Below are 72,089 nucleotides of genomic sequence, written 5' to 3'. Positions count from 1 at the left end.
CATATATACCATCAGAACAGTGTACATCACTGTCACAACAGTGTTTATTTTCATTCAAAGGCTTTATGATTTTTCCTATAATGGTGGGCCGGTCTCTAGTCAAAATGTCCGGGCCAATTTTCTGTCCCAGTCCAGTCCTGTATGCAGCTCATCTGCAGTCTGGTGTTACCTACATCTTCCTATTCAGAAGGCAGAATTTCCGAGTTCTGAGTACAATCGAAAGCACCACGACTGCAGTTTTTGTGTTGGATGTAAAAGGTGCACATGACTCTGTGACGTAGGCTAGAATCATGGCAGCAGTCAATGACGGTCCAGGCGTGGGATTTCTCTCGTGGAAATGTGCACATTATCTTTTCCTTTCTATTGGTCGGTGGCACAGTGCACTGTGGCAAGTAAGCAAGCTAGAAGACTGGCAAAGTTATGGAAGCAACACATTAACAAGAGAATTCTGAGTAAAACCAAAGTTACTTTCCCTAGTAACTAGTTACTTTGAAAGTAATGAGTAACTTGAAGTAACTGAGTTACTTTTGAGAGAAGTAACTAGTAATGTAACTAAGTTACTATTTTAAAGTAACTTACCCAACACTGCTGGTAGGGAAGCGGAGGAAGCAAAAGAATGAGCTGAGGAAAGTTTGACTTATCTGACTGTTTGGTTTCACTTAATGTGCCTTACAATGCGGTGTGCCTTAGGGTCCGAAAAATACGGTAACTTCTACCTTCCTGTAGCATGTCCAGAAGTCCAACTTGTTGTGCGATGGTTAGCATCTTCCTCTGCCTTTGGGTGCCACTGCAGGAGCCTCTCACGGTGCAAAACGTTTCATTGTTGTGTTTGTTGGAGAGAAAACTGCTAGAGATCGAAGATTTATGTAAATTTGACAAGCTGAACACATTCTGTACTGGACAGGAGACACGAGATTGATTGACAATGGTCCACAGCCAATCAGGACGCAAAACACAATGCACTGTAAAAAAACACAAAACAGTGAGACTGTGAAAAGTGAACCGCGTAACAGTGAGGGACAACTGTATATAAATAAAAATGATTTGAAGGTTTCTGTCATCAGAGAAGATGATGACATTCCTCCACCTTACAACATATTGCATGTCTCCTTACACCACCTCTCTCTCACCATCTCAGATTCTTGTCTTGCTCTGTATGCTGTTGTCAGTCTGTCACCTCCTGTGGAGGCGTTCCCACATGAAAGTATCCTTTCACGGTCCATTCTGGGACAGTCAGCGGACTTAAGATAACTGGGTGTCTCTGGAGATTCCCCTGATTCCCCTGAAGCCCACAGTGACTGTTTAACAGGAAAAGAGTATAAATAAAAGAGAAGGACAGGCTGGTAGCCTGAAGCAGAGAAAGGTCAGTGAAATGAGGAGCAGTAAGTGATGACATGCATATCAATGTTACTCCTGCAAGGTAAACAGTGACTCACAATTACTCGGCCAACTTTTAATTAAGATTATAATTGAGTGACTGTTGCCCCTGACAGGGATGATTGAGGCAGGGAGTCTATGTTCTGATTAGGGTGCTTCCTGTCCTGTGTCAGTAATAATGACATGACACACAGGGAGAGGCTGCAGTTGCTTTTTTATTTAATTTTATTTTTAAGCTTTGTTGATTGCACTTTGGAAAACACACACACACACACACACATACACACACACACACACACACACACACACACACACACACACATACACACACACACACACACACACACACACACACATACACACACACACACACACACATACACATACACACACACACACACACACACACATACACACACATACACACACACACACACACACACACACACACACACACACACACACATACACACACACACACACACACACACACACACACACACACACACACACACACATACACACACACACACACACACACACATACACACACACACACACACACACACACACACACACACACATACACACACACACACACACACATACACATACACACACACACACACACACACACACACACACACACACACTACTGAAGTTGAAGGTTCAGCAAATGTTGGAATGAGTCTTCGAAAAATTGATATTAAATTAAAATGATAAATAAAGGTCACTTATGTTTTTACCATTTGTTCACTGCGGGCTACAAATGACCCAAAATGACCAAAATAAGCTGCAATACATTTTAAGGAATACGTTTCAAAAATATGCTTGATATATGATATAAAAGAAAATATATAAATTATTATTATTAAATTTTTTAGGTTTAATAAACACTCCATTCAAACATATTTAAATCAGTATGATATGAAGCCCTGCGTAAAAATAGATGATTTGTGTAATTTTTGGTTCAACACAGTTGCAATGAAGCATGATTTTAGACAGCAAACCTTTGCTTTATAGCCACCTTCATTTTTTATGTTCCAAGGTTAAACTTCTTTGCTAGTTTCTTTTAATTTTCAGTTTTATTTTTCATTTTATTTAACTTTTATGTTTTTGCTTTATTTTATTGATAAAGCAATAACATTTTTAAATTTGCGCCATTATTAAATGTATTAAATGCTTTTTCCCTGTCTGTCTGTGAAGGTTCTCAGTCATCCAGGTCATCGTAGTCAAAGGAGCTTGCAAAGAAAAGCGTCTGGACTTCTTTAAGTTGCTTGAAGACGTTTCACCTCTCATCCGAGAAGCTTCTTCAGTTCTAAGGTCAAATGGTGGAGAGTCCCAGATATAAACCTAGTGGGAGTTTCCCCCCACAGAGGGACAAAAGAACCCCTGATGATCCTCTAATCGCCTGAGCCAAGGTGGGAAACTGGGTGTGGGTCCCAATCAGCCAGAGTTGCGTGTGTGTTCATTGTGAAACCTGGCCCCACCTTACCATGCGAATTCCTGAGGTCAGATGGCCCAGGATGTGAGTGGGCGTTAAGGCGTCTGGGAAGGGATCTCAAAACTGGATTATAGATGGCAGAGAGTTGGTGTCGTAAACCCCCGCCTCTGTTCAAAGATGGTCGCTTACAGTGGACATAGATGGCTTCTTTCACTCCTCTTTCAAACCATCTGTCCTCTCTGTCCAAAATGTGAACATTGGCGCCTAAATGGGCGTTCTTAAAGTCAGCAAAGAGGCACAGAAAAGAAGACCAGACACCAGCGAGGGAGGATAAGAAGGACGGACGCAACAACATTGTCATCCCCTATGTAGCCGGTGTATCAGAGAAACTCAGGAGAGTTTTCTCCAAGCATGACATCCCGGTGCATTTCAGACCCAGCAACACGCTCAGACAAAAACTGGTTCACCCGAAAGACAAAATGCCAAAACACAAACTTAACAATGTGGTGTTTGCTGTACAGTGCAGCGAGGAATGCTCAGACCTCTACATTGGAGAGACCAAACAGCCACTTCACAAGCGCATGGCACAACACAGAAGAGCCACCTCCACAGGACAAGACTCAGCAGTCCATCTGCATCTAAAGGTCAAAGGTCACTCTTTCGAGGATGCCAATGTTCACATTTTGGGCAGAGAGTACAGATGGTTTGAAAGAGGAGTGAAAGAAGCATCTATGTCCACTGTGAGCGACCATCTTTGAACAGAGGCGGGGCTTACGACACCAACTCTCTGCCATCTATAATCCAGTTTTGAGTTCCTCCCCAGACGCCTTAACGCCCACTCACATCCTGGGCCATCTGACCTCAGGAAATCACATGATAAGGTGGGGCCAGGTTTCACAATGAACTCACCCGAAACTCTGGCTGATTGGGACCCACACCCAGTTTCACACCTTGGATTAGGTAGATGATCATCAGGGGGTCCTTTTGTCCCTCTGTGGGGGGAAACTCCCACTAGGTTTATATCTGGGACTCTCCACCATTTGACCTTAGAACTGAAGAAGCTTCTCGGATGAGAGGTGAAACGTCTTCAAGCAACTTTTTCCCTGTCCATGCCTGTACAGATTTTTCCCAACTTTCAGTTGCCTCTAACTGCATGTGGAGTGACTTCCAGTTGTAGTTTCTGCTTTGTTGCTCATTTCCCGACTGCTTTACTTCAGTTCATTTCTTCTTCACCCACCAACAGTGAGCAACATCGACCAGTTAGTTGATAAATGGAGTCCATATTTTGTTAGAGATCCAAGTTCAGCCAGTTCGCTGCTATGTTGGGTATTAATTTGTTCCACCCATCACAACCAGCATAGCTTTTCTTCCCCTTACATAGCGTATCCCACATTAGTACTAAATCTTGGTCCTGTGGATAAAAAATGGTGCTGACTTGTGCCACATTATGCAGCTGAAAAAAGGTCCACAGTTTTCCTCTGAGAGCACAGGAGAAGAAGGGCATCACTGAGGCCTGTCAGGCCCCTTTAAAACAAATGTATTTAATTCAGTCATACATTGGTTTTAATGTTGAGACTGATTAATATGATTAACAGCAGGCCTGTACAATATTGAATGAAAATACAAACAGCTATAGATGGACGAAGGTGCTCACTGAAGCACAGGACAGGGATCAGAAGGACTCATAATTTCAGGCTGGGGAGAGTCAGGGAGAGAGGGTTATGCTTATTAACCTTTCTGAAATAGCTCATGCACTGAGTCTTTATTGATGACCCAGTTATAAAGTCAGTGATTTCTTTAGCAAGCTGAAATAAAAGGTTAAGCTTTTCAGTTTAATTGCTCTACAAGGTCATTTATTGACACCCTTAAGCTTTAACCACTATGGTGAAAAAAAGGAATGATGAAGAAGAGGAGAGGAGGAAGGTAGCCTCCTGATGTTGCTCTTTTTTTACAGCCCCCAACTTTCTAAAGGGCTTATGCATAACTCACAGGGTCAGTGCTGACAGAGCTTACACAATTAGATTTCTCATTAATAAAATCAAAGGATATTTGGGATTATTGAACAGTTTGAGGACGATGAATTTAACATGAATCATACTACTATATATTTTACTATGGCCAGTCACCAGATCTAAACCAAGTAGCACACATGGATTGTTTGAACAGACATAAAAATGTTTTTAGACAGATTCAGAATAGTGCAGCAAGGGTACAAGATGCTTAAAGGATAAATAATATGCAGTGGTAGGACCGAGCATCTGTGACCTGCACTCCCAGGAACTCCTGACCATCTCCACTGCCGTGTTATTGAGGAGGAGTGGGGTGTAACTGGTACTGTGTAACTTCTCTACCTGAGCACTCAGAGCACTTTACACAACTTGCCTCATTCACCCTTTCACACCTATTCATGAAAGCACTTTTTCTATGCTCAAGTGCTCTCTATCTAACGTTCACACACATTCATACTACAGTGGATGCATTGGAGTGCCACTTGTGGTTAGCATTTTGCTCATGGATATCGGGCATGCAGACTGGATATTTGAAATGCAGCTGTCGCCTTAAGTCAACGATGAGCTCTTTGGTTTTTCAGCATTCAGTTGTTATCTATGCACCAGTCCAGCTGGTTCACCTCTTCTCTTTAGGCCCACTCATTGTCGTCTTGGATGAAGCCCACGACTGTTGTGTCAAAATTATGATTAGTAGTAAACTTGGAACAGCAGACACGGGTCTTTAGAGTGTTCAGGGAGATGATGTGGGAGAGACTTTTTACCCACCAAAACAAACTGGGGTCTGTCAGTGAGGAAATCTAGCAGCCAGTAACACACAGGGGTCCCAATGCCCAGGGAAACCAGTTTGCTTACCAAATTCTGTGGTACAATGGTTCTTAAGGAACTGAAATCCACAAACACCATCCGTACGTGTGTTTCCTTCTCCTTCAGATGTGCCATGATGTAGTACAGAGGTGAGGCGTCTTTTGTTTGGCCTGCATGCAAACTGTAGTAGGTGAAATGCAGGAGGGAGGAAAGAATGTCATCCTTTACCAGTCTCTCAAAACACTTCATCCTAATAGAAGTTAGTGCTACGGTGTGGTCATTGAGATCAATAACTGTGGGTTCCACACAGCATGTGTTTCAGCATTGAGTGTCTGCTCATCAAGATGTGGTTCCTTGCAGGTGTTTGATTGGAAGCTTCAAGCCTTCCAAAGTGTGTGCTGAGCTTATTCAGAAAGTTTGTGTTGTTCTCACAGGTGAGGGGGAGGAAGGAGTTTTGTAGTCTGTCATGGCTTGAATATCTGACCCCATTCATCTGGTGTCTGTGGGGTTTGTGGAAAACGTTTTGTATTCTCTCACCGTGGTCTCTTATAGAAGAAGACCAACATTTATAACTGTATGGGACAATGTGGCATTTCATCACTCCCGTGCAGTCACCGAGTGGTTTGCAGCCCATCCCAGAATGGAGTCTCTTTTCCTCCCACCTTACTCTCCATTCCTCAACCCCATAGAGGAATTCTTTTCCTCATGGCGGTGGAAGGTTTACGAGCATCATCCACATGATCAAATGTCCCTCCTGGATGCAACGAATGCTGGATGCCTGGAGATATCAGCAGAAGATTGCCAGGGATGGATCAGGCATGCCAGGAGATTCTTTCCTAGGTGTGTTGCCCTAGATGACATAAGATGTGATGTGGATGAGAACCTGTGGCCAAATGGAGGAGACCGAGTAGATTAGCATTACTATTGTATGTGTATCAGTGGATGGTGTGTATACAAATTCTTGTATTTTGGGATTTCTTAGTGCAAAAAAATAAAAATACAGAAACAAATATTAACGAATTCTGCATGATGTCTGATTCATTCCAGTAACATATATTGAAATTATAAACAGAGATGTGTCCTTGTTTTACACAAGAAAACACTGTGTAACATGTTGTTAGTGTTTTTTAGGTCATTGTTTTGTGGGTGACAAAGTGTGTTTGTCGGCTGTCAACCTTTGCTAGTGTTCTGGAAGAATGAGTTTATTTGAGACCTGAATGAAGTGTTTTGGTAGTTGTAGTGCATTTTGAATGTGAAATGAACTGCTTTGCCAAGCTGACGGTCAGTTAGGAGGATTGTGTGAAGAGTTTTGCAAAAGTGACCTAAGTATTGAGACATGTGTCCTAGCGTCTGTAAAAAACTGTAATAGAACTACGTTTTACTAGCGGACCGAAAGTGTTACTGACGGGAATCTACGGCGTCTTGAGCTGAATTAAGACTTCAGAAGTCATTCGTCATGTCGAATGACCAGCGGATGAACTCTCAGGTTGGTAATAAATGTACTACATGTATAAGAACAAGCGTCATGTTAACAAATGATAGCCGTACAGTAACTTTTATGCTTATTGTAGCTGTTAGCTAAAAACGCAAATTTAGCGCAGTTTGCCCTGAATTCAGCTTTGATCAAATATCATCGACTGTTTCTAGTAGAATTCCAAAGTTGTCATCTTGGACCCTCTCAGAGTACCCCCTCTGTATGCTTGCAGAGACCCCTACAGTAGGGAAACATGCAAAACGGTGCCCAAACCTTTGTATTTTAGCTTTATTTAAAAGCGAAAATCGATAACATCCACCAGCAACTCAGATCGAATGTTGTGTCTACGCCCTCTCCAGAACCTTTTCTCCTTTTTGAGCCGTTTTCCACTTTTCATCTTCCTGATTTATCTGATATTTCCGAGTTAATATGTAAATCAAAGCCTGCCACATGTCATCTTGACCCCATGCCCACGGGGCTTGTGAAATCCTGCCTCTCTTCTTTACTCCCACTCATCTGTGCTATCATTCACTCTTCTCTCACCACCGGTATCGTTCCCTCCTTATTGAAGACTGCTCTAGTCACTCCTATACTGAAAAAACCTTCTTTAGATCCTAACAACTTTAACAACCTCCGTCCGATTTCCAATCTACCCTTCATTTCTAAGATACTCGAAAAAGTGGTTGCAGCTCAACTTCATGTACACCTGGTTAATAATAACATCTATGAGAGATTTCAATCTGGTTTTCGCTCATGTCACAGTACCGAAACTGCTCTACTTAAAGTCACTAACGATCTCTTAATCGGAGCTGACTCTGGTCTTCTCACCATTCTCGTCCTTTTAGATCTGAGCTCAGCCTTTGACACCATTTCTCACTCTGTCCTTCTAAGCAGACTTTCCTCTCTCGGCGTCTCTGACACACCCCTCGCCTGGTTTCAATCATATCTCCTCGACCGCTCCCAGTTTATTCAACTAAGATCATCCCGCTCTCGTCTATTCCCCGTCACCTCTGGTGTACCCCAAGGCTCAGTTTTAGGCCCTCTTCTCTTTATAATATACATCCTCCCTCTAGGTACCATCTTCCGCAAATTTGATCTTCAGTTTCACTGTTTTGCTGATGACACCCAGTTATATCTCTCTTGCAAACCTGATTCCTCCCTCCCACCTTCTTCCCTTACAGAATGTCTATCCGAGTTAAAATCCTGGTTTACCTCTAATTTTCTAAAGCTCAATGAGGATAAAACTGAGATCCTCCTTATTGGCACCAAATCCAACCTTTTGAAGGCAAACCATTTCTCACTCACCATCGATAACTCCACAGTTTTCCCTTCTCCTCAGGTTAAGAGCCTTGGTGTCATCCTAGACAGTACACTTTCTTATAAATCACACATCAATAACCTCACCCGTTCTGCCTACTTCCATCTACGTAACATTAACAGATTGCTTCCTTCTCTTTCCACCCAGTCTACGTCCATTCTCGTACATAGTCTTGTTACCTCCCGTATTGACTACTGCAATTCTCTTCTGCATGGTCTCCCCCAAAAATCCCTCCATAAGCTTCAACTGGTTCAGAACTCTGCTGCTCGCATTATCACCAGAACCCCCTCCTACCAGCACATCACCTGTTCTTCAGGAACTTCACTGGCTCCCTGTGAAATTCCGGATAATTTTCAAACTTCTTCTGCTCACCTTCAAGGCCATTCATAACCTCGCTCCTTCTTACCTTTCTGACCTGTTAATCACCACCTGTTCTGCCCGCTCACTTCGTTCTTCTTCTTCTGTCCAGCTTACTGTACCTTCCTTCCGCCTCACCACCATGGGAAGCAGAGCTTTCAGCTGCTCTGCTCCCAGGCTGTGGAACTCTCTGCCCCCTGAAATAAGAAATATTGGTTCTCTCCCCCAGTTTAAATCCCAACTCAAAACTCATCTGTTCAAATCTGCATATTCACTGTGAATCCACTGTTTGTTCATTTTATCTTGTGCTTTATTTTATTGTTCTTATTCTGCCATTGTTTTACTAAGTGTTTTATCCTATTGTAAAGTGTCCTTGGGTGACTTGAAAGGCGCTCATAAATAAAATGTATTATTATTATTATTATTATTATTATTATTTATGTCTTACACAGCATCCCAACTCTTTAGCTAACTTAATAACTTTAGCTAAAGTGAATAGTTAGTCTAATTCATTAGTGCAGCATTACTGGATCACCTCTGTTTGAAGGGTTTGATTCATTAAATAAGACAGCAACCCCTCCTCCTCTCCTGCTCACCCTGGCCTCACTGATAAAACTGTAGTTAGGAGGGGTCGTCTCGATGAGAACAGCTCCACTGTTACTTTGGTCCAACCAAGTTTCAGTTAAAAACATAAAATCAAGGCTGTGCTCAGTGATTAAATCATTAATTAAAAATGTTTTCCCAGCTAAAGATCTAACGTTTAATAAAGCCAACTTAAGTGTTTTAGAGGTATTACTTGTCCCCTCGTGTTTGGGAGCAGTCTGTGGCACACGAGGTATGTTTACTATATTTAAAGATCTTTTAGAGTGCAGCTCTCTGTGTTTTGACCAGGCCACATGTCTCCTGTCACCTAAAAGTACAGAAATTTTAAAACCTTCTAGTAAACAGGGTCCCAGCTTCTCCTGGGAAAAGTCACCACTGCCATAATCCTCACAGCCCGGACCCTCCACACATCACACATCAGACTGTGGAGACAGGGCATGAAGGTGGTAAGGAGGAACTAAGGGGGGCGGGGCTGGGCAATGTAATTTACTAGTTATGCTGAGTTTACTGTCTGTGCTTATTGAGAAATAATAATGAGCAGCTGAAAAACGAATGAAAGTTGCACATGGAAGAATAAAACAGGGCTTAAATTGTTCCATTTTTATGCCACCATAAAACACAGTGTGAACTTTGTTGTTTTAAAAAGAGATGTATGAATAATTTGGCAGTGGTCACACAATGAAATGGCACTCACCAAATTTCTGCACTTGTTCCTATTAATCCAGAGCACTGACCTGCTTTTCTAACCACTTTGTTTGAACCACAGCTCAGGAGGCTAAGGAGATGGGGGTGGATGGATCTGTCTTTGGATATATCTTCGTAAACCCCCATCAACCACATTTCTGGTCCAGCGCCTGACAGAAACACTAAATCAGCAATACTTTATGCTGCTTAGCTGTGAGCGAGATCGAGACTGCATCACCAGCTCAGCTGACACCTCCTTTTAGGAGCTTTTCACTTCTTAAGCCAGAGAGGGAGCAAACCTCAGATAATCTAGTCATTAAACTATGTGGAGACTTTTGCCTCAAGAGGTTTCTCACATTTAACTTTGGGCTGTGAATATCGAATTTTCTCAAGATCTCTGACAGATGTGTCACCTGCCAAAACATTATATGTTTGTTTTTTTTTTACATAGTATGGGATAGGTGGATAGAAATACTATGCTTCAGGCGCCACATACAAAACGTCAAGAACATAAGAATATGCAGCAAATAACGGCAAGAGTTTCTCTTGCCATAGAGGTTAAGTTAAACTTCAGTTGGAAATGATAAATTATCATATCTCTAAAGTCACAGGAGCACATTTTGGTGAGAGTTTGGATTCTAAATCAACTCAGAGCCACATAAACAGGAAAGAAACCAAATAAAAAATACCACTATTGCTGACATTACTGCTCACTTTTTAAGCACACAGTCTCGTTGTCAGGGGTTGCTGTGCGGATGTGAAGGAGAGGGGACCCAAACGCAGAAAGCACAGCAACGACAACATTACATCAACAATGACACGACCCTGAACAGAGAGAAACTGAGGGTTTAAGTACACTGGCTAATGATGATGATTAGGGACCGGTGAGAACACAGCTGAACATAATGAAACAGGAAGTAGAACTAATGTCACAGACACAGAGGGCTGGCACGGTGAAGCGGGAAACATGAATGTGAACATAAACTGAACATGAACTGAAAACACCGGGTGAACCACCCAGGAACCCTGACACTGGTTTGCAATGTAATGTGTGACAGGCTCTTGCTACAAATACTGAGTTGGACTCATAAACACAAATGTGTGAGTAAACCCATTTCTAAAATTATAGCATTTGCTCTCAGGAGAGGATCGATGATGGAGGATGACAGCAGGTGTTGTGTATTTACCAAGGAATTAAGCTGTAATGTCAGAGGATGCTTAGTGGACTAATGCTTTCTTTTATTGATGTGGAAACAGATAGTGTGATTTAGGGCTGTGTGATATGACCAAAACCTCATACCCCGATATAAGACATCTATCGTCCGATAACGATATAAATCACAAAAATGTAACATTTTCTGTAAACTCTGTGAATCTCGGGCAGCTCGACTTGCGTTAAGTGTTTCCAGCTGTGCGTCGTGTAGCTGGAGTCGAGTTTTAACCGATGCATGAAACGATACATTTTTAGACATAAGTTGTAACGGCGCCGTTTTCTTTGTGAGTATTTATTACACGGCTGCGGGGGAAAGCCTGTTCTAACGTTTGAGTCTAAGCTTTATTTTTTAGCACCTGGCGGCTCTTTTTTACTTCTCATCCGTAAATAATCTGCTCTTTCACGTGATTCAGTTTATTTTGAAAAGTCTCAACAGGATCTTGAGCTTTATTGTGAAAGGTTTATGTGGAACATAAACAAGCGGACACGCGATGGTGTTACCGTCGTTGTTGCTAACGACAACGCATAAAAACAGGCGCTTGTCCGTCTGTAGTGTGGTTATATTAAATATAAGAGAAAGAGAGAACTTTAAGAAATTAATAATAACCACAGTGACATCAGAACCATGAACAAATATTGCCGTAAACAGTTTATTTTGCGACACCACGAAACAAACAATAGCGTAAAATGAAACGATAGATGTTTTTATATCGTCATCCGACATACATCGTTATATCGAACAGCCCTACTGTGATTACAGATTAACAAACAATTTGGTTGTCAGAACATGAAGAAGAGGGTTTTTATTTCCCTGTGTAAAGTGGAAACCAAATAAAATCCAGATTCCTGTCCCTCCTGCACTTTCCTGCTCATTGTGTCAGATGTTTAGTTACTCCTCGGCCTCCTTTAGCAGTAATGACGCTTGTAATAAATGTAGCCTGTTTGCAGCTCTGGAGGCCAGGATTACTGAATTGAAGACTCGGCTTCGCACCCTTGAAAAACCCATAAGAAGCCCTGCCTGGGACATGGCAACTAGAACAACTAAGGCAGAACTTGACTGATGAACTGAAGCGGATTAACAACACTGCACTCCCAGGGAAACTGAAGCTCTGGTGCTTCCAGTTTGGGTTGTTACCCAGACTACTGTGGCCACTGACAATGTACGAAGTCTCACTCAATCATGCCAATTGACTAGAGAGGCTAGTGAGCTCCTACGTTAAGAAGTGGCTTGAGATGTCACTCACGGACTCCCGGGACCCCGTAGTGAGAGGCGCTGCTCACACCCTAGCAACGGGGAGGAAGTGGACCCCAGCTACATCTGTGCTACAGGCCAAATCTGCTCTTCAGCATCGTGATGTGGTAGGTCACGTCCAACAGGGCAGAGGAGGATTTGGTCTAGGAGCAGTAACACCTCGGTGGCAACAGGCATCTGTAACCGAACGTCGAGAAATGGTAGTGGAGGAGGTGCAGCGACAGGAGGAAACAGCCAGACATGCCACAGCCATAGCTGCCCATATGGAAAAGATATATATAAATCTTATAAAGTTTGTATCTGTCTTGTGTGAAACTTGTATGAAAAGCATGCAAGAGTGAAAACAGATATAAGATCCTTAGAAAAATTATATAAATGAAACTTGTATGTTTTGGATACTTCCTAGAACAATATATGAAAGTGGCCACTTTCATGAGTAAACCATATCAGCCTTATATGATTCACTACGTGAAGTAGGCCACATCTGTTTTTTTCTATTTCTTTCCATATGGGTGGCCAAGCAGGGTTGCTGGATGAATTGGGAGAGTGTGGAAAAGAGGAAACGCTCATGGAGTGAAATCTGGGGAATGGAGTCTAATAGACTAAGTTTCATCATCCGAGCGACATACGATGTGCTGCCTTCCCCAATAAATCTGCAGCTGTGGTTTGGAAAGGACCCATCCTGCCCCCTGTGTACAGTCCCAGCCACACTCAAGCACATCTTGGTTGGTTGTAGGACTAGCCTTACTCAGGGCAGGTACACATGGAGACACAACCAGGTCCTCAGGTGTCTAGCCGAGTAAGTTGAGCGCAAAAGGAAATCCATCAACGCTCAACCTTTCACGACCCATCAATATTTGTCCAGGAGGGAGACAAGCCGAGGACAAGACGCTCAACCCCGGAGCTGGTCACGCTGAAGGTTGCCAGGGATTGGCGGATGCAAGTGGACTTGGACCAGAGCCTAATTTTTCCCACAGAGATCGTAACAAGTACTCTGCGAACAGACCTCGTCCTTTGGTCTAACTCCCAAAAACTTGCGTGTGTCATTGAGCTGACGGTACCATGGGAGGAAGCAATTGAGGAGGCATTTGAGCGTAAGAAGCTGCGGTATGCCAACTCGGCAGCTGAGGCAGAGGACAGAGGCTGGAAGATCAAGCTGCGCCCGGTGGAAGTTGGGTGCAGAAGCTTTGTTGCCAATACAACAGCAAAACTACTCAGGGAGTTTGGGATCAGAGGACAGGCACAACATTAGGCTATAAGAGAGCTAGCTAACACTGCTGAGAGGACCAGTCACTGGCTATGGCTAAAAACTGCTGACATCACTTGGGCAGCTAAGGCAGTCAGCTAACCGCGAGACACACGCCCAGGATTGATCGACCCGTGGTGGGCCTGTCTCAGCAGGGGGTGTCAAAAGGGTAAAACATAACTTTAGAAGTTTTGCTGGTTGACTGATACAGCTGTCTCAGGGCCTCCTGGGGGCTGTGCAGTTAGCCTCATGTTAGCGAAACCAAAAGGAGGAATGAAAGAAAAGAAAAATGTTCCGCTCTTCTCCGCTCTGCTCTCTCCTATCTTGTCCTTTTTGTCTTACTTCTCTCTATCACCTTTCTATCCCTTTGAAGAAGTCAGGCTCCATAAATGCTAAAGAGGTAAGTGTTACTTCTCAGTTGCAGTGAATAGAAGAAAATAAACTGTAGAAAACTAAACACTGTTCACTTATAGTCTCATACATACTAACATATACATATAAACACATAACGATTCAAAAATGTGGCATATATAGTTACAGAGATTCAAACAAGATCGGGTCTCCTTAACCGGATGTAGTGTTTCCATTTACCCCAAATTTCACTAAATATATCAAACTGGAGTCTTTTAATGAAGGTAATTCTTTCCATTTTAAACATCCCATGTACAGTCTCATGCCAATCACCCAGTGATGGAATTTTCGCACTAAGCCATTTCTTGGTAATAATTTTACGGGCAGCCAAACTCAGAATACCATACAACTGCTTAGACATTTTATCTACATTTACTGAGTATAAATATCCAAACAAAAGTTCGTCCCAATTAAAGGGAAGCTGCATACCAAAAATAATCTGCAACTCAGAGTGGATCAATACCCAAAAAATGTTGATCCTTGGGCAAGACCAGAACAGATGGAAATGTTTTACTCCTTGGGCCCCACAATTTCTCCAGCAATTAGAGTGATTAAAGTAATGTTTACTTTGTGCAGGGGTAATAAAAAACCTACAGATACTCTTCCAACCATAACATCTCCATATATTAGAACTAGAAATTCTCCACTGAAAAGCGCACTGCTCATACCAAATGTTGTCTGATATTGCTATATTTGTTTCATTTTCCCATTTTTTTTTGATGTAGGTAGTATTCCACTTCTTAACCTCTTGTATACCCTTGTACAATCTTGAAATCACCTTAAGGCCTGTGTCAGCCTGATAAGCCTTGACAAATATACTCAGAACAGGTAAAGAAAAAAGATCTGTTCTCTTAGGTATAAAATTATATAGATGATGCCTAATTTGTAAGAACCTAAAAAAGTCCGTTTTACTTAACTGGTATTGATCTTTTATTGATTGGAAGTCCCTAAGAATTCCCTTATCGTAAAACATACAATATGCCGTTAAACCTTGTCCAGACCATTTTTTATATCTTACGTCTAATTCATTAGGTAAAAAATCACTGTCAAAAGCGCACCATCTTAAAATCCTAACCTCTTCAATCCAATCATTCTTATTAAGAAATTGTAACCAGAGTTTTAAAGGTAGGTTAATCCATTGGTTTCCTTGATGAATTTGTTTTTTAATAAGTCTCACATCCCCTAGAATTGCCTGAATTGGAGAATCTTTTAAGGTCACTGTTTCTAGTTCTAGTTCTTTCCATCTCGCTTGATAATCTACATTACACCAACACACTAATGTCCTCAATAATAATAGTCTTTCAAACATGGGAACCCCAACCCTCCTTTGTCTTTAGCCATCTGAATATTTTGGTACTTAATCCGTGGTTTTTTCCCCTGCCATATAAACCTAGAGATTATTTTGTCCCATTCCCGAAATTGTTTGTCAGTTATTTCTACAGGGAGTGTTTGGAACAGGTAGAGCATCCTAGGCAAGATATTCATTTTAACTGTATCTATACGTGATTCAAAATTTAAAAATGGTAATAAATTCCATCTTTTAATATCCTCATTTATTTTATAACTTAAAGGATTAAAGTTTTCATTGTATATCTTAGATAAATCTTTAGTAATATTTACTCCAAGATACTTCATCTGCTCTGTCTCCCATTTCAAATTGGCTTTAGCCTTAATTTCATAATTGGGCTCATAGTTAAAAGTTAATATCTGAGTCTTCGATATATTTAGTTTATAACCCGATATTGAACTAAAGATCTCCAGAAGTGACAATAGCTTGGAGAAAGTAGTGTTTGGATTTGTCAAATAAATCAAAATATCGTCAGCAAACAAGGAAATCTTATGCTCTCGACCCATGATCTTGACTCCAGTAATAGTATTGCTTTGTATTACACTTTGACTCAGGGCCTCTATAAAGAGAGCAAAGAGTGAGGGGCTTAGAGGACAACCCTGACGTGTCCCTCTCTGTAGGTTAAAAACATTCGAAAGCGCCCCATTAACTTTGATTCTTGCCCTTGGTGATTTATATAGTGCTTGTATAATCCTGATAAACGATGGAATCCGAATTTATCCATGACTTTGTATAAAAATTCCCAATTAACCCGATCGAAGGCCTTTTCTGCATCTAAGCTCATAAGGACCATCTGAATTTTATTTTTCCTAACATAATCAATAACATGTAGTGTTCGGCGAACATTATCTTGCGTTTGTCTCTGCTTAATAAAACCAGTCTGATCCAAACTAATTATCTGAACAAGAATATTTTCAATTCTTTTGGCAAGAATGTATGTAAATATCTTAAAGTCCTGGTTAAGAACACTAATGGGGCGGTAATTTCCACAGTCAAGCCTGTCCTTTCCTTCTTTAGCTATTATAGAAATAGAAGCCTCATTCCAAGATGGGGGAATTACTCCCGTCTTTAAAATATAGTTGAATGATGTTCTCATCAAAGGAATCAGTACCTCTTTCATTTCTTTATACCAGTCTGATGGGAATCCATCTGGGCCTGGGAATTTATTCGGTTTCAATTTTGTAATAGCTTTTTTAATTTCAAATTCAGATATGTCCTCAATTAGGGTTATATTCTGTTTTTCATTCAACTTTGGTAAGTCGAATGAATCTAAAAAAGATATCATACCTTTAGTGTCCACTCTAGGTTGTGTGTATAGTTCTTTGTAGAATTTTAGGAAGGTTGACTGAATATCTTCAAGTTTATACACAATGTTATTTGTTTGAGGGTCCTTTATTTTATATATTGTATTTTCTAATTGTTGTTTTTTTAATTTATAGGCCAGTTGGGCAGCTTAGATAATGTCACTTCAGAAAAGAATATGGCCCATATGGTTTTCACTGCCCTATGCATAGCCAAGAAAACTGTCCTCATGAACTGGAAAAATAAAAATAATCTTAATTCTAACCAATATAGAAATTATCTATTAGATTACATTAGTCTTGATACAGCCTCTGCCACCACATCAGATCAATTGCTCTGGGCTCCTTTGATCAGCTCCATCACCTAGTGGGGGTGGGGGGTCATAGTTTGGTCCCGCCTTCACTGTTGTGATTGGTGTGGGGGTAGGGACAGGCTTAGGGCGTCGGGGGGTTCCCCGGAGGCATCTTCCTTGGGGGGCTCAACCCGGGGTAGCGGTCATGTCCGGTTAGGGGCTCTGTTGGCTCTCCGGTGACTGTTTCCTCGCGGCTGCGTGCAGCGGGGCTAGGGGAGGGTCTGTGCTGACGGACGTGGGTTACTGACCTGGTAGCCTGGCTGCCCCTGGGTGGGTCCGGGATGGGCGTGAGGTTCTGGGGGCGCTCCGTCTCTGGGCTGGGACCCGGACCGGGCCTCGGGGGCTTGGGTCCTGGTTGGTGTGTTGCCGGGGTTGTGGGAGGGTGGGTGCATGGGGGCCCGGCCCTGGAGCAGGGTGCCGCCGGTGCGTCGAGCCACCTGGGGGGCTCTTCAACTGGTGGGGGAGATTGTCACATCTTGCAGGAGCTTTCCTCTCCTCAGGAGCTCCCTCTGCAGGAGGGGGAGATACAGGAGAGGTGGAGGAAGATCTCAGCCTGGGTGTTTATTGTCTTATGTAGTCTGGAAGATGAGTGGATGGTGGGGTGGGTGCAGTTTTCTCTGTGGTGGGGTTGGGTGGACTGTCCCGGGCTCTGTGGGGCCGGGCGGCGCTGCTGCACTGGGCCCGGTCTGGATGGGCCTGGGCCCCCTTTCCCTGGCGGGTCGCGGAGTATGGGGGTGCCTACTGGGGTCAGCGGGGGAGCTGGCCCCAGGGAGGGGTCACTTGCCCCTCCCTTCCTTCCCTCCCCATCTCCAGCTGCCTCCCTCTTCCCGCTCCACCACAACCACCCACACATGCAGGGCCTTGGAGTAGGGGTATGTCACCAGGGTGCAGAGGAGGCTACCCCCCCCTCTGTCCCCTTCTGGCTGCCTCTGCCTCAATTTTATCCCACAACTTAGACATTCACATTACTCACACTCTCATTACACATACATATAGGATCTTGGGGGTGGGCACGATACACGGAGTCCAAAGTACCATCAGGGTGTACACCCCACCCCTGGCATCGTTGCCCACCTCTCAATTTTAAATACACGTAGACATTGAGGGCTAGCAGGAGGGACCATGCGCTTACCTGCTGCTCTCTGGCAGGTAGCTCCAAGCCCTCCTGGGTTTTAAATGCACCTTAGAACACACATGCATCAACATTACAATGAGCGGGTGGAGGGAGGTTCGGAGTCTTCTCTCACCCCCATTCTCTGCGGCCTGCTGGAGCAGGGGGGCTAGGACTAGGAGGAGGAGTTGGCCGTCCGACTGCGGTCTGGAGTGTGGAGCCTTCCTGCTGCTGCGGAGTCGGGGCGGTCTGCCTCCCCCCACCGCAGGGAAAAGGGAAACACCACCTGGGTCTGGGTGCAGTTCCCCCCTCCAGGGGCGGGGGCACCTAGACCCGGTTTGTAGAGTACGCTTGGGGAGTGTGATCGTGTGTACAACGTCTCTTTATGTCTGTCTCCACGTTGGTTGAGTGTGGAGTAAGTGCATATGAGAGCATGAGGGTGGGAATGGATGTTTGTATCTGTGTGTGCCTGTATGTCTGTGTCTATATGTCAGGTTGGGTGTCAGGCGCCACCTCTCTGGGGACATCTCAGGCCCTCCAAGGTATGGAGGCCTATCTCCCCCTACCACCACTTCCCCTGCCAGTGGCGGACTCCCTCAGACATCGGTGCGTTGGTGGTTCTTTGTGTCCGGGGATGGGCGTCCAGGTACACACCGGCTCACTCCTTGGCGGCCGCTTATCGGGGCCTGGAGCCTGGGGCTCGCTCGGGCCACTTTGGAGGTGGGGTGCCCCCGGCCTCTCAGCCTGGGGCTCGGTCACTCAGGCGGAGCTCACGGGTACGTCACTGCAACCCCCCCTGGCTTCTGCTCCGCGGCTGCTGAGTGAGCCCTCATCTGGGACTCTCCTCAGCTCTTTCCGGGACAGTGGCACGGCTGCCCCTCTGTTGGTCTTCCTTGGTCTCTTGTGTTCTGGGGGCCTCTGGATGTCTGGAGTTTTGATCTCCTCCACACCTGCTTCACGCCCTGGAGGACGGGGCTGTGGCCCCCCCACACCCTCTAGCAGATTATTACATGAAGGAACCTTTTAAAAAAACAAAAAACAAGCGCGTCCATGCTCACAGGTGTACACACGGGTGATCACACCCACAAACTACACCCTTTTTGGCTCCTACCTCAAAGCACACTGTGTTCTGTTGATCTTATGTGCTGCACAATAATGTTTAACATTTAGTATTTACTGTCATATTCCCATATATCATTGTGATGTTGTTTATTCTATTACTCTTGTTCTCTTCTGCTTGTTTTCCTTTTTCTTTCTCAGCAGGTGATCCAGGTGATTGATATATGCATTTTTTTTCTCTGCCCGTTCTGTTGGTTTTTGTCTTTTGCCCTTCTCCCCCGTCCCTCTTCTCAGCTGTTTCTTTCCCTCTTTCTTTCTCCCCTTCTTTCCCCCAGTCAAGTCTGTCCCGTATTCAGTAAGTGAAAATAAAATAAACAATAAAAGGTGAATCAAATGGACCATTACGGCAAGGCTGGGATGGTCAGTTTGGTAAAGTAAATCCGTTGGGCATCTTTCTTTGCCTTTAGACAACAATTCTGATGCAAAAGAGCCAAACGGGACAGGCCAAAAAAAAAAAAAAAAAAAAAAAAAAAAAAATTTATAGGCCAGTAATTTAGCAGATTTGCCTCCTACCTCATAGTATCTTTGTTTTAAAAAAAAACATATTTTTTTGTATTTCACTTGAAAAAATTTCATCGATTTCGTTTTTCTTCTTTTGTATTTCTAATTGTAAATTTATAACTGCGGTTATTTTATGGGCATCTTCAAGATATTGTAGTTGTGTCTGGAGTTTTCTTAAATGCTCATTTCTCTTCTTTTTTAAGTTAGCTCTGTAACCTATGAGTTTTCCTCTTATCACTGCTTTTAGGGCAGGGCTGCCCAATCCCAGTCCTCGAGAGCTACTATCCTGCAGCTTTTAGATGCATCCCTACTCCAACACAGCTGAATCAAATGGTTTGATTACCTCTTCAGCATGCCATCATGTTTGGCAAAGGCCTGATAACAAGGCATTCATTTGATTCAGGTGTGTGGGAACAAGGATGCATCTAAAAGCTGCAGGACGGTAGCTCTCGAGGACCGGGATTGGGCACCCCTGTTTTAGGGCATCCCATAGAATACTCGGGGAAACTTCTTCATTATTATTTTCCGCTATATAATCTATTATATCTTGACTAATTTGTTCTTTCATCGTGCTTAGAATACTTGTATTTAATCTCCAGGATGTAACTCTTCTTTCGTATCCTAGCACTACTTCCAGGTACAGTGGGGCATGGTCCGATAAATCCATCACTCCTATCCTGCAATTGATCACCCTGTTAAAGTCTTTTTGATACATAAAAAAATAATCCAGTCTAGAATAAAATGAATGAGGGTGAGAAAAAAAGGTATAGTCCTTCTTGTTGGGGTTTAGTTCTCTCCATACATCTATGAGCCCTACGTCCTTTAAGATTAATTTGATGTTTTTGGTTATTTTATTCAATCCCGGAGCGTGTGGGTTTGATGAGTCCAAGGACGGGTTGAGGCGAACATTCCAATCTCCTCCCAAAATCAGAGTACCTTGTGCCTCTCCAACAATCAATTCAAAAACCTTTTTGAAAATTTTTATCTCTGATCCTGGGGGAGCATATACATTTATAAGAGTAATCAGTATACCCTCCAGGTACCCTTTAACTAACACAAACCTCCCCTCCTTATCACTGATTTCTTGGATGCATTCAAAATTTAACCTACTAGAGATTAGAATTACCACACCCCTTTTAGAGCTCTGAGGGCAGGAAGAGGAATACTGATTAAATTTCCATTTCTTTAATTTATCATGTTCGAGCTTCGATAAGTGAGATTCCTGTATAAAGGCAACTTCTATTTGTTCTCTTTTTATTTTTGACATAATTTTACTTCTTTTAATATGGCTCCCCAGACCATTTACATTAAATTAGTTACCTTACAGGGCATTAATGTACGACCTTATATAATTCCAATCTCTGTACATAGCCAAAGATCGAAAAGTACTCCCCCAGAACAGAAGAAGAAGAAAAAAACAAAAAAAAAAAAACATTGTACAACGAAAACATATAATCATGTTGACTTCCAAAAACATAATCGCTATATTAGCTATATTTGGTGAGGGAAATACTCTTCTGTCCACTTGTGGAAGAGTGCCCTCTCCGGCACACAGGCCGAAAGACCAGTGGTCTGTAGGGTCCAACTTATTGTGCAAATAGATGACCCGACTTTAATGTAATTTTATATGCCCTCTTTATAAGATTAACTAATTATATAACAAAACAAGTTAATCGAAATAAAATTCATATACTCAGTTCATCTTAGGTCTCAATATTCTTAAGTTTACCTCTAGTATAGTGCTCCGTCACACACTTGCTGTTTATCCACTGTCATCTTGGTGCCTAAATATCTGAAGGCGTTCCTTGAAACCCAGCTTTGGGGTCGAGTTTCCACCTTTCTTCTTCGTACTTGTTTGCCAAGTCTGCTGTTTTAATTGATCCAAGAATGAGTCTCTGTCTTTCACAACTTCTACCGATAATCCCCTCTTCACCATATCGGTAGTCGCTTCGTGCGCCGTGTTGTATGTCACAGTTCCCTCTCTGTAGAACACCTTTAGCTTGGCCGGGAAAGGCGTCTGGAAGCGAATATTGTTCTCTTTAAGCACCTTCTTCGCTGTCGCATATTCCTTTCTTCTTCTTTGTATCTCCGGGGCATAGTCATTGTCCACATATATCCTAGAATCCTTAAAGTTGAGGCCCTTAGCCTGCCAGGCCTGTCTTCTTTGATACGATAACTTGCGAGTTTAACTACAATTGAGCGTGGAGGGGCTCCTTCCGGGGGTTTTTTGCCACCGGCTCGATGTGCTCTTTCAATTCCCAACACCGTGGGGCGGGAGAGACTCGTTGTCTTTTCAAATAGATCCTCTGCAAAATTGACAACGGATGGAAATTTGTCCTCTTCCCCTTCCCTCACGCCATATATTCTAAGATTCTTGCGACGTGACCGTCCCTCTAAATCCAGTAGCTTAGATTCGCATCGCAACTGAAAATTTGCTAATTCAATTAGCAGCTCCTCCGAGGCCTGGATTCGAGTCTCCATTACGTCTATGCGTCCCTCTGCTTCTTCGAGTCTTATACCAATGCCGACGACCTTCTCCCTTATGGCATTAAACTGATCATTTGTGTCTTTTCTAAAAGCACGTAATTCTTTTAATATCATGTCCATCGTAGCTGGGTGGTCCTTCGCTGTGGCGTTAGCATCGGGTTGCTGGTCGTCTTCCATATTGCTGCTAGCTTGTGACGAAGCATCTTCTTCTGCTTCAGTACGTTCTCCTACATCCTTTTTCTCGGATTTTCTGGGCATTTCTATTCCTTGGTATAGTACCCCACAAAGATAAATCCAAACTTTTTATGTTTCGAGTTAGGTAAATTGGGGTAGAAAAAAAAAGTCGGGAGCAACTATCCTACACTGCCATCACACGACCCGCCAAACCGGAAGTCCCGATGGGGAAGGTTACTTTTAAAATGTATTCCTCTACAGATTACAGATTACATGCCCCAAAATGTATTCTGTAACGTATTCCGTTACGTTACTCAATGAGAGTAACCTATTTTGAATACTTTGGATTACTTAATATATTATCATGCTTTTTACAACAACGTGAATGTACTATTGCTGTGTGATTTATTACTATTACTGAAGGTCCCCGGCTCCGAACCGTAGTAAAGGGACCTCTGGCTAATACGGCGGGGTCCCTGTCGGCTCGTAGCCGAAAAATAGCTTTACTTTGTTGTCTGGGTCACTTTGCTAGCGAGAGACAGAGAGAGGCGTTGAAAGGCTGCTGCAACAGAACTTATTGTTTCAGAGGAAAACACGAACACGGTGTACAGTCGAGTCTTAACAGCTTACTTACAGCTGGGCTCGTCAGGCTCTCTTCTTGGCTGCAGTGGTTATTATTATATTTACATGCTTCCAGCTCCCGTTTCTGCTCCGTGACAGCTCGTACTTTTCCTTTCTCTCCCTCCTCGCTCACAGACACATCACGGGTATGGCAGTCCATTCTCCCTGCAGCACGGACTACACTGCCCATCAGGCTACATGCTTTAGGGCGATGCCTGTAACACTCTGCCTGTTAGCTTAGCACAACAACAACAACAACAACAAAAAGGCGCTCTCTCACCCAGAAAACACACAGTCGCAGAGAGAGCGCGGCACCCTGTAACCATGGCAACCATAACGCTGCCGCCTGGAAGAACAGAACATACCTATAAAACAAAACCCAAACAGTCCTGACCCGCCACAATATGAAACAGGAAAGTACCGCCATGTAATCCATTTATTTCAACAAAGTAACTGTATTCTGAATACCACCTTTTTAAACGGTAACTGTAACGGAATACAGTTACGTATTTAAAATACAAAATATGAGTAACGGCTGTACATGTACTCCCTTTACTCCCCAACACTGACTACTGACGACGTGTCCTCATAACAGGCATCCCTCAAGAGTCTCTCCATTTAAAGCAATGGATTATCAGGGACTGTAACATCTAGTCCTTTTACTGAATCACGAGATAATGTGAGTGTGATGCTTCCTTTCTTTTTTCTCATCTTTGCTGTGTTTTTCGTGTAATAGCTGTTGTTGCTCAGTGATGGTTATTGGGGATAGTAATTGTAATTGGGAAGAATTGGGAAGAATTCTGGAGAACACAAAAAAATAATTGATGCAAGGAAACAAAGACAAAGAGGAGCATATCCGCTCCGGGACATGAACACCTACGCCCGCCCGTGATCAGGTACCCTGCTGGGATAATAAGCTGACCAAAGGAGGAGAAAAAAAAAAAGCAAGATCCAGCCATTACTCCTATCTACTACCTACTATCTACCTACTCATATCTCCTTCATCGTTCCAATGCTGAAATATGTGCTGAGCAAGAAAGACTTTAGGAGACCAAAGGATACTAGTTTTGAAATTAAAGTTATTGTCACGGTTATATCAGTCGGTGCTGACACTCAAATGTCTGCAGGGCCTTGGCCCTCACTCAGACAACTGTTGCCAAGTGACAGATCAGTTGTTGCTTCCTCTTGTCCTCAGTGAGTTTCTATACACTTCCAGAACAGTGAACTGAACAACATTAGCTGCACTGAATAACTACAGATGATTTCATGTTAATTGTTAAACCAACAATCGCTCTGCGTGATACTCTTCTAAATTGCAGATAAATGCAATTAACATGGAGCAGTAGGACATCAAACGCCATATTTGTCACTATCAGGATATGAGCAGGCATCTGATTGCGTATCTGATTGGGGAAGATTGCATCCCTCCTCAGAGGTGTCCCCCCCTCCTTCATCTCTCTCCCGTGTTTTGAGGGGAAGTGGGAAGAACAGAGTGAGATTGGTGTGAAGTAATTACACTTGTGAATCTTGACAGGGAAGAGGGGACCCTGAGGCTGGAGCTCCAGCTATGAGTGCTATGACAGCTTGTCTGTCAGCTGCACTGGAAAAAGATCTCATGTTGAGAGTTAATCAGTCTTTATGTCATTCTGTTTATTCTGACATCGACAGCAGATACATGCAGATAAGATAAACACCATCTTCACCCATTGTGCTTCTCCAAGGTCTCTGTGCTGTTTCAGTGCACTGTTGAAGCGGTGTGGTCACTACCATGGCTGTCGACCAGATGCCTCTTGCATAAAATCCAAGTTGGATCTTGTTACACACCCTGAAGCTATGTGCCAAGGCTTAAGAAAACCCCCAAAGCTAAAAAAAAACAACTAATGCTGAGCCTTAAAAGTGCATTTGAGAAGCCAATGTGAAATCGGGTTGGCTGCATCCATCTTTCATGTACAGCCTATGATCTGAAATCAAGTCTGACGTTTCCAAGTATTAAAAACAGTCCCAGTATTTTAAAGGTACAGTATGTAAAATATCATCGCTGCACTGGAGAGAAATTCAGTTTTTTGCTATTCCCAATGCAAATGCATATTGCAAGCTATTTTGGCCTCTGTAAGACAAACATCTCTTACTGCCATTCATGTGTTGTGAGCGTGGGCTGTCTGTTGTTCATCTCAGATAGGGTTTATGTCTCTTTAAATCAAATAAATAATATGCATTCTCAACAACACTCAGGTATTTCTATTACACAGTGGTGAATACTTACTTCCTGCACCAATGAACTTTTAAAAAAAAATTAAGGATGAAAAATGATAAATCTCTTTCTTTCCATATTTATTGCCAGTGATTTATTTCAAAAATTGGCAATCAGTAGCCAGTTATTTATTATTAAATAATATTAAACGTCTTTAGCTTATTTATACAGTATAGGAGGAAGGGGCAATGAGGCTTTAATTAAAAAATAAATAAAAACAAGTCATAAGTTTGTGAAAAGACAGCCAGGTAAAACAGGAAGTTCTATGATTTATTCCAGGGGCTGCAATAAGTTATTAATCTTTCACCAGACTAAAACATTTTAAGGAGGTTATCAGTTTTTAGATTACCGTTGTGTAAGAGAAATAGTTCAGTAATCTGGGTCTTCAGGCTCATTATCATTTTTATTCTGGTTTGCTGTGGGTTATTTGTTGCTTTGTTATTTCTGTTGTTTTTTTCTGTATTCAGTTTATTTGTACATTTGTACAACTGTGAAGTCAATCTGACTTTACCTACTAAATTATACACTTGTGTTCACACCTTAAACCTTCTTTTGTTTCTCCAATGACAGAAGTATTTGGTAATATTTTTACAGACTGCATCAGGTATGATCGTGGTTAATAATTTAAAATTACATCAGACATTACTTTTAGCTATATATCAATGCTATCAAGATTTTCATTATAGTTTTCTCTTCAAATCATAAAATAAAGCCACTTATTACACATGATCAAAATTGATTCAGGACAGAGATGAGTTAGGGCCCGAGGTGCCAAACGTAACTGTTCTGATATCAAAAGTTTTTAAGGTAGACTGTTTTCTTGGATTTGGTAAATGTTTAAATATGCAATTGTAACTCTCTGGTGCCACCTTAAAACCTGTAGTCTGTAATAGGACATGATGTCGTCGGTAAACAGGAAGTAAGTCTGTGAATTAAGGAGAAGGCATGTGCAGCATGGTGGCCTTAGCCAGATAAATCCAGTGGCATCCACATACATCCTATGCCTTTGGTAGCATTGTGGGTATGTATAGACTTGTTTTATATTTTATGTGCATGTATAGACCACTTTCTTTCAAGTAAGTTCATTTTTCTGTAAGTTTAATGATAAAAACCAATCTTATGCAGTTTAAGCTAGCAATCGCTTATGGAGCTAGTTAAAGGGGAATGACAAACGTATTGGAGGCATTCATTATAGTAAGACTTGTTAAAATCATAATTTGATGGTTGTATTTGACTTAAAAAGGGAAGTAATTCATATGAACATTGCATGTTGACATATTAAAAAACTGGGTTAATATATTTTCATCGTTATATATGTACATGGTGAATAAGTACAGTGATTATGCCTTGTACTGTTTGTTACAGTTTCACCTTTCCCTGTGTCAATAAACCTGTGAACCGGGAATCGTGTCATCAGAGTCTTGATGTGGGGAAGGAGTTTAGCTGACTGCCCAACCATAGCAGAGGCAGTACAGTAACCATCCCATCCTTCACCAAACTCACCAGAGAAACAGTTTCTAGTCTCTTTGTTTTACAGGCGCTGCTGATGTTCCTGGGCTTGGAGCCAGTTTTGGTAAATGGTAAATGGACTGGTTCTTATGTAGTGCTTTTCTACTCTATTTGAACACTCAAAGCGCTTTACACAACTTGCCTCATTCACCCATTCACACAAGCACTTTTTGCTGTGCTTTCCTATCTACCATTCACACACATTCATACTCTGATGGATGCATTGGAGAGCAATTTGAGGTTAGTATCTTGCCAGAAGCAATAGGGTGTCTGTAGCTTAGGAGCTAGAGCAGCTCATTCAAGGATTCAAGGAGTTTTATTTGTCATTCGCATCACATGTTAACATGAGGTGGAACGAAATTATGCACACACGGTCCTGGACTGAGAAGAAACAAAAATAATGAAGAAACAGAATTATTATTATTTTTAAGTTATAAATAAATAGTTAAGTTTTTTTTTTGACAAACAGAAATGACAAGTAATAAAACAATACAACAAATAATACTATAAGTAGAGTGCAACAACCTGAGTACCAGTATGGAGTTTGGGTATAGAGTGTGTGGGTATAAATATAGGTGTAAATAAATACTTTAGCAGCAAAGAGCATGATGACCAGCACTGATAAAGTGACGGTGTCAGTAAGTGTCAGTAGTGATTAAGGTGCTACAATAACAGTTCTTGTCCATTATGCACGGAGAAGTCTCACAGCTCCTGGAGCGAAGCTGTTTCTCAGTCTGCTGGTTTTGCATTTAATGCTCCTCAGGTCCCTGGGGCATTGTGCATCCCTGGTTTTGTAGTCAGTGATCCACTTGATACCCCTCCACATACTGCGCGGGTCCTGGGAAAAAAGGTGACCCTGAATCTTCTGTGCGTATGTGGCTTCGGCTGTCTTCACCCCTGCGGTCAGTTCTCTCCTAGCCCTCCTGAGTCTCTGTGCATCACCAGACCTGAAGGCGGCATCCCTGGCTTTCTCCTGCATTCAGCCAGGGTTTCTGGTTTGGATAGCACATCACACACTTGGTGGTGGTAACATCCTCCGCACACTTACTAATGTAGCCGAGAATAGCAGATGTATACTCCTCCAAATCCAGCTCGTCCTTATACACCGCAGCATCCCTGAAGACCTGCCAGTCTGTGCATTCAAAGCAGTCCTGCAGTACAGAGTCTCCGTCATTGGGCCACACAGTGATGGTTTTCTGTGTGGGTTTGGAGCGTCGTGGTGGGGGATGGTAGGCAGGGACCAACATAATGCAGATGTGGTCGGAGAGGCCGAGGTGGGGGCGGGGTACTGCTCTGTATGCGTCTCACATATTGGTATAAACACGGTCCAGCGTGTTATCTCCCCGTGTTGGTATGGTGACATGCTGGTAAAACCTCTGTCACGTTTACACTACGTAAAAAGCTTCTGGGTGCTTATTCTGAAGCGAGCTGATGTTGCTGTGTAGCTCCTTCAGTGCGTTGTTAGGATTAGCATACGGTGCTGTGTGGGCTGCTATGACAAACATCACTGAAAACTGACGAGGTGAATAGAATGGGTGACATTTCACAGTCATAAGTTCCACATCCTCGGAACAGTGGCTGTTTATCACCACACAGTTCGTGGACTAACCTTTGTTTATGTTCATGTTTCATCTGCATCCATTGGGGGGTTTCCCCATGGCAACCTCCTTAAAGTGTGTAGCTTTACTCTCAGGGCCAGGACATGCTGGATTCCACTCTTAGCCAGTCTTGGACCTTCCTCCCAGTTTTCTTTAGGTCCAACAGCTCAAATGGTTTCCAGCCAAACAGCATCTCAATTGGAGAAAACCCCAGGGAAAACTGTGGTACTTCCCACACTGTGAACACTGGGAGGGTCTAACCAGCAATCCCAACTGCAGTCAACCTCACGAATGAATTTGGATTTTAAGGTCTTGTTCATTCGCTCCAGCACCCAGTCAGTTTGAAGTCAGAGAGGCTTTATTTATCCCGAAGGGGCAATTAAGATAGATACCTTGCCGACCGTACAAACATCACATTGGGGATACAGGTCAGACTAGGTAGCACTGGCTGGTCAACCGCACGAGCAGCAACCCGACCGAAACAATGGAAAATGAACGTGGTAAACGTAGTCTAAATTGACTGTCAAAAATGGCAACGTATTGGTATGCTTGGTGCTGCAAAAGAGCAAGTCACAGGAAAGTTTCCAGAAGAATCAGATCTGGCTCCCTCTTTGAGAAATCAAAATCATCCCTTTTCAGTTGGATCAACTTCATTTACAGGTACAGTGGGGCAAAAAAGTATTTAGTCAGCCACCGATTGTGCAAGTTCCCCCACCTAAAATGATGACAGAGGTCAGTAATTTGCACCAGAGGTACACTTCAACTGTGAGAGACAGAATGTGAAAAAAAATCCATGAATTCACATGGTAGGATTTGTAAAGAATTTATTCGTAAATCAGGGTGGAAAATAAGTATTTGGTCAATAACAAAAATACAACTCAATACTTTGTAACATAACCTTTGTTGGCAATAACAGAGGTCAAACGTTTACTATAGATCTTTACCAGGTTTGCACACACAGTAGCTGGTATTTTGGCCCATTCCTCCATGCAGATCTTCTCCAGAGCAGTGATGTTTTGGGGCTGTCGCCGAGCAACACGGACTTTCAACTCCCGCCACAGATTTTCTATGGGGTTGAGGTCTGGAGACTGGCTAGGCCACTCCAGGACTTTCAAATGCTTCTTACGGAGCCACTCCTTTGTTGCCTGGGCGGTGTGTTTTGGATCATTGTCATGTTGGAAGACCCAGCCTCGTTTCATCTTCAAAGTTCTCACTGATGGAAGGAGGTTTTGGCTCAAAATCTCACGATACATGGCCCCATTCATTCTGTCCTTAACACGGATCAGTCGTCCTGTCCCCTTGGCAGAAAAACAGCCCCATAGCATGATGTTTCCACCCCCATGCTTCACAGTAGGTATGGTGTTCTTGGGATGCAACTTAGTATTCTTCTTCCTCCAAACACGACGAGTTGAGTTTATACCAAAAAGTTCTACTTTGGTTTCATCTGACCACATGACATTCTCCCAATCCTCTGCTGTATCATCCATGTGCTCTCTGGCAAACTTCAGACGGGCCTGGACATGCACTGGCTTCAGCAGCGGAACACGTCTGGCACTGCGGGATTTGATTCCCTGCCGTTGTAGTGTGTTACTGATGGTGACCTTTGTTACTTTGGTCCCAGCTCTCTGCAGGTCATTCACCAGGTCCCCCCGTGTGGTTCTGGGATCTTTGCTCACCGTTCTTATGATCATTTTGACCCCACGGGATGAGATCTTGCGTGGAGCCCCAGATCGAGGGAGATTATCAGTGGTCTTGTATGTCTTCCATTTTCTGATGATTGCTCCCACAGTTGATTTTTTCACACCAAGCTGCTTGCCTATTGTAGATTCACTCTTCCCAGTCTGGTGCAGGTCTACAATACTTTTCCTGGTGTCCTTCGAAAGCTCTTTGGTCTTGGCCATGGCGGAGTTTGGAGTCTGACTGTTTGAGGCTGTGGACAGGTGTCTTTTATACAGATGAAATTTCCCCTAGTGGGACTAATAAAGGTATATCAAATATCAAATTAGGGCCTCAGTAAGTAATAATTGTCTGTGTCATCAAACTGCATATTTCAGAGTGGCCTTTTATTGTGGACAGTCTAAGGCACACCTGTGCAATACTCATGCTGTCTAATCAAAATGCCACACCTGTGAGGTGGGATGGATTATCTCGCCAAAGGAGAACTTCTCACTAACACAGATTTAGACAAATTTGAGAACAATATTTGACAGTCACAGGTCCTTTGTGTATGTAGAAAATGTTTCAGATCTTTAAGTTCAGCTCATGAAAAAAGTGTTGCGTTTATATTTTGGTTCAGTGTATATATCTCTGGAGAGATCGAAAATGGTTGTGCACAGACGTCCATATCCAACCCGAGGGAGCATGAGAGGTTCTGCAAAGAAGAATCCAACAATCTGCCCATAAACATGTGTGCCAAGCTTGTAGCATCATACTCAAAAAGATGCTTCAAAAACACCAATGATGAACCAAAGAAGAAATCACATACAGCAGTATGAGGACTGTGAAAACAAAGCCAAAATCACCTGACCACACCACAAAAACTCAAGGAGGATTAAAAAACGCAACTGAGAAGGAGAGGTAAGCAAGATAAGAAAGAGAAGATGAAAAGAGTAAATTATTTCGCTCTCTCCAGTGCTATTCTTCATTTTAAGCAGCTTGTTGACCTTTCCAGTCAAGCTTGTAGGTGTAACTCAGATTCTGCTGCAGTACCTGCAGTAATTTAGTTGGAAACTTGTGCAGTAGGGATGAAAGAGAGAAAACAAATATCGGGGATAAGGCAGAAGATGGAAGGAATAAAGAGGAAGAAAAAAGTGTAAGAGAATGCTGAGGTCTCCAAATGACCACCTCTCACAATGTTGTTTTATACTGCGTCACATAGTAATAGAAGAGTCCAGGTAGATAATTCACACTCTGACACCACCTGAAAAGACAGCTGCAGGCAATCACACAGTGGACGATCACAAAGTGGCTAAGAAATGCTTCATCACACAGTGAAACTAGCTGTCAGACAGTGAAAAGCCAATAGTGGACTTTCCCCTTGGATTTTTGTGTCATCATTGTTTGTGTCAGTAAGTTTGCAAAAAGGTAACAAAAAGAGTGACTTGTGAAATATTTACACTCCCCGTGCTCTGTCTCTATGTGGTGTCAAGTTAGTTTGTCACAATTTGGGTGTGTGGATGTGAAGAAAAGGGACCCAAACACAGGACTGCAGAGGACTTGTTATGAAAGCAGGCTGAGCTGAACTGGAGGGGGGGGGCATTGACAAGACAAGGAATTGAAACTGAGGACATGCTGTGAGTACACAACTGAACTGAATCTGACTAATAACACACAGGAAGTAGGACGATACATAATGCACAGTGACAGATGACTAACACAATAAAACTGGAAACGTGAACATATGGAAAATAAGCAGAGAACATGAACAAACTGAAACCAGGAGCCACGTCTTGTTTGCCCCACTTAGTCATGTGTCTGCCTTTGTTTAACTTTTCCCTGTGTCCACTTTGTATGTCTGGGTCTTTGTCTCAGTGTCATGTTTCCTGTGCATTGTGTGCAGGTTTGGTTCTTCTGTCTCGCTTGTCAGATTTAGTTCACCTGTGTTCCCTGGTGTGTATTTTAGTCCTCTGCATTTTGTATTTTTGAGTTCTTGAGTATTAGCAACTAGTGATGGGAATAACGGCGTTACTTGTAAATAACTCATGAAAGAATAAAGTTACGTTGAAACCAAGCACACCATTGTTTTTCTTGTGACATTACCAATACGTTTGATGTGTCACATGGCCCTCTTCCTATTGAAAAAACAAAAGTTGTATCCAAGATGGCCGACTTCTAAATGGCCACCGTGGTCACCACCCATCTTGAGGAGTTTGCCCCCTCACATATACTAATGTGCCACAAACAGGACTTTAATATCACCAACCATTCCCATGTTATTACGGTGTATCCATATAAATGGCCCACCCTGTATTCTGATTGTGATTGTTTCAGATTGTGGATCTCATTTTGCGACAGGCTTAGGGCGTCGGGGGGTTCCCCGGAGGCATCTTCCTTGGGGGGCTCAACCCGGGGTAGCGGTCATGTCCGGTTAGGGGCTCTGTTGGCTCTCAGGTGACTGTTTCCTCGCGACTGCGTGCAGCGGGGCTAGGGGAGGGTCTGTGCTGACGGACGTGGGTTACTGACCTGGTAGCCTGGCTGCCCCTGGGTGGGTCCGGGATGGGCGTGAGGTTCTGGGGGTGCTCCGTCTCTGGGCGGGGGCCCGGGCCGGGCCTCGGGGGCTCGGGTCCTGGTTGGTGTGTTGCCGGGGTTGTGGGCGGGTGGGTGCATGGGGGCCCGGCCCTGGAGCAGGGTGCCGCCGGTGCATCGAGCCGCCTGGGGGGCTCTTCAACTGGTGGGGGGGATGGTCACATCTGGCAGGAGCTTTCTTCTCTCAGGAACTCTCTGCAGGAGGGGGAGATACAGGAGAGGTGGAGGAAGATCTCAGCCTGGGCGTTTACCGTCTTATGTAGTCTGGAAGATGTGTGGTTGGTGGGGTGGGTGCAGTTTTCTCTGTGGTGGGGTTGGGTGGACTGTCCAGGGCTCTGTGGAGCCGGGGGGCGCTACTGCACTGGGCCCCGGTCTGATGGGCCTGGGCCCCCCTTCCCTGGCGGGTCGCGGAGGGTGGGAGTGCCTACTGGGGTCAGCGGGGGAGCTGGCCCCAGGGAGGGGTTACCTGCCCCTCCCTTCCTTCCCTCCCCATCTCCAGCTGCCTCCCTCTTCCCGCTCCTCCACAACCACCCACACATGCAGGGCCTTGGAGTGGGGGTATGTCACCAGGGTGCAGAGGAGGCTACCCCCCCCCCCCCCTGTCCCCTTCTGGCTGCCTCTGCCTCAATTTTATCCCACATCTTAGACATTCACATTATTCACACTCTCATTACACATACATATAGGATCTTGGGGGTGGGCACAATCACGGAGTCCAAATCACCATCAGGGTGTATACCTCACCCCTGACGTCGTTGCCCACCTCTCAATTTTAAATACACTTAGTCATTGAGGGTTAGCAGGAGGGACTATGCGCTTACCTGCTGCTCCTTGGCAGGTAGCTCCATGCCCTCCTGGGTTTTAATTGCACCTTAGAACACATATGCATCAACACTACAATGAGCGGGTGGAGGGAGGTTTGGAGTCTTCTCCCACCCCCATTCTCTGCGGCCTGCTGGAGCGGGAGGGCTAGTAGGAGGAGTTGGCCGTCCGACTGCGGTCTGGGGTGTGGGGCCTCCCTGCTGCTGCGGAGTCGGGGTGGTCTGCCTCTCCCCACCGCAGGGAAAAGGGTAACACCACCTGGGTCTGGGTGCAATTCCCCCCTCCAGGGGCAAGGGTACCTAGACCCGGATTGTAGAGTACGCTTGGGGAGTGTGATTGTGTGTACAGCGTCTCTTTATGTCTGTCTCCACGTTGGTTGAGTGTGGAGTGAGTGCATATGAGAGCATGAGGGTGGGAATGGATGTTTGTGTCTGTGTGTGCCTGTATGTCTGTGTCTATATGTCAGGTTGGGTATCAGACGCCACCTCTCTGGGGACACCTCAGGCCCTCCAAGGTTTGGAGGCCTATCTCCACCCACCACCACTTCCCCTGCCGGTGGCGGACTCCCTCAGGTGTCGGTGTGTTGGTGGTTCTTTGTGTCTGGGGGTGGGCGTCCGGGTACACACCGGCTCACTCCTTGGCGGCCGCTTGTCGGGGCCTGGGGCCTGGGGCTCGCTCGGGCCCCCTTTGGAGGTGGGGTGCCCCCGGCCTCTCGGCCTAGGGCTCGGTCACTCAGGCGCAGCTGGGGGCCGGCGGAGCTCACGGGCGCGTCACTGCAACCCCCCCTGGCTTCTGCTCCGCGGCTGCTGAGTGAGCCCTCATCTGGGACTCTCCTCAGCTCTTACTGGAACAGTGGCGCGGCTGCCCCTCTGTTGGTCTTCCATGGTCTTTTGTGTTCTGGGGGCCTCTGGATGTCTGGAGTTTTGATCTCCTCCATACCCGCTTCACACCCTGGAGGACGGGGCTGAGGCCCCCCCACACTCCCTAGCAGATCATTACATGGAGAAACCTTTGGAATGCAAGCATGCTGATCCACACAGGTATGCACACATGGGTATTCACAGACGCGGACTAAAGCTTTCTTGGCTGCTGCCTCAAAGCACACTGTGCGCTGTCTATCTTGCGTGCTGCACAATATTGTTTATTACTTAGTAAATACTGATATCTATGACTAGCTAGTTTATTGTGATGGTGCTTTGTTTTCTCTATTATTATGTTGCTCTTTGTTGTTTGCTGTCTCCTCTGTTTGTTTGTTTGTTTGTTTGTTTTTTTTTTCTCCATACAGGTGACCCAGGAGTTTTGTTTTTTTTTTGTCTCTCTTCCCCCCCCTTCTCACCGTCTCTTCTCCCCTTTGGTTTTCTTTCTTTCTCTCCCCCTCTCTCTCTCATTCATTCCCCCTGTCCTATTTATTAAAAAAAAAAAAAAAAAAAAAAAAAAAAAAGACAAAGGATGAACTGAAGCTCTGCCATCACGTAATGTCGCATACTGCTGTTTCTGATGTCATTTAGAGAAAAAAAAAAAAAAAAAAAAAAAAAGGAAACTTGTGCAGTAGGGATGAAAGAGAGAAAACAAATATCGGGGATAAGGCAGAAGATGGAAGGAATAAAGAGGAAGAAAAAAGTGTAAGAGAATGCTGAGGTCTCCAAATGACCACCTCTCACAATGTTGTTTTATACTGCGTCACATAGTAATAGAAGAGTCCAGGTAGATAATTCACACTCTGACACCACCTGAAAAGACAGCTGCAGGCAATCACACAGTGGACGATCACAAAGTGGCTAAGAAATGCTTCATCACACAGTGAAACTAGCTGTCAGACAGTGAAAAGCCAATAGTGGACTTTCCCCTTGGATTTTTGTGTCATCATTGTTTGTGTCAGTAAGTTTGCAAAAAGGTAACAAAAAGAGTGACTTGTGAAATATTTACACTCCCCGTGCTCTGTCTCTATGTGGTGTCAAGTTAGTTTGTCACAATTTGGGTGTGTGGATGTGAAGAAAAGGGACCCAAACACAGGACTGCAGAGGACTTGTTATGAAAGCAGGCTGAGCTGAACTGGAGGGGGGGGGCATTGACAAGACAAGGAATTGAAACTGAGGACATGCTGTGAGTACACAACTGAACTGAATCTGACTAATAACACACAGGAAGTAGGACGATACATAATGCACAGTGACAGATGACTAACACAATAAAACTGGAAACGTGAACATATGGAAAATAAGCAGAGAACATGAACAAACTGAAACCAGGAGCCACGTCTTGTTTGCCCCACTTAGTCATGTGTCTGCCTTTGTTTAACTTTTCCCTGTGTCCACTTTGTATGTCTGGGTCTTTGTCTCAGTGTCATGTTTCCTGTGCATTGTGTGCAGGTTTGGTTCTTCTGTCTCGCTTGTCAGATTTAGTTCACCTGTGTTCCCTGGTGTGTATTTTAGTCCTCTGCATTTTGTATTTTTGAGTTCTTGAGTATTAGCAACTAGTGATGGGAATAACGGCGTTACTTGTAAATAACTCATGAAAGAATAAAGTTACGTTGAAACCAAGCACACCATTGTTTTTCTTGTGACATTACCAATACGTTTGATGTGTCACATGGCCCTCTTCCTATTGAAAAAACAAAAGTTGTATCCAAGATGGCCGACTTCTAAATGGCCACCGTGGTCACCACCCATCTTGAGGAGTTTGCCCCCTCACATATACTAATGTGCCACAAACAGGACTTTAATATCACCAACCATTCCCATGTTATTACGGTGTATCCATATAAATGGCCCACCCTGTATTCTGATTGTGATTGTTTCAGATTGTGGATCTCATTTTGCGTCTTGAGTATGGAAGGACTTCTGGATCTCTCTTGGTTATTCTCTCCTCTGGTCTCCATCCTCAGACCAGCCAACAAGAGAGGATGAACCAAGAGCTGGAGATGGCCCTGTTTTCTCCAATCCTTCCGCTTGGAGCAATCAGCTCCCCTGGATTGAATATGTGCAAAATTTCCCGACCTCTGCCACTGGTCTCTTACCCTTTGAGTCTTCCTTAGGTTATCGGCTGCCATTGTTTCCATCCATTGAAGGTGATTGCACTGTTCCATCTATCCAGCACCATCACCGCAGGTGTCTTCTGCCCGGAAAGCAGCAAGACCGGCCCTGTTGCACACCAAGGAGCAGAATAAGCGACTTGCCAACCGACACTCAGTGTTGGGGAGTAACGGAATACATGTACCACGTTACGTATTTAAAATACAAAATATGAGTAACTGTATTCCGTTACAGTTACCATTTAAAAAGGTGGTATTCAGAATACAGTTACTTTGTTAAAATAAATGGATTACACTGCGGTATTTTTCTGTTTCATATTGTCGCGGGTCAGGACTGTTTGGGTTTTGTTTGACAGCTACGTTCTGTTGTTCCAGGCGGCAGCGTTACGGTTGCCATGGTTACAGGGCGACGCTCTCTCTCTCTCTCTCTCTGCGACTGTGTGTTTCCTGGGTGAGAGAGCGCCTTTTCGTTGTTGTTGTTGTTGTTGTTGTGCTAAGCTAACAGGCAGAATGCTACAAGCATAGCTCTAAAGAATGTAGCATCATGGGCAGTGTAGTCCGTGCTGCAGGGAGAATGGACTGCATACACGTAATGGGTCTGTGAGCGCGAGGAGGGAGAAAAAGGGGAGTGGAAAGGTACGAGTTGTCATCGAGGAAAAACGGGAGCTGGAAGCATGTAAATATAATAATAACCACTGCAGCCAAGAAGAGAGCCTGACGAGCCCAGTTGTAAGTAAGCTATTAAGACTCGACTGTACACCGTGTTCGTGTTTTCCTCCGAAAACAATAAGTTCCGTTGGAGCAGCCTTTCAACGCCTCTCTCTGTCTCTCGCAAGAAAAGTTGACCCACACAACAAAGTAAAGCTATTTTTCGGCTACGAGCCGACAGGGACCCCGCCGTATTAGTCAGAGGTCCCTTTACTACAGTTCGGAGTCGCGGACCTTCAGTAATAGTAATAAATCACACAGCAATAGTACATTCACGTTGTTGTAAAAAGCATGATAATATATTAAGTAATCCAAAGTATTCAGAATACGTTACTGTCATTGAGTAACGTAACGGAATACGTTACAGAATACATTTTGGGGCATGTATTTTGTAATCTGTAATGGAATACATTTTAAAAGTAACCTTCCCAACACTGCCGACACTGAAGCCAGGAACCCCAATACCGACTAGGTCAGAAAGTCTGGCTTTAAGTCCCATTAAGCTCTGAATCATAGAAACTTTCTCCCCAAGGATCTTGTAAATGGAAACCTTGGATTTATCTCTGACCTATGATTTTGTAAATTGTTACCTTCTCGTGAGCATTGTATGTAATCTCATTAAATCTGTTCTCCTGAGTCCGCATTTTCAATCTGTCTGGGCTTATAACGGAGCATTGGATATGACAGATCCTGTGCAGAGTTAAAACAAAAAAAGGATTCAGGTCTAAAGCCCACTACAGATAACATGATAAGAAATAAAGAATGCAGAATCATAAAGACAAAGATCAATAATATGAAACAAGAAAGCATTCAAACTATGATCCCTCGCCCCCACTCTATGCCATCTCAACCAGTACAAATGGACTGGTTCTGTTTTTACTCTGAGTGGGAGCACTCTACTCTACTTGCCTCATTCACACTTTTTTCTATGTGCTTTCTGTCTAATATTTACACACATTTTTACTCTGATGCATCCATCAGAGAGCAACATGGTCTCAGTATCGTGCCCAAGGATATTTGCAGACTGGGATTGAACCACCAACCTCCTGGTTAGTAGGTGACCTGCTGAGCTACAGCCACCCCTAACCCCTAGTTTCTATCACCCCCATGTGCTTGTATGCATGCCTGACAACACTGGGCCGTGCTCCTAACGAGATGACAGATGGCAGCCTGGGGGATCTCCTCCTAGGTCTCGACTAGGACATCCCTGACCTTCTGGACAACCTGAGGTGCAACCTTGTGGTGTCAGATTGGGTTTAGATCAGGCAACCAGAAGGGCCAGTGAGTGATATCCCTTCCTTTGTCCTCAGTCTACATAATCCTGCCAGATGAGACCAGACATTGTTGTGCACCAGGAGAAACTCAGAAACCACTACACCAATGTAGGAGTGAGAAGAGCTGACTCTTCAGCTGCTGCCTCTCAGCACTGCTAAGAGTAGGTAAGGCTGGGGCTTTATTTTTATGAGGATACCATGTGACCAAGCATAGACAGATTAGGGTCATAACATGAACTGAAAGTAGAACGGGGGACAGACAATCCGAAGGCAACCAATGTAGTGGTACAACCAAGTATACAGAGCAAGAGAGATGGGAAGACATCTAAGAACCACTCACACGTCCATGCAGCTGAGCTTACTCTGTCTCCTCCAGTTAGCCTCATATATGTTCCCCAGTATTAATAAATGCATAAACTTAAGATTTACAAAAATACTGAGAGGAAATGCTGACCTACAGACAAACCATTCATATTTGCTAAACAGGGCTTAAAATGAAAGCTCTGAGTGAGACTAAATGGGGGGTCGTCTCATTCTCAGAGCTGCCCTTCCCCTTCCTTTCATATATCTGAAGTATAATTATTCAGTTCCTCTACATTGTGGACCCAGTTTCAACCTCTACTGTCCTGGATTATCATGTGAAAAGACACATCTCTCAGCAGGCTGAATCTTCAATTGGGAACAGATGTTTCTCCCTCCCTGGGAAATGATTTGCTTCTCAGTGACAGAGGGCGGCAGCCCCTGCTTTATTACTCACACAAAAAGCCTCTTAAATGACAACATTCAAAGGAAATATAGGCCTATATTCATTCTTTCAATTTGGGGCCAAGTGGTATAAAAATAATTAAACAGAGTGAGCGAGCTGCTGGTGGTGCTGTGAAAGTGTCTTCAGCCATTCACAAGCAAAGCTGAATGCATGTGTTGCTTCTCTTGTCTGTTTGACTTTTGACATTTTTACAAAGTGAATTCAGTCCAATAGCACAGCTCAGTGTAGCTCAAGATCTTATGAATCACCACAACATGAGCTACGGGACATTTGAAGAACCCTCAGGTATCTGTCGTCACTCTCACTGACTACTTTGAAAATCAAAATAACATTCCTCGCAAGAGTCCGATTACCGACACAGAAGCTCTACAACATCCTTGCCCTAGGTTCTGTGATTTAATAAGAAATTATCAACCAGTCAATATAAAAATGTGTCTATTATTATTATTATTATTATTATTATTATTATTATTATTATTATTATCATTATTATTATTATTATTATTAAGAGATACAAAAACAGTGAAATACTGATAGCGAGTCTCATTATTATGGATGAATAAGCGCTGTCATGATAATAGGTTTTCCTCACATAGTTATCATGGCAAACAGAATTCATGAAAGAGGGAAGGCTGCCCAACACTGATCACTCTGACCACTGACCCTCTAGTTTCAAGATATTCAAAGTTATGATTTTCAGTGTCCTGGGTTCTATTAGTTTTACTTCTATTTCCGTAAATATTTAATGTTCCTTTTATTTCTTATTCTGATCATTGTTTATTCTTGATTGTCACATTTCTAATTATCTCGAGTCTTAGTTCTTTGTTGTAGTTTTTGGTTATTCTCTTGCTGTTTTCTTGGCCTTCCCCGGGTGCCCTTCTACACCGGTTTTGTATCATTACTGTTTAAATATGTCCTGATTTACTTTGGCACTCTTTTGTCATTTGTGCTTTGTATTAACTTGTACTTCCCTGCTGTGGTCCCCACCCATTTCTGTTTCCTACATTGTCTCTTTAGCTTTTCTAATGATTATCTCATTGTGTATTCCAATTGTCCATCTTGGTTAGGAAGGTTCCTAAATGATAGAAGTGATCTGGAAGCATCTGCATGATGGCCATAATAAGGTTTGTTCTGATCTTCAAATAAAGAAAGGAGCTTCAATGCTTCCTTTATCACTGGACCATTCTTTACCATTCTTTACAAAATGGGCGGAGAAAACACTGTCCCATAATTCATTGCGTCAGACACTGAGATTCACCCTATAGCTGTCAGCGATCATGGTCCTGTATCTTTAACACTAATGCACAAGAATAATACTACGCCAAGAAAAAACTGGAGATTTAATATATCACTACTTAAAGATGAAGACTTTATTAAATATTTTAAAAAAGAGTGGACTTCATATTTGGACTATAATGACACTCCCGAAACATCAGCTTCTGTTCTATGGGAAGCAGGGAAAGCTGTGATGAGAGGTAAAATAATTTCTTTCTCATCACATAAAAAGAAAAAAGAAAACAAAAATATTCAGGAATTAGAAAAAAACATCAAATCACTAGAAGAAGCCTACGCGTCCCACCAAGATCAGGAAACATTGAACAAAATACGCAAAACAAAACTAGAATTAAATGAGATAATTGATAAAAAAACAAAATTCTTAGTACAAAGACTACGCCTACAAAATTATGAACATGGTAATAAATCCGGACAATTTCTAGCAAACCAGCTAAAAATAAATAAAGAAAAAACAACTATATGTGCTGTTCAAGATTCATCTGGGAACACATTATATGAACCGATACAAATAAACAACATTTTCAGGGATTTCTATAAAACGTATTCACCACAAATAAACCCATCTAAAAAAGAAATTGATCAGTTTTTGGACAACATAACTCTTCCAAAATTATTGGACACTCAAGCAATGGCACTGGATTCACCACTGACACCAGGTGAACTCCAGGAAGCCCTGATAAGTATGCCCAATAATAAGGCTCCAGGTCCAGACGGCTTTTCTGCAGAATTCTACAAAGAATTCTGGTCGATTCTAGCACCAGTTTTCTACAGAACGTTGTTGGAAATTAAAGAAAAGGGCAGACTTCCATCAAATATGAATTCTGCAAACATTAATCTCCTGCTAAAACCAGGCAAAGACCCTGTATATCCCTCAAGCTATCGTCCAATATCCCTTATAAATGTAGACCTTAAAATAATCTGCAAAGCTCTCTCAAAGAGACTGGAGAAAATAACCCCCCTCTTAATTCATCCTGACCAAACTGGTTTCATAAAAGGTAGGCACTCATCAACAAATACACGTAGATTACTTAATTTGATAGACTACTCATACAGTAAAAACCTAGAAACTACAATATTCTCTTTAGACGCAGAAAAAGCATTTGACAGAGTTAACTGGAAATTTCTATTTGCAACTTTACACAAATTTGGTTTTGGATCCTCTTTCATAAACTGGTTAAAAATATTATATAATTCCCCAACAGCTTGTGTCAGAACAAATGACCAGACATCCTCCAGCTTCTGTCTCTTGAGGGGCACCAGGCAGGGATGCCCACTCTCCCCTTCACTATTTGCAATTTTTATTGAACCACTAGCAGCAGCAATTAGACAGAATTCAGTAATTAAGGGCATAAAATGCAAGAACGTGGAACATAAAATCAGCCTTTATGCGGATGATGTGTTACTCTTTCTCCAAAATTCACAAACCAATATCTCTGGGGTGATTGAATTGATAAACTCTTTTGCAAGAATATCAGATTACTCAATTAACTGGTCAAAATCTACAGTCCTACCGATTAATTGCTCCTTCCATAATTCCTCTTCTACACCACTGCAATCGGGAAATATAAAATATTTAGGTATTAATGTTTCTCCCAAGCTTGCAGATCTAACTAAATTAAACCATATCCCACTTTTAAAGAAGGTAGAAGATGATCTGGCTAGATGGAAATGTCTACCCATATCACTCATGGGAAGGGTTGCCGCTATAAAAATGATGGTCTTACCAAAAATAAATTATTTATTCTCAATGATCCCAACTAAACCGCCACAAGATTGGTTCAGATCTCTAGATTCATGTATGTCCAAATTCCTTTGGAAAAATAAACCCCCACGTATAAGCTTAAAAACACTACAAACGACCAAGGATAAAGGAGGACTAGAACTGCCTAACTTTCAGCACTACTTCTTAGCCAACAGGCTTCAGTTTATCTCAGGATGGCTAAAACATACCCTCTTAGATGAACCTTGGCTAGATGTAGAACAAGCACTCTGCAATAATCTAGAGATCTCAGACCTACCATTTATCAGCTCAAACATCCAACGACATGAATGCTTTAAAAGCATCAACATCAGCTCTTCTCTGACAGCATGGTGGGAGTTTCTAAAATTGACGGCGTCTTCATTAATCCCATGCAAACGTACACCTATCTGGAACAACCCTGACATATTACAAAACAATAATATGATAAACTTTTCAGATTGGAGTGATAAAGGAATCAAATATTTAGAACATATACTAGAAGGAACAGAATTTATTTCATTTGACGGACTAGTTACACAATATGGGATCAACAAGAAAAGATTTTTAGAATATCAACAAATTAAATCCATAGTAAAAAAGAAATTTAAACCGGGTCAAGTTGAACTACAAACACCACCAAGTGTGGTTCAATTTCTTACTCTTAAACCCCCCAAATTACTATCCAAAATATACAGAATGCTTTCTAAAACAGATGAATCAATATCACTTCCTATTGCAAAATGGGAAGTGGATTTATCAGTTAACTTAGACCTAAACTTCTGGTCTCAGATTTGCTTAAAAACCTTTCATCTAATTAGAAATCCCAGTCTTCAATTAATTCAATACAAAATATTACATAGAGTGCACTATACAGGTCATCGGATGTTCAAGATGGGCTTTACGTCTACCAACAACTGCTCACACTGCCAAACCAATTCACCGGACAATTATATCCACGCTCTTTGGTTCTGTCCACCAGTTCAGAAGTTTTGGCGCGAGATATGTGAAGACTTATCGAAGTGTCTGAAATGTAACATTCCAACTTCCCCCTTAGTGTGTTTGTTGGGCAGCTTAGATAATGTCACTTCAGAAAAGAATATCGCCCATATGGTTTTCACTGCCCTATGCATAGCCAAGAAAACAGTCCTCATGAACTGGAAAAATAAAAATAATCTTAATTCTAACCAATATAGAAATTATCTATTAGATTACATTAGTCTTGATACAGCCTCTGCCACCACATCAGATCAATTGCTCTGGGCTCCTTTGATCAGCTCCATCACCTAGTGGGGGTGGGGGGGTCATAGTTTGGTCCCGCCTTCACTGTTGTGATTGGTGTGGGGGTAGGGACAGGCTTAGGGCGTCGGGGGGTTCCCCGGAGGCATCTTCCTTGGGGGGCTCAACCCGGGGTAGCGGTCATGTCCGGTTAGGGGCTCTGTTGGCTCTCAGGTGACTGTTTCCTCGCGACTGCGTGCAGCGGGGCTAGGGGAGGGTCTGTGCTGACGGACGTGGGTTACTGACCTGGTAGCCTGGCTGCCCCTGGGTGGGTCCGGGATGGGCGTGAGGTTCTGGGGGCGCTCCGTCTCTGGGCTGGGACCCGGACCGGGCCTCGGGGGCTTGGGTCCTGGTTGGTGTGTTGCCGGGGTTGTGGGCGGGTGGGTGCATGGGGGCCCAGCCCTGGAGCAGGGTGCCGCCGGTGCGTCGAGCCACCTGAGGGGCTCTTCAACTGGTGGGGGAGATTGTCACATCTTGCAGGAGCTTTCCTCTCCTCAGGAGCTCCCTCTGCAGGAGGGGGAGATACAGGAGAGGTGGAGGAAGATCTCAGCCTGGGTGTTTATTGTCTTATGTAGTCTGGAAGATGAGTGGATGGTGGGGTGGGTGCAGTTTTCTCTGTGGTGGGGTTGGGTGGACTGTCCCGGGCTCTGTGGGGCCGGGCGGCGCTGCTGCACTGGGCCCGGTCTGGATGGGCCTGGGCCCCCTTTCCCTGGCGGGTCGCGGAGTATGGGGGTGCCTACTGGGGTCAGCGGGGGAGCTGGCCCCAGGGAGGGGTCACTTGCCCCTCCCTTCCTTCCCTCCCCATCTCCAGCTGCCTCCCTCTTCCCGCTCCACCACAACCACCCACACATGCAGGGCCTTGGAGTAGGGGTATGTCACCAGGGTGCAGAGGAGGCTACCCCCCTCTGTCCCCTTCTGGCTGCCTCTGCCTCAATTTTATCCCACAACTTAGACATTCACATTACTCACACTCTCATTACACATACATATAGGATCTTGGGGGTGGGCACGATACACGGAGTCCAAAGTACCATCAGGGTGTACACCCCACCCCTGGCATCGTTGCCCACCTCTCAATTTTAAATACACGTAGACATTGAGGGCTAGCAGGAGGGACCATGCGCTTACCTGCTGCTCTCTGGCAGGTAGCTCCAAGCCCTCCTGGGTTTTAAATGCACCTTAGAACACACATGCATCAACATTACAATGAGAGGGTGGAGGGAGGTTCGGAGTCTTCTCTCACCCCCGTTCTCTGCGACCTGCTGGAGCAGGGGGGCTAGGACTAGGAGGAGGAGTTGGCCGTCCGACTGCGGTCTGGAGTGTGGAGCCTTCCTGCTGCTGCGGAGTCGGGGCGGTCTGCCTCCCCCCACCGCAGGGAAAAGGGAAACACCACCTGGGTCTGGGTGCAGTTCCCCCCTCCAGGGGCGGGGGCACCTAGACCCGGTTTGTAGAGTACGCTTGGGGAGTGTGATCGTGTGTACAACGTCTCTTTATGTCTGTCTCCACGTTGGTTGAGTGTGGAGTAAGTGCATATGAGAGCATGAGGGTGGGAATGGATGTTTGTGTCTGTGTGTGCCTGTATGTCTGTGTCTATATGTCAGGTTGAGTGTCAGGCGCCACCTCTCTGGGGACATCTCAGGCCCTCCAAGGTTTGGAGGCCTATCTCCCCCTACCACCACTTCCCCTGCCAGTGGTGGACCCCCTCAGACATCGGTGCGTTGGTGGTTCTTTGTGTCCGGGGATGGGCGTCCAGGTACACACCGGCTCACTCCTTGGCGGCCGCTTATCGGGGCCTGGAGCCTGGGGCTCGCTCGGGCCACTTCGGAGGTGGGGTGCCCCCGGCCTCTCGGCCTGGGGCTCGGTCACTCAGGCGCAGCTGGCTGCCGGCGGAGCTCACGGGCGCGTCACTGCAACTCCCCCTGGCTTCTGCTCCGCGGCTGCTGAGTGAGCCCTCATCTGGGACTCTCCTCAGCTCTTTCCGGGACAGTGGCGCGGCTGCCCCTCTGTTGGTCTTCCTTGGTCTCTTGTGTTCTGGGGGCCTCTGGATGTCTGGAGTTTTGATCTCCTCCACACCTGCTTCACGCCCTGGAGGACGGGGCTGTGGCCCCCCCACACCCTCTAGCAGATTATTACATGAAGGAACCTTTTAAAAAACAAAAAACAAGCGCGTCCATGCTCACAGGTGTACACACGGGTGATCACACCCACAAACTACACCCTTTTTGGCTCCTACCTCAAAGCACACTGTGTTCTGTTGATCTTATGTGCTGCACAATAATGTTTAACATTTAGTATTTACTGTCATATTCCCATATATCATTGTGATGTTGTTTATTCTATTACTCTTGTTCTCTTCTGCTTGCTTTCTTTTTTCTTTCTCAGCAGGTGATCCAGGTGATTGATATATGCATTTTTTTTTCTCTGCCCGTTCTGTTGGTTTTTGTCTTTTGCCCTTCTCCCCCGTCCCTCTTCTCAGCTGTTTCTCTTTCCCTCTTTCTTTCTCCCCTTCTTTCCCCCAGTCAAGTCTGTCCCGTATTCAGTAAGTGAAAATAAAATAAACAATAAAAGGTGAATCAAATGGACCATTACGGCAAAGCTGGGATGGTCAGTTTGGTAAAGTAAATCCGTTGGGCATCTTTCTTTGCCTTTAGACAACAATTCTGATGGCAAAAGAGCCAAACGGGACAGGCCCAAAAAAACAAAAACAAAAACAAAAAAAAAACAAAAAACAAAAAAAAAAACAACAAAGTATTCAGAATACGTTACTGTCATTGAGTAACGTAACGGAATACGTTACAGAATACATTTTGGGGCATGTATTTTGTAATCTGTAATGGAATACATTTTAAAAGTAACCTTCCCAACACTGCCGACACTGAAGCCAGGAACCCCAATACCGACTAGGTCAGAAAGTCTGGCTTTAAGTCCCATTAAGCTCTGAATCATAGAAACTTTCTCCCCAAGGATCTTGTAAATGGAAACCTTGGATTTATCTCTGACCTATGATTTTGTAAATTGTTACCTTCTCGTGAGCATTGTATGTAATCTCATTAAATCTGTTCTCCTGAGTCCGCATTTTCAATCTGTCTGGGCTTATAACGGAGCATTGGATATGACAGATCCTGTGCAGAGTTAAAACAAAAAAAGGATTCAGGTCTAAAGCCCACTACAGATAACATGATAAGAAATAAAGAATGCAGAATCATAAAGACAAAGATCAATAATATGAAACAAGAAAGCATTCAAACTATGATCCCTCGCCCCCACTCTATGCCATCTCAACCAGTACAAATGGACTGGTTCTGTTTTTACTCTGAGTGGGAGCACTCTACTCTACTTGCCTCATTCACACTTTTTTCTATGTGCTTTCTGTCTAATATTTACACACATTTTTACTCTGATGCATCCATCAGAGAGCAACATGGTCTCAGTATCGTGCCCAAGGATATTTGCAGACTGGGATTGAACCACCAACCTCCTGGTTAGTAGGTGACCTGCTGAGCTACAGCCACCCCTAACCCCTAGTTTCTATCACCCCCATGTGCTTGTATGCATGCCTGACAACACTGGGCCGTGCTCCTAACGAGATGACAGATGGCAGCCTGGGGGATCTCCTCCTAGGTCTCGACTAGGACATCCCTGACCTTCTGGACAACCTGAGGTGCAACCTTGTGGTGTCAGATTGGGTTTAGATCAGGCAACCAGAAGGGCCAGTGAGTGATATCCCTTCCTTTGTCCTCAGTCTACATAATCCTGCCAGATGAGACCAGACATTGTTGTGCACCAGGAGAAACTCAGAAACCACTACACCAATGTAGGAGTGAGAAGAGCTGACTCTTCAGCTGCTGCCTCTCAGCACTGCTAAGAGTAGGTAAGGCTGGGGCTTTATTTTTATGAGGATACCATGTGACCAAGCATAGACAGATTAGGGTCATAACATGAACTGAAAGTAGAACGGGGGACAGACAATCCGAAGGCAACCAATGTAGTGGTACAACCAAGTATACAGAGCAAGAGAGATGGGAAGACATCTAAGAACCACTCACACGTCCATGCAGCTGAGCTTACTCTGTCTCCTCCAGTTAGCCTCATATATGTTCCCCAGTATTAATAAATGCATAAACTTAAGATTTACAAAAATACTGAGAGGAAATGCTGACCTACAGACAAACCATTCATATTTGCTAAACAGGGCTTAAAATGAAAGCTCTGAGTGAGACTAAATGGGGGGTCGTCTCATTCTCAGAGCTGCCCTTCCCCTTCCTTTCATATATCTGAAGTATAATTATTCAGTTCCTCTACATTGTGGACCCAGTTTCAACCTCTACTGTCCTGGATTATCATGTGAAAAGACACATCTCTCAGCAGGCTGAATCTTCAATTGGGAACAGATGTTTCTCCCTCCCTGGGAAATGATTTGCTTCTCAGTGACAGAGGGCGGCAGCCCCTGCTTTATTACTCACACAAAAAGCCTCTTAAATGACAACATTCAAAGGAAATATAGGCCTATATTCATTCTTTCAATTTGGGGCCAAGTGGTATAAAAATAATTAAACAGAGTGAGCGAGCTGCTGGTGGTGCTGTGAAAGTGTCTTCAGCCATTCACAAGCAAAGCTGAATGCATGTGTTGCTTCTCTTGTCTGTTTGACTTTTGACATTTTTACAAAGTGAATTCAGTCCAATAGCACAGCTCAGTGTAGCTCAAGATCTTATGAATCACCACAACATGAGCTACGGGACATTTGAAGAACCCTCAGGTATCTGTCGTCACTCTCACTGACTACTTTGAAAATCAAAATAACATTCCTCGCAAGAGTCCGATTACCGACACAGAAGCTCTACAACATCCTTGCCCTAGGTTCTGTGATTTAATAAGAAATTATCAACCAGTCAATATAAAAATGTGTCTATTATTATTATTATTATTATTATTATTATTATTATTATTATTATTATTATCATTATTATTATCATTATTATTACTATTATTATTATCATTAAGAGATACAAAAACAGTGAAATACTGATAGCGAGTCTCATTATTATGGATGAATAAGCGCTGTCATGATAATAGGTTTTCCTCACATAGTTATCATGGCAAACAGAATTCATGAAAGAGGGAAGGCTGCCCAACACTGATCACTCTGACCACTGACCCTCTAGTTTCAAGATATTCAAAGTTATGATTTTCAGTGTCCTGGGTTCTATTAGTTTTACTTCTATTTCCGTAAATATTTAATGTTCCTTTTATTTCTTATTCTGATCATTGTTTATTCTTGATTGTCACATTTCTAATTATCTCGAGTCTTAGTTCTTTGTTGTAGTTTTTGGTTATTCTCTTGCTGTTTTCTTGGCCTTCCCCGGGTGCCCTTCTACACCGGTTTTGTATCATTACTGTTTAAATATGTCCTGATTTACTTTGGCACTCTTTTGTCATTTGTGCTTTGTATTAACTTGTACTTCCCTGCTGTGGTCCCCACCCATTTCTGTTTCCTACATTGTCTCTTTAGCTTTTCTAATGATTATCTCATTGTGTATTCCAATTGTCCATCTTGGTTAGGAAGGTTCCTAAATGATAGAAGTGATCTGGAAGCATCTGCATGATGGCCATAATAAGGTTTGTTCTGATCTTCAAATAAAGAAAGGAGCTTCAATGCTTCCTTTATCACTGGACCATTCTTTACCATTCTTTACAAAATGGGCGGAGAAAACACTGTCCCATAATTCATTGCGTCAGATCATTCAATCATTCATAAAAAAAACTGATGAAATAAACAAAGTGGCGCAGATCATGTAAATGTTCATTATAACTTCGGATGGGAATTGAGAACCAGTTCCTGTAGAGAACTTCTGGAACTCCTACTAACTACTATACAACAGGCCAGTTCCTTGGAATTGTTAGTCTGCTTTACTATCGATTGTGCTCCAGTTGCACTTGCCCTACAATCAGCTAATTTCACTGTGTGTGTCAGAGGAAGGCAATCGGGGCGTTATCTACAGCATGGATATGGACATCACTTTGAATTTGATTACAGAAGGATGCGGGCATGATGGTAAAGTGGAAACTGCATCCAGGACAGAATAAATGCTTCATGCTGCAAACACAATTTCAGCTCTCTGCAAGCATCTGCACAGCTAGCATGCTAACGCTAAGCTACAGTGACGTTAAAGCTGAATGAATGCTAACCCCAGTCCAGCAGCCAGAACCTGAACTTCAACAGGTAAGAAACGGATGGGCTGCAGGCTTCACTTCTACCTGTCCATTTTTCTAAAGTAGACTCACCTGGTGTTTGCTTTTAAGTCTCTTTGTGCTGGTTTTCATCTTTGCCTCTGTGTCATCCGTTTTATCAGTTAAAGAGAAAGAGCATATGTGTGTCGTCATTAGGATGGGGTTTGTGTTGGTTTGTGGCCTGGAGCCTAGGTGTATACATTATATACTATAATATGGTTATTATACTATATTCTCAGAAATGTTCTGTGTGAAATATGTGATATATTTACTTTTTTTGAGTAACAACCCAACACTGGTCACAACAGAGTGGGGAAAAATCTCCAACAGGCACAAACATTTGATCGCACAGTATGCAATCAGTTTTCATGAATACAGTGTCTTTGATATGATTAGAGATGATGGTGAATCTCAACACTGAGCCACTTAGAACACAATAAGGAAACAAATCAATAAGTAATATTGATAACTGAATCAGAATTGCTAAATTCTTATTATTTCCCGTCCCTAATTACAACTGCCTTCTGGGTTTCATGCCACAACATTATGATATATTTTTATATTTTTAACACCAGCCTGCGAAACAACAGCTGAACTGCTGTAATAAAAACAACTCTTTTTTGAGTTATTCCTGCATGAAGGACATAGATTTGTATAAGCTCTCTAAAGACTATATTACCTGATCAAAGTGTGTGTACATTATTGTCTTTTGCTGTAATGCAGCGTTTATAATGATCATAAATACATTTTTACTTCAGGTGAGCTGGGATAAGTGATGGATGGAGGAAATTTTACTGCCGTCACAGAAGTCCTAAACAGGTAGGCAGAAAGGAGTTCTGCTGGATCACAGCAGGTATATAGGGCTTTGGAGCGTGATGTCACGGGGGGTGGGCGTGGAAAGGATTTTGGCCCGATCCGCCATTTTGGGGGTCTAGCGCAAGTGAAAAGGGAGCGAAGTCACACACAACAGCCATGGTTCGTATTTGCTGTGTGGTCGGCTGCAATGTTCGATCACACGACCGGCAAGAGAATAAGGTTGAAAATGGTTTATCTTTTCATTCTTTCCCAACCTGGAAGCAACATGAGCAGCTCGTGTATTGATGTTACCAAACGAAGGCGTCTAGCCTGGAGAGCAGCTGTGAGACGAGCTGACGTGCAGTTCTCTTCCATCTCCAAATATCTGTTGGTGCTCCAGACATTTTCATTCCGGTAAGTTCTAAATATGTTCATATCACTCTTTATAGCCTATTAGTTTTATTTTCTATGCGCTCTGAGCTCATAGCAAATTAGAACAAACATCCTACTGAGTGATTTTGCAGAACTACCTTCTATCTATAGAGATGCTAATTATTTGGCATTATTGCAGCAAACCAGCCCATGAAATGGATGAAACATCGTGACTGGGTTCCAGCGCTACACGAGGGACCTGCTTCAAACAAACCACCATGCCAATCAGATTACTTCTTCCATGTGAGGGTGAAGAGGTGACCCTTCTGGATAAGATGGTGAAGGTTTGCTGCGTTTGGTGAACAGTGTGATAATAAAACCAGAGAAGAATGAAACCTGCTCCTGTTAAATGTTCTTAAGTCTTGTGCTGTTAAAATTGCTGTATTTTTTCAAAAGATACAGTAAATAATGTTAGTAGTGGGTGATGTCATGTAAACACTCATGATTTTGTGTAAACATTTTGTCATTTGTAAACTATAAATGACATCATCATTGTAACTGATGTGATGTTCTATAAGGTGGTTTCAATAAAAAAAAAAAAAGAGGCAAAAATTAGTTTGTTTCTTTATTCAACTTTTGAACAGTGGGACTCAGTCAGTATATATTCAGTAAATGCAAATTATTTACACGGCAGTGCACTACAGGCATAAATCTAGACCCCTAGATAAAACATTATGGGTCATTCCCACAACCCACAGCTTTACTGTGTTCCAGCAAAGTATCCAATAGCAGTGACAACTCCTCCAAAGTAGCAGGTGGGATTTTTCTGTTTTGAGGACAGCTCCTTTTACCTGTCACTACAGATGGTCTGTTTAGGTTTTGATCAAGAGCCTTTTTTTGGGCAGCTGAAGAGGAGAAGTCTATCTTATGGCCAACCTCTGGCTGTATCTTGGTCACATTACCCAGCAAAACCCAGTATGCAGGTTCATCTGTAACAGTCCTTGTGCCACGGATCAACACTGTTGCTTCTACATTAAACAGAAGAGCAGCGACATGGCTGCAGGTCTCGGTGACTCCGGCCATACAGGTGCAGTGGGCGGCTTCAACCTTCCCTGTGATGCTCACGGTGACCCATGGCTGCAATGCTGGTTCATTCAGTCTTAGAGTGCAGCACCTGAAACACACACAGACAAAGTTCATTTAAAAACAAGAACTATGAGCCAAGGCCGACGTAAATGTGTTTTATCTACTTTATCATAAATGTAACAAAGTGTTTAGAAAGTTAGCACATACATGTCATTTTTCATTTCTTTATGTGTCCATCTATAGAACGCTGCATGTTATAGTGTAAATCTGCCTGCAGAAAATGAACCTAAAGTATGTACCGGTAATGCAAGGATGTCATCACTTTAGAGATAGAGAAAGCATGAGGCAGCTGAAGAAATTCAACCTGCCAACACGGACGATGATGCAATTCTACACTGCAATCATCGAGTCCATCCTCACCTCCTCCATCACCGTGTGGTACGCTGGAGCCACTATCAGGGACAAACAGAGACTGCAGCGTGTTGTGCGCTCTGCTGAGAAGGTGATTGGCTGCAGACTCCCATCTCTGCAGGACCTGTACACCTCCAGGACACTGCGGCGTGCAGCCCGGATCTCAGCTGACCCTTCTCACCCTGGACACAGTCTGTTTGACCTGCTCCCCTCAGGCAGGAGGCTCCGGTCCATTCGCACCAGAACCTCTCGCCACAAGAACGGTTTCTTCCCCTCTGCTGTTGGACACATGAACAATAACCACATGACTGTCCCCGCCACTAACACATGACCCTACGCTGTGTCACTGCATCATTTCATGTCTGGCACTGATCACCACCTGCACTCATGTATATATCTTTCTACGTAGCACTCATAATTCTTATTCTCATGTATATATCTCATGTATATCTCATGCACATATCTTTCTTTCTACATAGCACTTTAATTCTTATTGTCTGCACTGAAGCACCGCAGCAATTTCCTAATGTTGTAAACCTCAACATCTGGCAATAAACCCATTCTGATTCTGATTCTGATTCTGATAAAGTGACAATTATGAATCCCTTAATATGATAAGGAGATTCTGCAGGTCATTGATCAATATATAAAATTAAAATAAATTGTATTTTTAGTGACACAAGATACAAACATGGAAGCAAGATGTTTAATTAGGATTATTTATAATAAATATGAATAAATTAGTGCAATTTCTTTAACCATAAAGAATAACAATCCTTCAGGACAATGTCACATCAATGCACTGAACTCACTATGTTATCCACCTAACAGCCTCCACATGTTCTCACTGTAATTTCCCCTCATGAATGAATTTATGCTGCACTAATCTGAATGTTTGCAAGGAAATCAAACGCATTTCACTCGCAGTACTCGAGCTGACTTACCTTTGCTTGAATGACAACTTGTACACGCTGATTCCACAGATAAGGTACGAAAATATGTCAGGCTACGTCAGTAGCGGTTGGTCTTCAGGGTTTTTACTCCACGGCCGTATTTCATACGGGTCCACATTTCCAATGCAGGCTATTTTCTGCAAGTACCGCTGCTTCGCCTCTGAATGAAATCGGTCTCTATACAGTTCATTCTCTTTTGAGCTGCTTTTAAGCATCTTTCTTGTAGTCATCGTTCCAACACAGTGTGTTTGGTTTGATTCGTAGACCCCGAAAATGGCGCTGCGCTCCCATAATGCATTGCGGCGTGACGTCAACTCCAAAGCCCTATAGAAGAAAATAAGATAGATTTAATTTTATAGGCTACGGGGCGAATTTGTCAGTTATTTTGATGCTGCAGTTGCAGGATGATCAGTTAACGGTGCTCTATATACACTGCTAAAAAAACCAAAGGGAACACTTAAATAACACAATGTAATTTAAGTATATATTCTTAGTGCTTATTTGCTGATTGTAAACTAGGTCACAGGTTGACAGGAAACTGCATGCCTTTGTAGAGCATATGAGGTGCAGACAGAAAGTGAAACTAAGCAGAGTGTTTGATTGAAGCTTAAAGTGTACTTGACGTGTAGAGGAAGTATATAATAATCAGGCTGGCTGCTGCTGCTTCAGACCTGAGCTGTGTGCTCAGTCTCCATTTCCGGAAATGTAAAATAAAGATCATTTTTAGTTAGACCACTTTGAGCCTTGAGTTTTTCTTCGCCGCCAAAAGAATGCAAAGAACTGAATTTAATAAAGTCAATCACACGTCTGTGAAATCCAACTGTTCACTTAGGAAGCAACACTGATTGACAATCAGTTTCACATGCTGTTATGCAAATAGACAACAGGTGGAAATTATAGGCAATCAGCAAGACATCCCCAATAAAGGAGCAGTTCTGTGGTGGTGACCACAGACTGCTTCTCAGTACCTATGCTTTCTGGCTGATGTTTTGGTCACTTTTGAATGTTGGTGGTGATTGCACTCTAGTGTAGCATGAGACGGAGTCTACAACCCACGCAAGTGGCTCAGGGAGTGCAGCTCATCCAGGATGGCACATCAATGCGAACTTTGGCAAGAACGTTTGCTGTGTCTGTCAGTGTAGTGTCCAGAGCATGGAGGCGCTACCAAGAGAGAGGCCAGTACTTCAGGAGATGTGGAGGAGGCCGTAGGAGGGCAACAACCCAGCAGCAGGACCGCTACCTCCTCCTTTGTGCAAGAAGGAACAGGAGGAGCCAGAGCCCTGCAAAATGACCTCCAGCAGGCCACAAATGTGCATGTGTCTGCTCAAACGGTCAGAAACAGACTCCATGAGGGCTCGACATCCACAAGTGGGGGTTGTGCTTACAGCCCAACACCGTGCAGGACATTTGGCAATTGCCAGAGAACACCAAGATTGGCAACTTCACCACTGGCGCCCTGTGCTCTTCACAGATGAAAGCAGGTTCACACTGAGCACATGTGACAGACGTGACAGAGTGTGGAGACGCCGTGTAGAACGTACTGCTGCCTGCAACGTCCTCCAGCATGACCGGTTTGGCAGTGTGTCATTAATGGTGTGGGGTGGCATTTCTTTGGGGGGCTGCACAGCCCTCCATGTGCTCGCCAGAGGTATCCTGACTGCCATTGGGTACCGAGATGAAATCCTCAGACCCCTTGTGAGATGTCTGCTGGTGTGGGTGGCCCTGGGTTTCCCCTAATGCAAGACAATGCTAGACCTCATGTAGCTGGAGTGTGTCAGCAAGACGAAAGCATTGATGCAGCAGGTGTTCAGAAAAAATGTGTCTCAGCTGTTCCGATACTCCTGACATACTCCTGGTTTTCCTTTAAGCAGCAGTTGTCTTTCTCTCCTGGATTGGCTGGAGCTTTCTTTAGGTGCCTTCCCAGCATTGACAAATGTCCAGCTGGTATAACCACATTTACTCAGAGCCTTCCTGATGTGATGTTCTTCTGCTTCCCTGGCCGCTGTGTCAGTGGGGATGGTGTTCGGAGGCCATTTACGTGAAAAGGGAAAGTCAATCTCTGAATCGTGGAGGGCACCTCAGGGTACATCTGTCCCCATCTTACAATCCTGTGATTGCAGCCATTCCCCAACTCAATGTGACTCATAGACATTGATCAATGGTCGTTGATCATTGTTCATGAGAAATTGCATATTAATGATCAAGGAACTGACCTTGGAACTGGAACTGGCAAATGTTCGACCATTCAGACTGCTTGTGGTGAGGCTAGGGGCACAATGGATGATATTACATTGTTGAGCAAAAATATCATCCATTAAACTTTGTTCTCAACCTGAATGAATTAAAGCTTGAAGAGCTCACTCATCTTGGTCAAAACAGATGGCGGCAGGCAGTAGCATACAGGACAATCAAGATAAGCGGTTACACAAGGTTATATAGCGTTTTTAGTAGATAAACGTGAATAGCTTAAACATGAATTGAGCTGCACTTTGGGGAAGCCCTCAATGGGGACTGCAGCGACTCCCGCTAATTAGAAGCGAAAGAACTGAAAAAGGGGAGGGAGGGAGGGGCACGAGAACGAACAGCTTGTAAAACTGGGGTGTCATATATAAGAAGTGGAAGGGGCATCTTTGGAGGTGTGGTCCCGCTCCTGAAATTCAGATAATTTATCTCCAAATGTTAGAAGGTTTCTTCAAGGAGCTACTTCTAGATTTCAGAGCCTGTACTTTGTTACTTTTACTTGAGGGAACGGATACCTCTTTGCCTTGTTGCAGAAAAAACAGATTTAAATTCTCATTTGTTTAACATTTGTTCAAAATTCAACGTTTGTTGACAAGACAGATTATGTATGGGACATGCAGGTTTATACTGGGAAACCGGCAGACAATGATCCTGAAGCGAACCAAGTGAAGTTCGTGGTTCTGGAGATTGAGTGGAGGTTTCAAGACACTTTGGATGATAATTTCTTCATCTGCTATGCTCTTGGTGAGGAGCTGTCAGAAGCAAGTGTCAGTTTGGCATCACTTCCTCCGTACACAAATAAAACATGCCCAGTCACTTTTGACAGGTGTTACTTTATGCGACTGTATGAAAATTTTAAATGGTTAAAAAAAACAAATGTTCTTGGTAACGTTGAACCAAGTATTCATATTGTGATAAATAATATACTATGTTTAACCAGATTATTTGTTATAGTCAAATATGAAGATGATGTTTTTAGAACTCGAATTCAAGGTGTATAAGCTTGGATCAATGAGACATACAGCCCACAAATAACAATAAGAAGTTCAGAAACTCAAGTTGATAAATAGATCTAACACAACAAGTGCTGATAATATATCAATTATTACAATTGTTATGATGACTGGGAACACAAAATCCTACTAAACATTGGATGTCGGATAGACGTGCAGATCATCTATTTTGAATGATGGCTATTTTGAGTCAGTGACCAATTCTGGACATCTATCTGGACGTCCAATGATGACCCAACTTGGACATCAATATGACATCCAACATTCGAATTACTGGACTGGGTAATTTTTTTGGAGTGGAGGTCATGGCAGACCAATCCCCAGCTACCAAGACTGGCAACTGGGGCATTGAATGTCACCTCTCTGGTGGGGAAGGAGCCTGAGTTAATGTGTGAGGTTGAGAGGTACCGGCTAGATATAGTCGGGATCACCTCAACGCATGGCTTGGGCTCTGGAACCAGTCTCCTGGAGAGGGGACAGTCTCAGTCTGGAGTTGCCCCTGGTTAGAGGCGACGGGCTGGGGTGGGTATTCTAATATCCTCTCGGCTTGCTGCTGGGGATGTTGGGGTTTCTCCCAGTGGACGAGTGGGTTTGTTCCCTTCGCCTTCGGATCAGGGAACGGGTCCTGACTGTTGAGTGTTCTTATGTGCTGAGTGGCTGTGCTGGGAACGCCTAGCAGATGCCTTTGTCCGCGAGATCTTCAACTCACACCTTCGGCAGAGCTTCAACAGCATTCCGAGGGAGACTGGGGGCACTGAGTCCAAATAGACCATGTTCAGCACCTCCATTGCCGAAGCTGCTGCACTGAGCTGCAGTTGCAAGGTACCGTATTTTCACGACCATAAGGCGCACTTAAAAATCTTAGATTTTCTTCAAAAAGTACGGCGCGCCCTATAGCGCAGTGCGCCCTGTGTGTTGTAAGGAGGACGTAGTAGAGAACACCATGAGAACGCTAAAGGGTGAAGTGTGGGGGCAACCCTGAAAATGGCAAAGAGACACGCTTATGAAGCACAGTTTAAACTGAAGGCCATCAGCTACGCGGAGGAACATGGAAATCGAGCAGCGGCGAGAGAATTTAAGATTAACGAATCGATGGTTCGCAAATGGAGGAAGCTAGAAAACAAGCTCCGGCAGGTCAAGAAAACGTAGCTGAGTTTCCACGGACATAAGGCGAGGTGGCCCGAGTTGGAGGAAAGACTCGAGCGGTGGATCATCGAGCAAAGAACGAGCGGGAGAAGCGTTTCGACGGTCACCATTCGGCTAAAAGCAGTTTCACTTTCACTTTTTATGAAACTGTGCCATTTTTCCATCCGGACCAGGACTACGGTAGCGCAGCAACTTCCAGCGGATTATAAGGAAAAGCTGGCCATCTTCCGCTCCTACTGCAGCAAACACATCGGCGACAAAAACATCCAGCCCAGCCACATCACTAACATGGACGAGGTCCCGCTCACTTTTGACATCCCGGTGAGTCACACTGTGGAGAAGAAGGGGACCAGCACGGTAGCGATACGCACAACGGGGTATGAAAAGTCTTCTTTTACTGTTGTGCTTGGCTGCCATGCTAATGGACAGAAACTGCCGCCTATGGTGATTTTTAAGCGAAAGACTTTGCCTAAAGAGAAGTTTCCAGCAGAAATCATCATTAAGGCAAATGAAAAGGGCTGGATGGATGAGGAAATGATGAAAGACTGGCTGAGGGAGGTGTATGTAAGGAGACCAGGTGGTTTTTTCCACGCAGTTTCACTAAGAGTGGAAGGCAGCGCCGGGCGAGTTACGCCACAATTTGCCAATGGATTGTAGATGCTTGGGCTAACATGTCTGCTGGCACTGTTGTTCGAGCTTTCGCAAAAGCCGGCATCATTTCCGAGGAGCCGCACGGCACGGAAAGTGACTCTGACGGTGAAGAAAGTGAACCTGGCATGTTTGATGGAGATTTAGCGCAGCTGTTCAATTCAGACACAGAGGATGAGGACTTCGATGGGTTTGATTGATGATAAAAATGTGAGTACCAAACTTTGTTTTGCTCCTGCTTTATTTTTAAATACGCACACTTGTATGCTTGTGTGTTGTTGATGATGACGATTACCGGCAATAGAAATGTGAGTAAGGTACCGAATTCAGGTTTGCTCCCGCTTTATTTTTAAATACGCATACGGTACTTGTATGCGCCCTATGATCCAGTGCGCCTTATGTGTGTGTTAAATACAGTAATGGCACACATAACTGAGACTGCGCCTTTTAGTACAGTGCGTCTTATGGTCGTGAAAATACGGTAGTTGGTGCCTGTCAAGGTGGTAATCCCCAAACCAAATAGTGGACATCAGAGGTGAGGGGAGCCACTAAGCTGAAGGAGTCCTACCGGGCATGGTTAGCTTGTGGGACTCCCGAGGCAGCTGATAGGAAGCGACAGGCCAAGCAGAAGGCGGCGTGAGCGGTGGCTGAAGCAAAGACTAGGGTGTGGGAGGAGTTCAGAGAGGCCATGGAAAAAGACTTTCGGACTGCCTCAAAAAGATTCTGGCAAACGGTCAGGCGACTCAGGAGGGGAAAGCGTTTTACCTACACTTTGTATAGTGTGGGTGGAGTGCTACTGACTTCGACTGAGAAAATTGTCAGGCGGTGGAAGGAATACTTTGAGGACCTCCTCAATCCCACTGGCACGTCTTCCATGGCGGAAGCAGAGTCTGGGGACGAAGGAGATGACCCGCCAATCTCTAGGGGCGAGGTCACTGAGGCAGTTAAACAACTCCTTGGTGGCAGACCCCCTGGTGTGGACAGTCCTACAACATCCTGAAGGCTCTGGATGTTGTAGGACTGTCTTGGTTGACACGTCTCTACAATGTTGCGTGGAGATCAGGGGCAGTACCCCAGACCGGGAGTGGTGGTCCCCATCTTTAAGAAAGGGGACCGGAGGGTGTGTTCTAACTACAGGGAAATCACACTCCTCAGCCTCCCTGGGAAAGTCTATGCCAGGGTGCTGGAAAGGAGAGTTAGTCGAACCTCGGATACAGGAGGAACAATGCGGTTTTTGTCCTGGTCGTGGAACACTGGACCAGCTCTTTATCCTCTCAAGGATACTTGAGAGTGCATGGGAGTTTGCCCAACCAGTCTACATGTGTTTTGTGGACTTGGAGAAGGCATTCGTCTGTGTCCCTGTGGGAGGTGCTGCGGGAGTATGGGGTGTCTGGCCCATTGCTACGGGCCATTCACTCCTCATACAACCGTTGCAAGAGCTTGGTCCACATAGCCAGCAATAATTCGGACTCGTTCCTGGTGGGTGATGGTCTCCACCAGGGCTGCCCTTTGTCACCGATTCTGTTCATAATTTTTATGGGCAGAATTTCTAGGCGCAGCCAAGTGGCAGAAGGCTTCCACTTGGGTGGTCTCAGGATATCATCTCTGCTTTTTGCAGATGACGTGGTTCTGTTGGCTTCTTCAGGTGATGGCCTCAAGCTCGCCTTGGATGTCCCACCAGGAGGAGGCCCCGGAACAGACAAAGGACATGCTGGAGAGATTATGTCTCTCGGCTGGCCTGGAAACACCTTGGTGTTCCCCCCGACAAGCTGGAGGAGGTAGCTGGGGAGAGGGAGGTCTGGGCTTCTCTGCTTGGGCTGCTGCCCCTACGACCCGGCCCCGGATAAGCGGAAGAAAATGGACGAATGGATTGATGGATGGATGAATGTGTGGATGGATGGAGGGTATTCTCTTTTATTTTGAAAAGGTTTGTAAGAGGAAGTAAATGTGGTTATGAGATTTAAAAAAAACAAAAACTATGTTTTTCAACTCCACCCACATTATTTCTTTATTACTCGTGGATGCTATTTTATTTTTAAATTTGTAATTATTTAAAAAATGTATCTCTCACTTGTTTCATCATTTCTTTGCTTCAATGAAGTCGACTCTTCTGGTCTCAGATTAGCCAGAATCCTCCAAACTTCTTTTCCTAATCTGGTAATATGATGCATGTGCCGCTGCTGTCAAAATTCAAATCAGTCCACCATGAACAAAACACGCTGCTCCAAGCAGCATCTGCTTCAGCAGACAGCAGCAGCATGTCTGACCAAGATTTCTCCTCCATATAAGGCTCATTATTCATTTTCAGAAACTTCCAAAAATGAAACAGTTTTAGAATGATATTGCTTTTGCTGTCCCCATCAATCAGTGCTTATCAAAATAGTTTCTCCGCCTCACACCTCAAATATTGTTTAATCACTGAAACATCACAGAGCTGAAAGATTCGGGCTGCACGGAGCTGAAGATGAAACAGGTTAGTATTTGCATTGTACTGCTTGGGGTGCAATATGATTTATGGAATATGGCCTGTGCATGGCAGTGATGCAAATGGCTCTTCTCATTTAAAAGCAAACCTCAAAAACAAACAGTATGTGATTGCCACTTACTTCCATTTGTGGGCCTGAAAACAGATTTTCATTGGGAATGGGTTTCTCATTAGCATAGAAATGAATATGATGACAGATAATGAATATATGCCTCCTGATGCTTCACTGCCATCCCAGAATAATCAAGTGTAGAGACACGAGATAAAAAAAAAATTGCAATTTCTTCTTTTTCTTTCTCTTTTTTTCATCATGTGTGGATATTAGACTACTGAAAAAGGAGAGAGGGAGGGTTGTTCTTTTGAAGAGTAGAGCAGTGGTAGACAAAGTCAAGGTCAGCCTTAGATAGAGACACGCTTTGCAACTCTATAGCCAATCCTAATCTTTGTGCCTTTCTCCCTCTCTCTCTCTCTCTCTCTCTCTCTCTCTCTCTCACACACACACACACACACACACACACACACACACACACACACACACACACACACACACACACACACACACACACACTCTTTCTGTCACACATGCCTGGCTTTGTGGCCGTGGAATGTGTTGTCACATTTGGTTGCTCAGGGTAAGATAAGCTTATTATTAGTTTACAGCGTGCAGTTAAACTGGCAGAAACAGATTCCCGAATATCCAGTTGATTCTGTAAAATCAACAGTCTACAACTATTGTTACTGTTTGACATTAATTTATGACTTTTTACAAAAATAGAATGATTCCTTTAATGAAAGGAGGAAGCTAAATTGTAAGTCGTTTACCTGGTTCAGAATTAAAGTGCACTGCCAGAGCTCAATGCTTCGTGTTTGTGATAAGGATACTGATGGGCTCGGTGAAATATCCGAACAGGGCCTTCACATTTTGTTCACTCGCCTCCTAAGATGCTTTTTTCTTTAATATTTTTAAAAGTCCAGTATTTCCATTCCTGTGTAAATGCTGCAAACTAGGGCTGGGCCATATCATACCGTTCACGGTAACACCGGTGTAATGTTGGGTAATGATAAAAAAATGAAATATTGCGATAGAATATGGGTAAAACGCGCATGCGCAGTGCCTTTGTTTATATACGCACATGGCGTTTTTGTGATTTGTTTCTGATTTCCTGTTTTACTTTGAAAGTTCTTGTCTCATGTCAGCGTGTTCAGTTTTACCGCTCCCCTGTCTCGTTAGCCTAATTTCTCCCAGCTGTGTCTCCCTCCTGTTGCCCATTCCCTGATTACTCCCCTGTGTATTTAAGTTTTCCTGTGTTCTCTGTTGTGTTGTACTTTCTCCATGCTGTGTGTTTGTCATGTTCCAGGTTTCCAGCACCTCTGTTTGTGAGTTTTGTCCTGTTTTTGTGAGTCTTATCTTGAGGAGTTTTTCCAGCAATAAAGCTGCGTTTTCTGTTTCTGACAGTCCTGCGTTATGGGTCCTTTCTCCTGCCTGCCTGCCACACAGCCCACCATGACATGTTTACTGTAATGTTTATCATTAAATGGTATTTGTTTGCCTTATTTTTTTTTTTTTACGCACTGTTCCTTTAATACATGGTAATTGTGCACAGGGGGAGCGGTCGGGATCAGCTCTGTGGAGTAATGGCAGCTTTAACTAGCTGTGGAGTCAAACAGTTTTCTTACCGTGTTGGGCAGTGTACAGGGACTGTGAATTCAAGACTGTCGAAATAAATGTCTACATGTTTGTTTTCAACTACATCGGACTTTGTGGATTATTTTCAAATGCACAAGGACACGTGTACGGCCTGACTATCAGCTAACGCTTCCACTGTAGTAACCACCTCTAGTGAGGAAGGCCCCCTAGCAAGCCCATGAGTTTGAGAGATACCAGCTAGATATAACTGGGTTCATGTCACTGCATGGCTTGAGCTCTGGGACCAGTCTTCTGGAGAGACGCAGTTCTGGTCTGGAGTTGCCCTCGGGTTATTGCCAGTGGACTAGGCAGTTTCTTACCCATGCCCTATGAATGAGTCCTGACTGTTGTTTTCCCCTAGGCACTGAAGGACTGTTCAGAGTCCCTAGACATCGTGGAGTCCCTGGGTGGGGTGCTTGAAGGTGTTCCATTTGGTGACTCTGTCATCCTACTGGGAGACTTAAACACTAACCTGAGATCTGGAGGGGCTGGAATGCTGGACCAGCTCTTTATCATCTTGAAAGAATTTTGAGGGTGAATGAGAGTTTCCCCATGCAGTCTACATGTGTTGGGAGTATGGGTATCCAGCCCATTGACCTATAAAGAATGTAAACATAAAAAAAGTCACATAACTAAATGGATGTGAGTCGATTTATAATTTATATGGAATGTCTTTTTGTTTGTTTTGTATGTTTTTCTGGATTTGTGATTTATATCTGTCTCTTGCTCTCTCCATATATATAAATAGCGAGAGAGAGAGAGAGACATAGATATACCTTTATATATCTACCTTTTCTCTCCATTAAAATGAAACTACCACAATAATTAAAAGACTATTCATTTCTTTGTAAGTGAGCAAAAGTAAAAATTCAGCAGATAAATATTTTTCACACTGCATGTGATATAAAATTGATTTTGGAAAAACTTTTTACAGTCTCTATAGAAAGGAGAAAAGTAAATCATAGTGAACCAACACTGTATGCCAAAAGGTTGATTCTGTTCATCTGGACGATTTCAGTGGGGGAAACGTAATGTCTTATGAACTACTTCCAACCCTTCCGTGACGGGAACACAAGTGAAGAGAGATGTAACATCGTTCGAGACCTTTGTTTCATCTGCCTCCATAATGACACGTCTCACTTTCTCAACAAAATCCAGGGTGTTCTGGATGTGGTGTTCAGAGCTGCCCACCAGCGGGTTGAGGATCGAAGCCAGAAACTTGGAGATGTTATAGGTGACCGAGTACAGACAACTGGTCTTAATCTTTGGTAAACCATACAGACTTGGTGTAGCTTCCCCTGGGTACATCCTGTGGTATCAGGTCCGGTCAATAGCATTGTCTTGTTCTAACTGCTTCAGGCAATCTATCAGCCTCTTCCTGTAACCACTTCCTGGGTCTTGTTTCAGGGGCTCATGAGTATTTTTGTCACTGATTAGTGACAAAATTTTCTTATGATAGTCTTTCTGGTTTAGCAAAACTGTGCACCTACCCTCGTCTGCCAGAAAGACGATAATGTTGTTATTCCGAAGGATTTGAAACTTTGGTCTGTAGTTGCTCTGCTTCCACGTCTGCAATGTTCAATTTCAATTCTATTTCTATAGCGCCAAATCACAACAACAGTCTCCTCAAGGCGCTTTATATTTTAAGGTAGACTCTACGAGAAAAACCCAACAATCATATGACCCCCTATGAGCAAGCACTTTGGCGACAGTGGGAAGGAAAAACTCCCTTTTAACAGGAAGAAACCTCCGGCAGAACCAGGCTCAGGGAGGGGCGGGGCCATCTGTTGTGATTGGTTGGGGTGAGAGAAAGAAGACAGGATAAAGACCTGCTGTGGAAGAGAGACAGAGGTTAATAACAGATATGATTCAATGCAGAGAGGTCTGTTAACACATAGTGAGTGAGAAAGGTGACTGAAGAAGAAATACTATCCGGTCGTTCAGTCTGACGTCACTAGCCGTGTCTGGGCCTAAACTCCGCTGCAGGTCCATATATCAAACGATCACTATGGCATTACTGAGAGTTGAAAAACTGTCTAAAGTCTTTCATCTTTAATAAAATGATCAGCGTTCTGCTCTACCAGGTGTAACAATTGAGTTTAACATCCAGGCATCCATGAAAACGGAATTTATGACATTTAACGTTAGAAGTTAGCAGGGAGTTAGCTCGCTAGCTTCTATCTAAATACAATATAGCATGTCCTGACTGCGGGGTTTTGGAAACAAATTAAAACGTACAGCTCTGCTATCACTTCCAGCATAAATGAAGACAGAAAACTAAACAGCAGTGACGTTTGTAGGGTTACTGAAGTTGGGCTAGCTGGTATATAATGATGTGCTACGTGACCGCTAGCGACACAGCTATGTTAGCATAATATAAACAAGCTAACTTTTTTTCCACTCGATAAAAGTTAACATGAGTGTTCTCGGTGGTCAGAAACAAATGTAATCGCATGGCAGGATGCTGTAAAAGGACCAAACTTCAGCCAGGAGAACAACTGAGATAATCCATCCACAATACGAGGTTAGTCATTCATATACTGCTGCATGGGCTGGGCTGTAGTTACATCCTAAGGTTTTAAAAACAGAGCTTAAATAAATGATTAGTGGTAATAAAAGCCGAGGGAGGTCAACAGTGGTCGCTGACTGTTTTAGGAGCTTTTTGAGATCAAATAGAAGAAAATACATAACATTAAACATCTTAACAACACAAAAGCCATATTAAACGCAGACTACTTTAGACCCGGAAGTAGGATTCGTCGCGTCATCACTGAACAACCGGATTAAGTACTTAGTAGTTAATATAACACCCATGTTCTTGTATGCATGCCTGACAACATTGGGTCATGCTCCTAATGAGACGACAGCTGGTCTCTTGGGGGGATCTCCCTCCAGATCGGGGGCAAGACATCACTAAGCACCTGTACAGTCAGAGCTGCAAGCTGGTGGCATCAGATAAACTGAAACATAATGTGTTCTATTGGATTTAGGTCAAGTAAGAGTGGGGGCTAGTCCAGTTGTATCAAGTCCTTCATCCTTCGGGAACTGCACTGACTTTTGTCAGTGGATCCAAAGATTTCATCCTAATACCTAATAGTCAGGATGCCATTGTCTAGCCTGTCACTGTGTTCCTCGATGGATATGTCTCTCCAGACCATGAGTGATCCAGCGCAAAACCGACCATGCTGAACATTGTTACAGGCAGCATAATGTTCTCTGCTGCTTCTTCAGACCTTTTCACATGTGTCACATGTGTACTGGGGGAATTTGCTCTCATCTCCACCAGCTGCATGTGAAAATCACATGCAGCTGGTGGTGTTTCTGCCACTTCTGTTATTCTATGGCAAATGCTACCCAGGATCCACAATGCTGGGCAGTGAGAACCTCAGGCCACCTTCATGAAGTCTATTTCTGATTGTTTGGTCAGAGACATTCATACTAGTGGCCTACTGGAGGTCATTGTGGTCCCTGGCTCAGCTCATTACTGAGGAAGGCCAGCAGCGGCCTCCATTCCAGGTTATTTTTCATCAGGATAATGCAAAAGTGCAGCTGCTTCTGGGCCTTCTTGACCAGGGCATTGGTATTGTGGGTCCAGGTGAGATCGGAGATGTGGGTTACCAGAAACCTTAAGGGCGAGACAGATTCCACCCGTTATTTTCTGAGCAACAACAGGACAAGTTCTCTACCTCCACCCTGTAAGCTGTCTCACCACGACTAGAGATAAGCCCAACCACAGTGGTCTCCTTGGGATGGTTGGCGATGACGTTGGTTGGTTGGGTTGATGTTGTTGCATTCAGTGCATACAGTGCTAAGCTGGGAACGTAGTCCTGTGGGGATCCGGAGCTGAGTGATAGTGGGGAGGGGGGTGCGGGAGTGTGACTGATAGAGGTTGGTTTGTGAGGAAATCTTTGATCCAGTAGCAGGTGGCAGGGGGGATCTGAAGGCGCTCTAGTTTAGTGGTATTATGGTGTTGAACGCTGGGGTGTAGTCCACATAGAGCCCTATGTACCTCTTGTTGTTCTCCAGATGGCTCAGCACTCTGTGAATGGTGATAGTGATGCCATCCTCTGTGGAGCGAGGAGGGTAGACAGTCTCTGCTGAGACACTATCCGCTCAAACACTTCATGACTACAGATGTGAAAGCTATTGAACTGTAGTCATTGAGTCTGTCTATACAAGTCTTTTTGGAGATGGGAATGATACTGGAGGCCTTCAGACAGATGGGAATGGTGCCATAAGTCAGAGATAGGTTGAACAGCCTGGTGAGGATCCCTGCCAGTTGGCAGGCTTTAACCACAGCCCCTGGGATGCCGTCTGGATTGGCAGCTCTCCTGGAGTTCACTGTTCTCCGTCTCCTCCTGACTCCTGTGATTAGCTGTGTCACCCACTGCCGACCTGTCCAGGGTGTACCCTACCTGTCGACCCATGGTAGTTGAATAGGCTTCAGCCCCACCATGACCCTGATATAGATAAACGGAAGAGAATGGATGGATGGGTCATGTTTACCAAAGTGTAGCGCCCTGTCTTCTTTTGACAACAGCCGGTAAACATCCAGGAAATGAGGAGACTAGTTGCTACACTTAATCACACAAGATTGGGAAAATATTCCTCTCTTAAGGACTCAGCTGCTAAATAATCCCGGATCTTCTTTGTTGCAGTTTTTTCTTTCATGACATGCCAAATGTTTTCAGTTTGCTACAGTTGTGTAGCACAGATCAATGCTTTCATATAGATTTTTTGATTTATTCATCAAAAATAACGATAAAAATGCAAATATTTCATTATGAACTCTAATCCTATTAGCAGAATTACATGAATATAAAAATAAATTAACTAATAAATTGTGGTGTGATTTAACTGCAGTGAATTCACTTCAGCTTTTATGTACACTCTAATGACTCAACAATTATTTAGATGTGGAAATATAAATTAATGCAGAACAACTTAGCACACCTATCACACAGCAGCTACAAGCATGGTGTGTAATATAGTTACGAGAGCCTTTAGATTTGCACAGCATGATCGCAACACTGTTTATCAGATACCAGTTCAGACTAATGAGCTACTTATCAAAGAGAGCCTGTCACATCCTCCTCACCTGCCCACTCCACAGTCTGTTCAGAGAACCTGAAATATTATTTGGATGAACTATTACAGTGGAGCCTGAACCGACAGAGAGTGGAGCTCTGCAGCCAGATGTGTACAGCTGTTCACTGAGTGAAGCACACTCACTGGCAGCAACATAAACACATTTTATATTTGGTCAAATAATAAGTTCATTCAATAGACTTGAACTGATGTGTGCTTCTCAGTATGAGTTTTATTTTTTAAATCACAGAAACTATGTAATACTGTACAACAGATTAACAGGGCAGCAGTGCAGAGGCTTCAGAACCTTAATCCTCTGGTTTAAAATATTTCTTCCAGTGACAGTTGTCAGTATTTCCACTGCTGCACAGCAAACAATAACTGTTAATGATTAATTCGGCAAACTTTATTTTCAAATTGGAAACAAATACAGTTTAATACAGTCACTACCACAGTGTAACTCAGCAACGCAGTGACCTGAACGGTTCATCAAAGTCACCAATCGCATTAGGACCCCGCCCTCATTTGGGCCCCGCCTCCAAACTGTCAATAGTAAATTTGCTTGTGAGGATTTCAGAGAGCTTGCTGCGAGAGTCTAAAACTGTAGCAGATCGTGTAAAGGAGACAGTCGCGCGTGCACGAGTGCTTCTTTGTGCAGTTTTGTTAGTTTCCTCAGTTTAGGTTTCTCTTAGTTTCTCTATATGCCCTTCTCCATTCCTCCTGTATCCTGTTCACTTCACAAAACAAATCGCATCTATGTCAGTGCCTGGTTTAGGCCCTTACCTCCACACGGCCTGCGTCGCCAGCCGTGACAGCTTTTGTGTTTACGTGTAGACTAGGAAAATGGAGATTTACTCACGCAACGTCAAAGGCGTGCGCCGTTTTTGATGTCACGCTGTGCGCCACGTTATTGTTTACATGAGATGAATTTCTACAATGGCAGATACAAAATACTGTCACTTGAAATCTCACTATCTGCAGTTTTTACACGCTTACATATACACACAGTTAATGTCCCTCCATTTAGAAAGACCGAGGATCAGAGTGAACACAGATGCTCTCACAACCCTAATGATAGTTATATAAGAGCAGATGCTGCTGGTGCAGTAAGCTGTACGTTGTACGTCCAATGGATGATGATCTGATTAGTCGACTATCAAAATAATCGTTTGTGGCAGCCCTACACCAGAGTAAGACAAACACTCTAACACGTTTCACTTGTGGACAATATAGTTTAGTTCATTTCTGGATTCCTCTGCCGGTCTAACTCCCCTTTCTTCTCTCATGGATCTTGCCTGGTTTCTTGCTTTCTGCTCCCCTTTCCCAGCAAGCTCAGTCTCTCACCCAAGTTGATGTATTTCTCCTGATTGAATAGCTTTCTAACTGATTTTGTGCCTCGCTGTCCTGTCCGGATCTAGCACTTGAGTCCACTTGTTCTTAGCTCAGTAAATCATAAGTCTTCCGTTCTACTTATTCAGACATCAGGATTTTTTTCTTAAGTATTTTTATTCATCTTTTCATGCCTAAAGATGAATAAAAATACTTAATAAAAAAATCCTGACTGAGGTCACAATGTGTGTTACGGTTAAGTAGCATTTTCAGGTATCTGTACTTCAGTTATTTTGCTACTGTTCTGGTGGATACAGCATCGTCTGTGCAGAAATTAATCTAGTATACCAGACCATCAATGTTCTCTCCGTGGTCATCACAAAGCACCTCCCACGTGGTTTTTACTGCTTCTCTGTATACTAAAAGTTTATACACTGGGAGAAAGCACATCTGATCTTCCCAGGGACAGAAGGGGAGACAAGCTGTGTGCATGATGTATAAGTCCAGTGTTTCTGCCGGGGTATGTAACATACTGGGTAAGTGAGGGTAAAGTGGAGTCCACAGATGTGTGATCAAAGTCAGTTGCATTCAATTTATATCCAGTAAAATTTAAAATACCGTAATTGTCGGGCTATAAGCCGCTACTTTTTGCACAAGCTTTGAACCCTGCGGCTTTTAGTCAGGTGCTTCTTTTCTATAGATTGTCCATGATTTTTGTGATATCGTAAGACGATTTGTTTTGTTTGTTCTGCTGTTGTACGGCACTACGTTGCCTGGCGGAAGGATCGGGGTTCAAGAGTGGTATGTTGGTCACATGTCCATCCGCCAGGCAACATAGTGCCGTACAAGTAGCGCGAAAAACAAACTTCAAAGTAGCGCTACGCGTTCAGCGGGAGTCGTGGATGACGAGCGGCGATAAACTTGCGAAAAGCAAGTTGTGCTCAACTCTACCGGTGGATTCTGACAGCGTGAAAAAGTGTGCAAACATCCACGATCACCAACGGATTTCGAAGGGCTGGACTGCTGCATGATGAAGAGGAGGACACCGCCACGGCCCTTCTGAGGGTGTTCGACTCCGACACTGACAATGAGGATTATCTTTGGTTTTGAAAGTGACAACGAAGGAAAGAAGCTGAGAGTGGATGACGAAGCCACCCTGAGCCTGTTCGTTTCCGACACTGGAGAAGAGGACTTTGGTGGTTTCAGTGGCAGGAAGAAGAGAAAGATGGTGAATGACTGACTTTTCTTCTTGTTAAAGCCGTGTCACTGCACCTGAGCCTAAAAGGTAGTCTGAATCTATTTTTCTGGTGTGCTGTAGGTTATTGTTATGTACTACATTTGTTACTCATTTATGAAGCACAGCACATGTGCAAATATGTACCCATAACTTGATTTTCAAAATATTAATAAAAGGGGTGTGTCTCCAAACAGCCATCTCTTTCCTGACAATTCGCTTTGTGCATATTCTCTTACATATGATAAGTCAATATTGAAACACCTGCGGCTTTTGGTCAGGTGCGGCTAATGTATGTACAAAACAGGATTTTCCCCTGATTTTAGCTTGTGCGGCTAATATTCAGGTGCGCTTTGTAGTCCGGGAAATACGGTAGTCAGTTGGCACAAGTTATGTATTTTAATTTACTGAATATATGGGTCTGAGTGTTGCTCACTCAGAAATATCACATTATTCTCAGTAGTATGCATTCACAAGTAACAAGTTATCCTAACTCAGCTATTTTAGTAAACTGTATTTATGGTTTTTGAGGCAATGAGTACACATTTATAAGTACTGGCAAATCAATGAGATGTTTTTAGTGCACAGTAAACAGTTCCAAAGTAACACATAACTGTAATCACATTACATTTAGCAGTAACATGTTGTTGTAGTTAATTCAGTATGTTACAGTTACAGTGATGTTTCTTCCATTATCTGCACACCAGGTTGCCAGAAAGGGAAACAAAGAGGCACTTAATGAAAGTGGTTAGCTTTTCAGGAATGGCAATAAGGACGTTACTCTTCTTTTTATTGAACAAAAGAACAAGAACACAATGGTAAAGTGCACACCTGCAGTAATGACAGCATTGTGCTGTCATTACTGCATTATGCACAAACTCACATCTACGTCGGCATTTTGTTGCCTGTCCTGTTGATGGATGTAAAAACAGTACATGCAGAAGACCATCCTCTCTGAATGTATAATCTTTATAGAAATGATGAAAATTAATTTGTTGACTTTTGTTCTGACAGACATGATTGTGAGATGTATGGATGTAGAAATAAATAGATTTCTTATGTGGGCAAATTATTTTTTTAAAAACTAATTTGTGCCTTTTTTCATTGAGCACTTGAGCCCAAAATCTTTTGTAAAATTAACAAGCTTATATCAAAACTACTGCAGTAACAACAAGACATTGGTCTGGGCTAAGGATTAATGTCCTGCTAATTGGCTGTAATGAAAGAAAATCCCTTCAGCCAGCTACTAAACTGTTCTGGGGAAAAACTATTCTGTAGAATGTTTAGCAACAGCATAATGTGCATAGTTTTAGTGACGCGTTTTGCTCACGTGTTTCTTTGCATGAAAATGTTGTAATATTGTTGCAGTATGTGTCACGGACCCGGCTCTGGGGACTCGTAACAATCAGCCGTTACAACTTATCCCTGCTGGGATAAGTTGTAACGGCTGCCTTTATTGTTTTCCCCTCAGGAGGAGTGTGGGACGAGAAGGAGCAGTGAGCACGGGGAGTGCAGGGACACTGGGGCAGAGAGCACCACACGGGGACTTTTGGGAAGAAGACACTACACGGGAGTCTGGGAAACTGGGGGTTTATTGTTGTTTACTTCACCACCTTGTAAATAAACACTGTTGCACTGAAGAGTCCGGC

The sequence above is a fragment of the Diplotaxodon limnothrissa genome, linkage group LG11, assembly GCF_057381915.1.
Source record: "Diplotaxodon limnothrissa isolate DT_005_m linkage group LG11, D_limnothrissa_male_GT1.1, whole genome shotgun sequence".
In the NCBI taxonomy this organism is placed as follows: domain Eukaryota; kingdom Metazoa; phylum Chordata; class Actinopteri; order Cichliformes; family Cichlidae; genus Diplotaxodon; species Diplotaxodon limnothrissa.
This window is presented reverse-complemented; position numbering follows the sequence as displayed.